Source organism: Phalacrocorax carbo, chromosome 1 (genome assembly GCF_963921805.1).
Source record: "Phalacrocorax carbo chromosome 1, bPhaCar2.1, whole genome shotgun sequence".
Taxonomy (NCBI): Eukaryota; Metazoa; Chordata; class Aves; order Suliformes; family Phalacrocoracidae; genus Phalacrocorax; species Phalacrocorax carbo.
In genome coordinates, this window is record NC_087513.1 from 80,085,440 (window position 1) to 80,156,651 (window position 71,212).

Below are 71,212 nucleotides of genomic sequence, written 5' to 3' on the forward strand. Positions count from 1 at the left end.
CTTCTTCCACCACGTTTCTCTATTTTTAGAGGTGGCTATGGATTTGCTTTTATAAAAGATGCTCAGACTCTGCTCTCATTTACACGTTGTATGGCTGCCTGTTTCAATGGAGTTCAGCTCTACTTGCTCTTATGTAGGCAAGAGGAAAAAAATATCACAACTAGGCTTCTTGTAGATGAGCATCAGGTGAACAAAGAGACATGCCTGCTTCAACAGAAACCTTGAATGCCGTGGACAGAAAGACACCGGGCTGACTTCTGTCCTCATAAGCAAATCCTGCTAACATCACTGGATCATGGGAATGCACATCTGAGGGCAGAACTTGTCATCTCTTACGTCTTCCCCTCCCCCAACTTTGTAGTGGGGAAGGGGAGCCAAGAGTCACGAGGAATCACTACAGAGGGCAAGACTGTTATTGCAGGAGCAGGTTTTCTATTTTTTGACTTGATTTTAATGCTTATCAGATGTGAAGTTCATAGGAAGAATAATGAAGCCCAAGTGAGGTATTATTTATGCTGAGAAATGGCTGGGCATGTAAGTATGTTGGTGCTGAGGGACCATACTTGTAGCAGATTAAAATGTTTTATATACAGTTAGGATTATAGTTAAGGCTGGTTTAGGGTTGCCACCTTTGAAATAAAAATGGCATGTTAGCCACATGGCCACTGTGCATGCTCTGTGTGTGTGCACTGGCTTTAAAAGCAGTGAACAAATCTGTAACGCCCCAGCTCACTGCTGGCAACCTTGTGCTGGGGCCATGAAATTAATTACTTGCCTCACCTCAGCAAGCCAGGTCTCACACTGCCCCGTCCTCCAGGGTCTGCATATTCTAGTGAAATTCAGCATGTGTTTCATGATGATGGTGCTATTTGTCTTCTTCCAAACCAGCATCATTCAGAAAAATATCTGCTGATATCACTGTCCCCAGCCTTGGTTTGCAAATTAACCAAAGTTTCACTGAAATTGATGGTGCTGCGCTGGTCTGTGCTAGCTGGTGCTCTGTAGCAATGAAGGTATGGGAATTTAAAAATTCTCAGGAAAGGAAAATTGAGTCAGATGTCTCCCCTGTTGTTAATACTGTCTGACCTTTTTTGCTGTGCATCCTCCTGAGTGTGATTTTGCATGTAAGCACTTCAGGGAAGAGGAGAGGAAGGAAGTATCCTTAATGGGCTCTTTTGTGAAATGAATTAGATTAGGTGACTGGGTGTTTTGCTGTAGAAGACTGTCAATTTAACACTGCAGACATTACTCTTTTAAAGTGTTTAGCCCTCCCTTAAACTATGAATTTATCTTAGAAAGGATTAAAAGGTAAGTATCCATTTATACCTTTTTTTCCTTTGCCCCTGCATGGCCTAAATGCCTGGGTCAGGCTTTTACTGCAACCCTGAGAGTGCTAAAACCTCTCTTCCTATCTTTTAAAACAAACGCAGCCACAAGGGTATCAGTAGCGGGGCAATAGGAAACTGCCATGTATTGTGAGACATGAGTTAATGTAGTAAGAGCTGGCAAAGCTGCCCTCTCACAGGCGGGGCGCTGGCTTGCTAGCAAAAGCACGCCTGGCTATGGCACATACTGGTGCACAGCTGTCTCTTGAGATGACGGGTTACCTTTCATGAGAGTTGCCTCTGGGTCGTAGTGCTTATACCTGAGTGAGAGTTCTGCTTATTTAAGGTTGAATCTTACCTTTCCACTTACACTGGATGGTATATTTTTCTGTAAGGTAACATGCTTGAAATCAGTATAGATGCATGTGGTCTGTTAGGTGCGAGTCTCCATAGATAGGAACGAGGAATAATTTTTTATTGGAAAGGTTTGACTGAAAATGTCTGTAGTGCTTCTGACATGACATAGGTTGGTCCCAAGACACCAAACAGTTGGGCTACCAAAATGTTGGGAATCAAAGAGAGATGGGCTCCTGGATGCTAATGTAAAGACACAGTCTTTGTAACACCAGATGCTACTTAAATGGTCTGTGTGTCAGTCATTATGCATAAAGTATAACAGCGCTTTTCCTATCTTACAGGGATGCTGAATCACTCCAACGTATGCACCCACTACCAGTGACTTGTGAACAACATCTTTGGCTGCGGTGCCTGGGAGCAGGGCATGGCTCTCATGAGGTAAGTAACTGGTGGTGGGACAGTGGTGTGAAGGGGAAAGGACTGTAAGAGAGGTGTCTATGGGGGCCTTCAGGGAGAGGAGGACAGGCATGGAGGTCCTGCTGTTACAGAAGGGCAAGGATCTGTGTGTATACCAGCATGTCAGTCTTTCATGACTGTTTTAATTTGGACCCTGTGAGGCTGAACATGTGAGGTGCTCAGAGGTGGGAAGTGCCTCATTGCCAGCGTTTGGCTCTGCTTGGCCCCTTGGCAGCCAGAAGCCATGTCCATCCTCTCCTTCCTCTCCTTCCCTCCCTCCTTTCTTCACACAGTCATAGAATGGTTGAGGTTGGAAGGGACCTGTGGAGGTCAGCTGGTTTAACCCCCCTGCTCAAGCAAAGCCGCCTCGAGCAGGCTTCCCAGGGCTGTGTCCAGTCAGGTTTTCCTTATGTCCAAGGATGGAGACTCCAGAGCCTCCCCGGGCAACCTGGTATTGCCTCCTGCCCTCCTTCCCCAGCCCCTGTGCACTCCTTGCTTCAGTCAGTAGGTGTCAGCGAGCTCCAGCCAATGCTCCCAGGGCCACCAGCCTCTCCGCCTCCCGGGCATCCTGCGCGGAGAAAACCCTGGTGAAATCCAGAGGAAATATATGGCAAAAAGATGAGTGGAGGGGGGAGTGCAAGGACAGTAATGCGACACAGAGATGGAGCTTTGAGGAATTTCTCCTCGGTGAGTCACAGTAGCCTCATCGACACTGGCTGTGCTGTGGAAGGGAGTTCTGTGACTGGTTAAAACATACAGAGCTCCTATATTTTTTAGTACTATGGACAAGACCACCCCCCCCACCGCCAACCCCCAGCCCCCGTGTTTTAGACAAATTAATCCTGACTTTGCAAATAGAGTCTCGGGCAGATGGCTTCATCTCATGGGCCTTGGTTTGCCTGGCTGTAAAATGGCCCACTGGTGTCCCAGGGCTACGGCACAAGTTACTTGTTTCACACCTGACTCAAAAAATTAAAATGCGGTAGGAATGGAGATATTATGCTCTGGGATGGGGCTGTTTGTCCACAATTAAGCATTGTTCTTACCTTCTTTGGATTGCCTTGCAAAAATGACAACTTTGCCAGCTTGTAAGGACAGCTGATATGTATAGTTAGGGAACAATGCTGCTTTTTATAAATGAGCTGTGAAGCCCATGGTGACTATCTTTTGAGATCTAGACTAAGTAATTGAATGGGTGCAAGTGTAATCAATTTGCCTTGCATAGCTGCTCTGCTCTGCTCTGGAGGTGGGTGCATGCAGCAGGGTGATTGATGCGTTTCGGTTGTGCAAAACCCAGTTTCTGAGGTCATGAGTTAATGAAATGTCAGTGGCAGTGACAGATCAAGTAAGAGGTAGATGGGATTTTGTATCTGGCCCTGCCAGTCCTCTCCATGTTACCGGTGGGGAATCACGCACAGCTGTGGCCGCCAGGAGATGAGCTCTGCGGTCTGGGCTAAAAGGAGCATTGAGAGCTTCTCAGCTCCTGCTCTCCAAGCAGGAGACAACTTTTGTATATGGTGAGTGAGGTGTTGTGACATGACATTCAAGCTAGTTACCCAAAGAGAACTGAACACAACTCAGCTTCTTTTTAATAACTTGCAGGAAGCCAAGGTCTGGCAGCCCTGGGAACAGGAGGTCTAAACACTCATTCAGTCTTTTGAATTAGGCATCACAGAAATATGTCTCTTACAGATGCCATGGTAGGTGGTCTAACTACAGACTTTAATCCTCCTGTGCCTCAGCTCCCTCTTTTTTAAGACACAGATAGGGATACTTTGCAGCCATGCTGGCAGTATAAATATCTCAGGGACTGTGATATTTTCTGATATCTTGTTACTGTGGTGGCAAAACATATAGGCAGAACGTTACTATTTACTATTGAATTTCCAGTGCTGGCCTCTTGAACAAGAGAGTATATGTTTTGGAAACAGAGTGAAGGAGGGCTAAAGACAGAGGGGACTTGCTCAGCCTGGCTGCGGAGCATGAAATGGACAAAGAGGCTGCTCCCAATCTGCCTCTCTGGTTATGGAGCCATGTTGATGGATTTTTGGGGGAAACTTGTCCAGCTTACAGACAGGTGCTGCTACAGCACGAAGCTTTGAAGGTCTGGAGCTGAGGAACAGAGGTATCAGGAAGCCTGTCAAAAAATACCAGGAATTGTCATGTGCTGAAATAGCCTTTATAAAATAATAAAACATAGCAGCATCTTCTGGAGATGTATCTTGACATTGCTGAGCATGACAGACGAGTATGGGTCACAAAAACTTTGGGGTACTACAGCAGTGTTCTTACTGGCAACAGTGCTTTGGAGCTTTACTGTACTGTACCATACCCTGTAGAAGGCATGTGATTAATCCACTTAACTTGTGGGCACCAAAAGCTTGACTTCAGTAAAGAAAGGATCTAATATGGGTTGGTCTTAATGCCTCAAGTGGATTTCCTGGCAACCCTAGGCATGAGATTTTTCTTACAGGGATTAGTTAGATTACTTGGCAAAAATGGAAATCAGAAGACCTGGTTACGGTTAAAGGAAGAAACAATGGAAGGGGTGATGTAACCGCAAGATTTTTCTTGGGGGATGGGAAGATAAGAATGTATTCTGGGAGGTGGAAGACAGGTATATATATTTTTTTATATATATATATTTTAAATATATATATATATTAGTGAGGAGAAAGGTCTGTGCTTTGAAAAGCCATGATATGAGAGGGAGGTAAATGGAGGATATGTAGAAATAGAAGGCTCTGAGACCGGGAGAGTACAGTTTTGAAGAAGCTGTGTAGCAAAGTGAGGAGTAATGTAGCAGTGAGAAAAAACATGTCTACATATATAACAGGTGATTCTTAGTTTTTATTTAACATTTTCCTGGGATAACATGGGAAAAATCATAAAGGTGGTCCAAAATGAAACTGCCAGTTTATACAATGTTTCAGCTTCCAGCTGGGACAACACTTGTTTTGTCCTGCATCTGATAGAGAAGCCTCCAAAATCTGCCTTGAAACTGAGGTATCGTTTTATCCCTGTCCTGGTAATAGCATCTCTGTGGTTAACTGGAGGAGTGTTTGAGCAGTTGCTGGCAGTTCCTCAGCCCAGATGCTGAGGCTGACTGAGCTAGCATCCTTCAGCGAAACTGCACCAATGATTTTTAATAAGAGTTTGGAGACATGTAAGTGTTCATGGTATAGTATATACACATGCACATACACATTTATCTGAAGAAAATTTTCCCCTGGAGTTGGTGCTGTCCTTTTCTGCACCTCCATCTCCTTCTCCAGTGGTGGAGCCGGGCAAGAGGTAGTTCTCTGGCTCCTTCGTGGCCTGCCACCTGCCTAGAGGGTGAGATGAAGGTACAGGAGGTGTGAAGATTTTGGAAACCACCTCTCTATGCTGGATCCAGCAGACATCAGTTGTGTGGCAGGCTCAGCAGAGGGAGCCTTGGGTTCAGTTCTGGAGCTAAGGAAAAGACCAGACTTAATGCAGTTCAGAAAGCAAAGGTTACTTTCCTTCTCCTTCATCTAGGACTCTGGGCTTGCTGCTCGGCCTGGGAATGGCTAGGCAACATCACACGGTTCCCCTATGTGTGTGTATGTCTGAATATTTTGTGTTGCACATGCAGTTTACCAAGCGCTTAGAGCCTGCCCCTGCGACACTGTGCTCCAAAACTCAGCTCTCCCACCACATCCCTGAGGTAGCTGTCATTCATCTGGCAAAAGGAAGCGACGGAGGAGGAGAGTTCCTTATAGAAGCAGTCTGCATTGTCCAGACTTGTTTGCTATTCAGTGTAGTTATAGTACTTTGAAACTGTCCAAATATCCTGCTGCCTGGCATTGGCTTCTCCACTGAAGAGCTGTGGTGTGCTGGCTGGGGAGGGGGGTGTGTCCCTTACATGGCAGCTCCCAAAAGGCCTACTTGTGTTAAATATTAACTTATGGTTGCTGATCTTGCAGGTCATTTTACTGTATCTCCAGCTCTCTTGACACAAAAGGAGAATATTTGGAGTGTAACGTGAATTTTCTATGCATGGCTGTTTCACTGTTAACTTTTTTGATTGAAAACTCAAGCCTTTGGCTTAATGAGTATTTTTAGAAAACGCCTGCTTTCCTAATAAAATATTTTTGGTCAAAACCTAACATTTTTTAACTTCCGTCTGAAAGGCTTTCATTTTTGTGACAGTCATTGTGTGAAAACATTTGCTCCAAAAGTTAACAGGTTTGTTGTTTTTTTTTTCAACAACAGTTAGGATTTTATTTTGGAAACTTCCTGTTTTCCAAAGGGTTTTGTGTTTGAGCAGCCCATGTGCCCAGCCCTGATTCAACAAAAGCCATTCGTTTGCCTGGCCAAGAGGCAGAGGAGAAGATGGACAGCAGTGGTGCCTTTGCGGCTGCTCATTGTTCAGGACAGTAACTGTTAAACAAAGATGGCTTTAAAACAAAACCAGCAAAGATCGATTTTTTAATGACATATGTTGTCACCTGCTGCTTCATCCCAGAACTGCAAGGTCTTAAATATTTTCAGGTAGAGTTTGAGGGTTTTTTGTCACTTATGTGTCCATGACTTAACTGAGATGAAGCAGTTATTAAAAAGCTGTGTCAGCAGTGGGCAGGAGGTGAAGCTCTAGCCCAAGGCATCAGACATGACATTCCTGTGAGCCTCCTTTCTGCTTTCCTCAATTCTTACCTCTTCTTCTCTTTGCAGTGAATGAGAAGTCTGTCCCCTACAGGGTCCCAAATTGAGTTTTGATGCAGTAACCTTGCAACTTGAGCTAAAACTGGTTTGCCTGTTCCAGAAGGTAAGTGTGAAGAAAACAAGCCCTATTAGAAAATGTATTGGCCTGACTATGATTTTAAACACAGTTTGGCAGGTAATTTGATTCTCTTTAAAACACACCAGCTAGTAAAGACAAGCTTTAAAAGGGACTTGAGATTAATCTCAGCAAATTAACATGGTTTTAACATGTCCCTTTCCATCATTTATAAAGACCTGTTGGAGAACAAGCAATTGTGCTCTCTTATGGTGCTGGAGCACATGGGGCACTTCCCAGTCTCTGTCACCATCCCCTCTTGCAGAAACACAGAGTAATAAACCCATGGGACAGCTTGTGAGCCTCTATCTCATGTACAGATATGACCTAATTGAATAGGGGAGAGTTTCCACCCTTAAGTGAAAGCATCCATGCAAGTATGGCTGTTTTGATGGATTGATCTCCTTGCAGAGGTTTCACCCTTGATCAGCGCAAGTTACAGGCATGACCATCTTGGGCAACAGCTGTCCTGGGAGTAACCCACTCCAAAATGCGGGTGGAAGGAAAGAGGGACCTTGAAGCCCCTGCCTGGTTTCCTCTAGAGTAATCCAATTTTGTTTTCCTCACAGGCATACCAGATGTCCTCACCTGACCATGGCAGTTTTCTGAATTTGAACTGGCCGAGCCTGCGGGCTAAAACCTGCATGGGCACTTCTACCTGGGCTGGCAGGTGGCTCATCCCCCAGACAGAGATGACTTTGTGGTGTTGCTTCCTGAATATGAAGAACTACCATGGACTTTTCCTACATAACATTTAAAGCCAGCACACTGAGTAAGGGTGTATGAGAAACAAGAAACACAGAGGGGTTGTTTAGATAAACAGCAGTGAACAGCATTTGACAAAGTGCCTCCCAGGTGACATGCTCCTTTGGCAGAGGAGCCGGCTGAGGCAAGGTACATCTCCGTCAGCCCTTCACACACCTGTGCTTCTCTTCTACCAATCCAGCTGACACGCAGCACAGGGATGCCTTTGAATTTCACCCATGCGAGTCCAAAAAATAAATTAAAGTTCTGTATGACTGACTTGGACAAATGTGCACCCTTGACTTGACCGCTGATGACTTACATATCCCCTCATATGCCTGCGCTGATGGGCAGACCCCCCGGGGCACTGTTGGCGTGCTGGTTGGCAGCACAGAGGCATCTGTTTAAGAGCGTGGTGCAGATGCATCATAGTTTATTTCTTGTAACAAACAACCGCAGACCTGTGTAGCATTTAATTAAGGCACACTAGCAAATTCTTCAAACAAAGAAGCCCCTACAGGCAATGCCTGCAACAGATGGTGCTCAGTGTACCCAGTTAGGCCAGGGTTCAACCAGAGCTGGCGCAGAACCTGTATAGCCCTACTGCTTTGATGTGAAAAGCACACTAAGTGATGTGAGCTTGGGTCCAGGGCTATGGTAGTATGGTTATCCAGCTCCCAAACTGACCCATAAATGATAGTCATGTAGATGAGTTGCTGTTGGAAATCCTTGAGCTGCAGGAGATCAAATCACCCTCTGGTTCATGGAAAGTGTGAAGATGTGACCAACATTTCTAGGAGAAAGACAGGAGCATTTCAAGGTGAACAGCAGTGCATAACACCAGCTCAAATGCATTTCTTTAGCCACTCTGACTACCAAGGGTGAAGAGGATGGGCTTGAACCAGGGAAATCAATATCCTCAGCTGCCTGCAGCAAGAGCAGCCCCACTGGGCACCCCGGAGGTCTGGCAGGGCTCTTTTTCAGCTCCCTACCTTGGTAGGGAGGGCCTAATGCTTTTGCTTAACTGATGTTCATAGTGTGCATCCCAGCTGGCCGAGGCCTGAGTGTACTGTGGGAGTATTTCACGGCATCAGCAAGGGAAAGGGGAACAGCTGGGAGGTGGATGCCACCTCTAAGGAGTGGTGGAGGGAAGCTGTGAGTTCTTGAGGGTGTTTGGCCAAGAGCCTGGTGGCTGCATTAAGTGTAGCCCTTGGTAGGCCATTTATCATAAACTGTGCAACCAGCCACTGATCAACAGCAATTACTGTTTTACAGCTTCCAAACAATGTTAGTTGCAGGCTGTGTTTGCTGTCATAATGTAAAAACCAGGCAGTTATAGGATGAAAAAGATACAGTCTTTGCAGGGATTTTGTGCTTTTCTTTTAAAGTTAACAGGTGTTCCTGGTCACCCTGCAAAACCACAGTGAAAATATCTGCATACCACTGAAATGAAGCAACTCCAAACCAACCCCTGTGAAGAAAATCCCATCCTCTGCTTTTGTTTTGTAGAAATGAATGGGCAAAAAAAGCTTCAACTATGGTTTTTCATAATGATAGAGTGGGAGCTTTCACCACCGTCCCAGTTTTGGACTGCGTCTGACGCAGGCTCATGGAGACAGGGGACTGTTATTCGAGCTGTGTGAGTAATCTACAGCAAGTAACTGAATGGAAGTGTTTGGCCTTTTTTCTGTTTGCAAACTGTCTATGAGCCTGCCTGGATGTTCCTGAATGTGTTTGTTGTTTGAAATAATACTGTCCATAATTTATGTGAATAATCATTTATTTGTAGCTTGCCTACGAGCGTTTAGATAGTCAAAATGTCATTTCTGTTCCATGGTTACATGAGTGCAACTCTGAGATTTCCACCAAGAGTACCCACAGCCAGTGGTGGTAAATTCAGTTTCTGTAAAAACCTACTGAAGTATTTTCAGGAAATGTATGATCATCTGCAATATTGGGGCGGGGGGGGGGGGGGGGGGGAAGAAGGGAGGGGAATGCAGTTAAATAACAGTTCTTTGTAAAGCATTAAAAAGTATTTCCTATGATTCTTTTTATGGCTAAATGGATAATTTAAGTTTTTATGGTTTGTAGTTGGGAACCACTCAATGAGAAATAAGTTTGCTTAGAAGATTTCTACTGACCCAGACACAGTTTCCTGGCCCTACAGCTCCAAAGGGGTGTCTGCGTGCCTTAGGACAGATCTGAACCACCTCCAGACTCCAGAAGCTGTATACTGAAATACTCAGGTCTCTGATTGTCAGAGGACTGCTCAAAGGTGAGAAGATGAGCTCCCATTTGGTTTCTGAGCAGGGCTATCCCTGACATAAAGAATCACCCCAGCTGTCAGGGTGATGGCGTCCTCATCAGAGCCTGCTGCCTCATTTCTTCCCCCAGCCACAGGTTTGGGCACTAGCACTGCTGGCACGCCACTCAGCTCAGCTCAGCACAAATGACCGCAGCTCACTGCTGCTTCTTGCCAAGCTTTCAAGAGAAGAAAGTGTACCCTTTCTAGGAGGAACCCAGTGTACCAGGGACATTCCCTGTGTACTCATAGGGTCAAGGCAAAGACAAAGCAAAGGTCTCGCCTATGTGCCCCGTAAGCTACCAGATCTTGTGGGATGCACCCAGATCAGCTGGGCAGCCAAGTGGCTGTGGGGTTTTGTAACGTCATTGCCCTCCAAAAAGTTGGTATATACTCAGTGCCTAGAGCACGCCAACCTCTGCCCTGTTGCAGCCACTTGGCCAGTAGCATCTAAGCCAGGTCTCTGACAGCCAAGCTCTGCTGGCAGCTCCACGAGGAGTTCCTGTGGCAGCAGTGCTGGACCACGGCCCATCTGCCCAGGCAGGACTAAGGGAGCTTACAGAGACTGGGATGGGCTAGGAATAGCTCTTGTGTTTGTTTTCATCCATAGCCTTTCAGTTACCTGGCATGGTTGGATAATTTTGTGATAAGGACATCTTGAAGGATAAATTGCATAGGCGTATTAAGGAAGAAATAGTCAATACTATACCTGGACTAAGTGCCTCCACTCCCATTTGACATTTATTTTCAAGCAAAGAAGTAATAGTTTGCAAACAAAACAGTGTATGAATCCATTTTGGATGTCTGAAAAATTTTCTGCTTCAATTTCTTTAATACAGGCTTGTTGTTTACCCAGTGCATTCGGAAAGTAACATACTACAGAAAATGGTTTTTTCTGCAAATATTTCCCAGCTCCTGAACCCTCTGTTTACAAACAACTCTTCTCTGAACTACTGCGTGTGGGTAGGCATTTTCAAAATACTAGATCTCTTTTGGCACATCAAAGAGCAGTGTGGACTGCCAGCTTTCTGTATCTGTCATGAAAACGCTACGCAGATCAGTTCTCAGAACTGAGGCTGCCCTCTGTCTTGCACGCCAGATATCCCCAGAGCAATACTTTCTGATAATTTATAACTTTCTCAAATGCTGTAATGTTCAATCAGTTTCACTTAAAATTTTCATTGCCATCTCATTATCTGTGGGCTGCTTAAGAAGCTAACGGACAGCAGGAGATCAGTAAATAATGGTTAAATCTGAAGTAGTGTGGACAAAGGTGTGGACTTGGTTTCAGGAGGTGAAACAGGCTGTGACCTTGTACAACTCACTTTTTACTCTTTCTGTTCCCAGCCTTTGTCTTTACCACTTAAAGCATAAAACTGTTGGGTTTCCTACAACAGATGAAGAAAAGAAAATTAAGCTTATTGGAATGGGAGGGGGAAGAAAAAAAATCCTGTTCTTTCTTTCACCCTTCCTGCTCTTTCCCCAGCATTTTGCTGGGCCCTTTCCTCCTCTTTCTTTGTCCAGCATCCCCTTCTGTTCTACATCTCATTGGGACTCCTTTACTGCCCCTCTCTTCCTCCTATACCTTTGTCTTGTTTTTCCTTTCCCAGGAAGGTTTTAGTGGAGGGGAGTAATCTGAGGTAGAAAGTATCTGCCCATGGACCTGTGACCAGTACAGGCTGAAAGGAGAGTTGCACTGCAGATGAGGCTTTTTTTTTTTGTGGAAAATGAAAACAAAAATAACTTTTTCTCATATTATTGACATTTTTCAGAGGGTGTTGCCATTGGTAGAGTGAACTAAAGCCAGGATTTAGACTTTGGCTATTGAAATGTTTTGACAAAAATTTGCCAACCTCTAATTTATTTTTTTAATTCTCCAATTAAGGAAAAAAAAAAAGATTATTTAAAAGAATCTTTCCCACACAGCTCCCCCTCCCCCTGAGTTTTTTTGGTCAAAGAACCAATTTTCCACTTGCACTAACTCAAGACAATCCTTTTGTTTCAGAACCTGCATTGCAATAACATTTAAAAAAGAGTCCAGAAATGGCTGATTTAATGCTTCACTCGTGACCGTTTGTACTCTTTTCATTTCACTTTACCTTTTTTGAGCTGCATTTGATGGGAAGTGTTTTATATGCTAACGTATCCCAGGCAGTCCACAATTGTCCTTTAATGCTGTGCCCTACCACTGAGCTGTAGCTAGCCAAGATACATCGTGTGGTCACCCCATTTCACAGCCAGCTAATAGCTGATGTGTACATCATGTCTACAGCTACTGTGTGATCTGGACTGGCAAAGGAAAAAATCTTCTAAAATTATTCCCAGCCAGGTAGTCTGAATGACCGCCTCTCGTTTAGGGCTCTATATGTTGTGTGTGTGGAGGGTAACAGAGGGTTGGGATTGATTTAGGCCTGAAGAAAAAATAGCATGAAAGGATGGTAGTGACATCCTTGACCACAAAACCAGTGTTTAAGTGGTGGGCAGATTCCCCAGACTTCACTCCTTCCCCTCCTGCAAAGGAAATTAATTAATGTAATTTACTTACCTTCTGGTCTTCAAGTTATAAAAGGGCTTGGGGCCATGTTTAAAAGTGAATGCTGTAAAGGGACTTGGTGGTCAGATGTCTCTCATGAAGTTGTTGAAAAGGCCTGGAGGGGACCCTTGGACACAGCGTTTCTGTGAGGGGGGGAAGATTTATTTAAAACCAGCATTGACTTGCACCGTAGACATGCTGCTGGTGTACAGCCCATCTGCCTCTGTTTGCCTTGCTTTATCACATCGTAAGTTGTGCTGGGCAGGCTCCCTTAGGCCATGTGCTCACACCTGGCCTGATTCGCATCTTTGGGCTCTACCTCAGCCTTAAAATACAGAGGTGATGCACATTCCTCAAGCAAGATAAAGGACATTGGTTCTGGGGAGGGTGGGATGCAGCTTTCTTGGTTGTAACCCTAAGGGATTTGGGGAGACCTGAAATGGTGCACAGCCCGAGACTGGGAAGCACAAGGATGCAGCAAGGATTGAGCAGGGTCTCCCTAGCAGCATGTTTTTAATAGCTGGTGATATTTAACAGCTGTTTTATCAAACTGGACTGAAACACCTCCAGCACAGTCCTCTCTGCCCCAGTGGGTTAGAAAGAGTGCTTGAATGGAGCTGGAGAGAGGTTACAGAGCTTTACCCAGTTCTTAAGGCATTAAGTCACCTCCATTTTGAGCAAGGACAATTACACCTGTGTTGTTTTTATTAAGAAATGAATGGCAAAGACTGAACTGTCTGGTTGTCTTTAATGCTCTATGGCACTAAGTTGTAAGACCTTGTTTGTGATGATGCCACAATTAGGTCACCAGTAAGGTTAAATTCCGCTTCTTGGGCGTGACAGAGACTTGGCCTGAGATGAGTACAGGGTCTGTCAGCATTCATAAAAAGGAGTTAATGATGCGGCAGGCAAAGTGGATATCTGCCTGCTTCCTTTTCCTTAATTAAGGGCAGTTGGTCACAGTGGGGCAACTCAGGCCAGGCTAGGAGAGTTAGCTACAGAATAAGGTTTGACTCTAATCCCTGCTGAGACTGACTGTGTTCCTTTCACAGTGGGTATAAAAGACCTAAGGAGATTTTGCATGTATTCTAAAAATGTTGTCCATCCTTGCAATCTTAGGGTTTTGCGGTGTGATCTGGAAATATAATAAAAAGAGGCGCTGGGTGGCTTTGTGCTCCTGTGACTCTGAAGAAGCATTTAAACCCTACCTGATTCCAGTGTACTGTCACTGACTCTTGCAACATCATAAACTTTCTTAATATAAATCTAAAGATCAGAAACTTGTGTCTTAAGTTGTCACTGATTAGTTAGAGACACAGTCCTGGAGCAGAGTTTGAACAGGTGGACAGGATGGTCAAGACCAGGATTTTCAATAGTCCTTATGACTCTGTCTCCAGACTTTCTCTTCAGAGCCTGTCCCAGCATGGTTGTTCATCAAGCGGTCACTTAGGAAGTGACCAGCATGGGAAGAATCAGGCTTAACTGCTCATGTTGCAATCTTCCCAGAGGATGTGTTTACACCTGGACAACAAGCTTTGTTATCCTTCTGGTCAAGATGAGTATTCACATTAGTGTCTGACAAGCAGGAGGGAGGGAATTCAGGAGAAAAAACATCTTCATCCAAGTCCAAAAGGCAAGGCTTTGTCTATGTAAGTGTGATCAGTTGCTCAGTGTTTGTTATTACTGAACAGCTAAATAAAAGGAAGAGTGCATTTTAACTTGTCCCCTCCCTCCTGAGAGCAGATGTAGGGATAAATCAGTACAGTTGGATGTGATGACAAACCAGAGGGCCAAGAAGGCATCAATGATATGAGACATGTTTACACAGCAAAGGAAGAGGTATGATTTCCACATGTGCCAGCCTGAGCTATGAGAGCAGGGAAGGGATGGGCATTGGGCTTTGGTGTGTGGTTGGGATGGGAGTCAGCAGTCTTTCAAAGTATTGTGCTCTGTGCGGTTGCCTGAACTAAAGGCTGCATGGCTCACCTTCACTCTCAGGGTTAACCATAAACTAGATAGGTTAGGCTATACAGACAAGATTTTATGAGTCTGCAGTCATATCTCCTATACCATCAGTTTTCAACTGCAGAGACAAGAAATCAAGTGCTGGAATGCTCTTCTTGAAGACCATCTCGATATTCTATGTTGGCATTTCATGACTGCAGAAACACTGCTGGGCTTGGCAGGACTGGCTTAAAACCAGCACTGCTTTAGGGCAGGATGAAGGTTCACTGACCAAATAGTGTGGAGGAAATCTTGGCTGTGCTTTAATTTATTGTCTTGCATTGCTAGTAAAGCTAGATGCATAAATCATAATGATTAATAAATCTGTTAATCCTCCTTTTTTCCTATTTGCAAACTGTCTGAGCAATTTTCTCATCTGCATTTGTTATTCAGAATTTTTCACTGAGTAATTTCTGGAGAGAATTCTTGTGTTTTTATCTTGTCTGGGAAGTTATGCTGTATCTGACATTGGAGCTGTTTTCATTAGAGACATAAATCTTTCTTTTGTTGTTTCAGAATCACATTTCCCATGCTACCATTTGCAATTACAGATATGAAACTTGCTTTCTTTGACGGCTCTTCAACATCCATTTATCACTGGCTCTTTCAGCTGCTGTTGAAATGCTAGTAAACTGTATCACCCTTACATTTGGGACTAAACACCATACACAGAAGCATGAATGTACTTGCACAGAAATTAAAAGAGTGAATGAGCTCACTTTCACTTCAACTTCACTTCTGTGAAGTTTCCTTTTATTGATAGAGTTGCTAAAATTTGTGCATATAGTCTGTATTTTGTCTGAGTACCAAATATGTACAACAGAAAGGTGAGGCCATCCATGGGCTGTGTATGTCGAAGGCATGTGTCAAAGCATGTAGCATTACCATCACCCTTGCTATTTGCTCACCAGACACTAATGCGTCAATCCCTAATCAAAGTGGCCTGTACAGGCACAGAGTAGACCTGACAGACTTCTCCACTGATTAGAAAAGGCAGAAAGAAATAATTCATTATGGCAGTGATCCTTCAAATGGGGCATATGTAATACAGTCATTTGAGCAATACTGGCCCAGGTTCAGCAGGAGTAGTGGGGAACGAGTCTAACTGGACATCTGGTCCCCAGCTGGATGGCAGATGCTCCTTAGGGGCATCCCAGGAGACTGAGTCCCTAGAGATGGAGAGATGGGAAAGCAGGTACCCATCTTTCTAGGCCAGTGCTCTAACCAACAGGGGTGTAAAAAGGAAGAGGGCAGGAAGGTGAATGTGGACCACTACTCTGTTCTGTACTTTAAAAGAAAGTGTTGGCCACCATGGCCTTTTGGAGGGAGGAGAATCCTGAAAAATATGCTCTGAGAATGGTTACTAGGTCAAGAGCCTCAGGGAAAAGAGGAGGAGAAATATTTTGTTCCTTGATCGTAACTCAGACACTAAGCTGCTCAGACATCTCTGGGCTTGCAGAAATGGAGATTACTTGTCTCCGGGATCAGGCTCCAGCTGAGAAAACGTTTCTCCAGGACACAGTTTTTGGAATTGGGTGCCCAAATTCCACTGAGGTCTCACTGGCTACAGCCTCTTTGACCTTGTCTGATGTAAGTGTAAGGCTTTGGAGCATGCTGCTCCAATGTGAGCAGAGCATTTTCTGTCATGAAAGGAGAGGCTGGGACAGAAAAACTGTTCACAGGAAAATGTCTTAGTGCAGGAATTTTACCACTGTTGCTGGGATAGTATATTTTAGTGTTGTAATAGAGGGGAAATTTTCTGACAAGCTTGAAGTCTAGAGCATTCACCTTGAATTAAGCAAAGGGTGGCAGTTGGTGGAACAAGAATATCTGAACTCAAAAGCAAGCCAATGCATGCATGCAAAAACATTTGGCAATTGTTTAGTGGAACAACGACAGCCTTAATAGCGCAGCATTAGGCAGAGGGCCAAGAGGCAAAAATATTTGTAAATAGGGTTTGCTAATTTTTTCCACTGGCAAACATAGCAAAAGAGGGAGGGGGGAATTAGTGCTCTGAAGAGTCAGGCCTGGGAGCACAGGTCTCTCTAGGTTTATGAACAGAATCCTGCTGTAATCCACATCCCAAATGCAAATAAGTTTCTCTGTGTGTGTGTCTGTGTATGCGTGTCTGTGTGTGTGCGCAGCAGAGGGATATAAAGAAGATGTGGTAAGGAGGCATTCCTCCAGTTCAGGAACAGGAGCTGCAGGATAATCAAAAATACAGAAGGAACCTTGCTCCTCCTCAGAAGGATGCCAAGGCCTAATCATGAAACCAATGCTGGCAGGTGAGACTGAATATTTCTGCTTATGGACCTGGCCTTTTGGAGGCTCTATCATATTGTTGACGTTTGGGAGCTGTCAGAGTGGTTGCATCTGTATCCCAGATCTCCTCCCTCCCCTTCACAGCTTCCTCCTGCTGTGACTGTACAAAGGAGTTGTCATCTTAGACATGTACTCTGAAGCACACTGAGATAAGATGATTTGGGAGATCTGTAGCAGAACCAGTCAGCAGCTGGGCCTAGATTTACTCTCTTTCATGTTACTTGGAGTTGTCTCTTCCTCAACCCCTTTTCATTTAGAAAGAAAATATCCTGAGCAGATCCTATCTCTTCTGCTGCTGTTGCTGCTGCTCATACCTACATGGTGAACACGAGCTATGTGCTGCTGACAGAGGAATAGATGGAAGTCATGGGGGATGTCACTTCTGTAGAAATCAGTTTTTGATTACAAAATAGCAGATATCTTCTTCCAGTTTGTTTCTGGTCACAAACAGAAGTACGTTTCACAGGAGTGAAAATTTTGGAAGAGCAGTCGTTCTTCTCCTTTCTGACATTTGTGCATCAGATGATAAGACCTACCTTTGAGCCCACATTTTGCTCCTTGCCACAGTAAGAATAAACTTGACTGTGATACAAATTTACTGCAGCAAAGAGCAGGCCATAAGGATTTTTTTGAACTTACGCAATGGATGAATGGAATGACCTCCTCATACTGTTAATGTTTCTTCTTGACCTTGAAGCGCAGTAACTCATCTCTCTCATCTGCACACATTTCATTATCCAAACAGGTGATACTTGTATCACAGTTGGATTTAAGCTGAAGGCTTTTGAGGTTCCCTTTTGAGGCAAAGCTTATCTATTTCAGATTGGCTTCAGCTTAGCCAAAACTGAAGCTTTGAATAATTTGTATCTAAATAGTGAAAAAAGGAGTCTTGCAACACACACTGTTCATGTGAATAATAGAAACCCTTACAAAAACCCAAAGGTGATTAATGATAAACCTCCTGTTAACATTTACCTGACAAAAAGAAATAAAAAGGCATATTAGAGGTGACAAGAAGGAACTAATGGGTGTTTTACACAAGTAATGTCAGTATTTCAGCAGTACTCTCTAAATCACTGACTGCCGTTCTTCCTCCCTCTGAAATAATCTGAGCATGTATAAACTAAAAAAAGAAATGTTCAAGGGAGAGCTTGCACACCTAACAGCTTTTTCAGAGGGGACTGGGAGCAGAGTAAACACAAAATGTCTTAAGCTAAAGTTATCTCACGATAGGTAATAATATCCTGCTGGCATATTTAGTTTTTCTACAGAATGTTTTGCACGTCGAAGTTCTTACTTCCATGAGAGATAAGAAAATATGTGACTGTGTAGAAAAGCTTTGGGTGTCCATCCTATTTAAAACCAAACAATGTGCTGCTTCCTCACTGATGTACAGAAGCGAGGAGTGGGTTCTTAGGACAATCAATCCTCTGAAATATTTTTTCACAGTCAGTTTGGTGAAGAGTCAAGCACAGATTTTTATGTCTCCTTTTTAACTTCTCTGCTGCATGCCTGGAGACTTCATGTTTTGCCCATCTGGTTGTGGGAGGTTGAACCAAATTCTCCCTCCAGGTCACTGATGCTGCGCTGCAGCTAACTACGTAGGTGAGCATGCAGCACCTTTGCGCTTTCCTGATTTTGGAGGGGATCTGGGAGCCATGCAGGAACTGTGCACAATAGCTGAAACACCTATGGTCTCCACCAGACGTCTCCTGATCCTCCTTTGACACGTTAGCCCTGGGCCAGTGAGGTGGTGACGTAGAATCAGTAGCAAGCCATCAAGTTTGGTCTGGGGGCTCTGCAGCCCATGTTTGCCTGAAGACTTGGGCTGCAGAAGCCTAGAACTTGGTCCTGGCAGTTCAAGAAGCCGTACTTATTTATTAATGCATTTAATAAATATTGAAAGAGCAAAAGGTCATGGGCTGACTCTCATGCGAAAGTTTTGCTCTTTGCAGAGTACAGAAGGTTGCTTACAGTGAGATTGGGAAGCAAGCCCCCCAGCTCACTGCTTTTGTGGCTTGTGACTGAATCCCACTAAAAACAACTTGTGATTTATTTCAGCTGCATAATAATATTACAAAGTAATAAAAATAAAGGCATATTTAATGATGTCCTTCCATTAAATGGTATGCCCTGGCTGTCTACCAATGGCTCTGCAGACCTACTGGCGCCTGTGTCAAGACTCTTTCTTTCACTGTGGGGAGAGACATTAAATACCACGATAGAGTCCTATGTACCACCAGGTTATGCTGCACAATTCATTTCCATTAGGCAAGTAATTTTTTCCTTTTCTTGGCCATTGCAACTTTGTTATGCTAATAAATACACTTGTGTAGTGGGACCCAATTTAAACAAAGACTTGACATAGTAACTTTGCTGGACACATCCAGAATGGGACATCTGGGTCTCATCACAGCCAAAGGTCTCTTCTCTCACCCTCTCATCTTCACAACATATCAGTGCTCTCAAGCACAGCTCTCTCGAAGTCTCCAGTATGCATTTGTTATTTTCATTATTAGCTGAAAAAAATCAGGCAATCCCTGTTCAGAAGGGGAAAGGAAGAAGGGTTTTCAGTTGCACAGGGAACTGGAGAAAAAATGAGGAGGAGAGGAATTACAATGGTAGGACAAAAATCATTTATTGACATCTTCCTTCTCAAAGGATTCAGAAGCATTTTACAAACTGGATACAGATCAGTGCTCCAAAAAACAAAATGCTGCTATCTCTTGGGCAAAAGTACAGTGGCCATGCTTGTCCTCCTAGTGTACAATGCAATGCGTGTGGTGGATACTACCCCATACAGCAGTTCAGCAGAGGAGGGCTGAGCAGGCAGCGTTACAGTCCACTGATGGTTCAGAGTCTCAAAAGCCTGTTTCTGTGAAAAGTGCAATGGTACTTGTTTGTTAGGATCTTCATTTTCTGCCCTTGCTGTGCTATTTGGGATAGGCTGGAAGTTGCTCTCAAGCAGCCAAAGTGAAGTGAGCAGCTTTTCCCCATATGTACTACCACGTGCTGATTTGCTGCAGAAAAAACCTGGAATTGCACGTGCTTTCACCCCACATCAGACCACACCACATCACACCACACCACACCACACCACACACCACACCACATCACATCACACCACACCACACCACACCACACCACATCAATCACAGCTGCTGTGTCCACCTTGGATAATACCCAGTAAACCGCAGTAAAGCTGCTCATGCTGCAGGGTCCGTCTATTTAACCCGCCTGCCACGTTCCTACCTAGGGACAGTGCAAGCAGCTAGGGAGATGCTGGAGTGCCTGGAGGTCAGAAACAGAGTGTTTGAGGGTAGTGGTGCTGCACTTCTCCTGCTTGAATAAATGCCAAATATTCTGAGGAGAGAGGCAGGGAAGAGGGCAGGCGAGGCGGCTGGATTCAGACACAAAACCTCAGCAGAGCTTCCAGGGTCTGGAGCTGCCATCAGGGGCTTGCAGTGTAGATGTTGTGCAGCGTGAGATTAAAGCTAACAACCAGGAGCAATACTGCCATGAAGGTCCTTAGTGCTATGTAAAGGGCTCGGTTCATCTCTGGCTCAGGGATCGTTTCCCACATAATGAATTACCAGCACCACTTTCTGTAGCGCTTGTGTTTTCCTTGACAGTTTCCCATCCAAGGATCCAGCAATGTTGACCTTGGTTAATTATTCCCAGAGGGAACATATACGCACAGCATCCTCCCACATGAAGCTGTGCTGCCAGACGAATCCCAACCTGTTCCAGAGGTGGAGGAAAAGGAACCTGGGGGCAGAGAGAACAGCTCTGCCCACTTGCCGCTCTCTCTGAATGACCCTCTCCTGTATCATCTTGATTTCCCCATCAGACCTTGAACTATGATGCTCTATTTACTTGGCTGAAGAGCCAAATGAGTTTGGCATCTGTCACTCTTCCATTTACAAATTAGTGGCCAATGCTGGAAGTATTTTATTTATTTTTTTATTCTCTTCTTGTAAGATATTGTTTGTTTAGTCACAGAAACAAAGCATGAATGATTACAGCAAGGTTTCTGCCAAGCATTTTTTATGCACTCCAGAGTGCCCCTTCTCATGCCATGATTGGATCCACTCATCAGTTGTGGAGACGTTTTGAGAGGGGGAAAAAATGTTCTTCAACGTGCTACTGTCTTCTGGCCCTTCTGCTCAGCGATGTTCCTGAGCGACAAGAATGTAACTTGGCTAGGCCAGGAAGCAAAGCCTCATGGCAGGCAGCCTAGGCTGCCTCTCCTAACAAACCCAAAGTGTTTACTGAATCTGTGCGCTTAACTGAGACTTCATGCTCTGTTGCTTGATTTCTCGTGACAGCTCACTATTAAATTAATCTGACATATTAGCCCAATGAGAATTTAATAACATATTACATAATTATTACATATTCTATAAAATAAATTATAAATGGACATACTATGTCATACAGAATTAACATGTTTTACACCAGCTTCCTTTGCAGCCATCCCCCAGTCACAGTGGTCTTGGTAAAGGGCTAAAATGGTAATAACGAAAACATGCTGAAGTAAAATGTTTAACAGTTGATTTTTCCTTATACCTCATAAATAAGGAAGGAGAAGGAGAAGGAGAAGGAGGAGGAGAAGGAGAAGGAGAAGGAGAAGGAGGAGAGCCCAGCATTTTTCCCTTCCCACTTTGCATTTTACTGAAATTGCAGGTCTAGCCAGTTCTGTGACAAAAATACAAACAAACTCTGGAGAGCTGGGGGTGTCTGACTTAAGGAGATTGGCTGGCTAGGTGCAGGGCCTAACCTTTAATCTGCCTTGATCGCTCCTCCAGGATCTCTTTCAAAAGCTCTTTTTCTTCACTCTAATGTTCTGCCAATCATAATTTGTATTTCTGAACGCATGAAAGAACTGTTTCCTGTCTCCGGTGGAAAGAGGGAGGGAAAAAAAAGTATTTAAAGTCAAAACGAAATTTTTCTTTTAAAGCCTACTACAGGAAAACAAAAGCCGTTTCCATTACGGGCACAGTTCAGGCGTCTCTTTAAAAGCAGTCACACACAGGAGGTGTTAACAAGCCATGTGCATGGGGTTACATTCTGTTTTCCATTCAAGTGTCAGCTTCGCTAGCTTGCAATCGGAGGCAAATCAGTGATCCATGGCTGAGCACATCAGAAAGGTATGATGTAATGGGCTCTGCGCTCAATCCATCCTTCACACGGGCAGCGGAGCCCCGTCCCATCGAGTTAATCATTGACATGAGACATGAAAGAATCGCCTGGGCACTGACGCGGGAGGGGTCTCGGGAGGGGAGCACGTAACCCCCCCCCAAGCTGAAGAGGTGGAAATTTTTCTCTCTTACCCGGCCACCGAAGTCTTGAGGAGGTGCTTGGCACTGCTGGGAAAAAGGCTCTTTGATGAGAATTGGATGCCAGCTCCCTGTTTGGAGGTGCTGGTTTATGTGTAGCAGCTCCCCACCACCACTCGGCTAATCTCTATTACATATCTACAGACAAAACAGCTACTTGGCATTGTGTTGCGGATGTCTGCAACTTTTGCCAGGACGTTGAACAGAGGCCAGGAACTTGGGTGGAGACAGGAGCCAGAAGGTCATCTGGGGTTGCTGCTCTTTGTTAGAGCTAAATAACGTTGCGAATGTATTAAGCCCCTTTCCATGCACTGATTTTATTTTTTTTTCAATGCCTTCAATAGTCTTTTTTTTTTTTTTAACTGCACTGGATTCATGTACAAATATGCAAGGCAGAGCAGTTTGCTCATTTGCACTTAGCATGAAACCCTAAGTTTGAGGTTTTTTTAAAGAAAAAAGCACCAACATACTCACTGCAAGGGTTTGCTCTGTGAGAACAAGAACTTGGGTGCTTTGTCATTTCCTCTCTTTCAGACACTGATCAGACACTCACCTTCACGAAACTATCAGACAATCTCATTACTGTTCCCTAAGAGGAGAAGTTTAAAAGAACAACAACAACAAAAAAAGCTGGAAGTGGGCTGAAGCAAATTGTGGCATCTGGAATTGCAAAGTTGCTGCTGGATCCTACACCCCTGCTGAGCGCTGGTCATGCTGATGGAACACCCTGGTGGGGACTGAAAAATGCACGAGTAAGATTTGCACTTTATACAGCTGATGTTGTTGAATGAGTGCTGTGGCTGCATGGATGAATCTGCTTATTCTGACTTGAAAGATGTCAAAGTTTACATATATATTATTGAGTTGTTAGTGTGGATTTCCTCCATAAAACAGGCTGCAGATGAAAGCAGGTTAATACCTCAGTGACGTAAATTATGGTTTCTTCCCATGTCAAATTACAGCAAAATAGTTACAGACTGTCATGGAGACAGTAAACAATTTGTTTTCAGGAAAGTCATGTTATATTCTTCTTTTTGACACCATGGGAAGTGTATGGCTGGGTGAACACATGGAGTTCAGGGATTTGTGGCAGGTATTCTCTTCACTGGTGAGACTGATGCTTCTGTGGCTGTAGACAAGTGACTGCTTCTTTTTTTTATTCAGGTATTCTTTTGTCCATGAACACATACTGTCTATTGAAATCTATCCATCCCCTGCTCCACTGCCTAGGGTACAAAAGCCATTGGGAGATGTGTTGTTGAGATTGACATCACCAGGCTTTTGGTGCTGGGGGACAACCCTATTCTGCTCCAGGTAGGACAAGTTAGAGGTGAGCATCCTTATTTTGTTTTTCCTTCTGCCCATGTTTTTTGGCCAGTCTTTTCCCTGACAGATAGTGTGTAGTAAGACAGAAAATCACAGCATGGCCCTACAACTTCACAGGTATTCTCCACAGTCACCTCTGCTGAGCATGGCCTGATGCGTTTGGGATGGGATGCAAACAAATGCCACTGGCCACCAGTAAATCTCACATTACCTCAGGTGTTTCCCAAGTTGCGTTCTGTGATGGATGCCCTCCTGGTCCTTGGCAGTGCTGGGCTAGCTTGTGACACATCCGTTGTAAGGCCCCTCTCTCAGGAAGAGCTTTGTGTTGCTTCCTTGGTATGTAACAGGCAACGTGAGTGTATGTGTTACCCATCTGCTGCTCCAGTTCATCCCTGGAACAGGACTGCTTTCTATCAGGCAAAAAAGTCCTTGTGTATAAGATGCAAATACATATGTATCTCTAGATATTTATATATAGATATATGGATACACATATATAATAAATAATAACATGTATAAACATTTTATTAATTAAATAATAAATATGTAGGTTTATATATTTTTTCCCCAGACTCTTGCTGATGGAAGGTGTTGTAACATAAAATATTTTACTCATGGCTATGTTTATCCAGACCATGGCACTGTTTTCCAGAGACATTATCTAATTCTGACATCTGAGAGACTCTTAGAATAAGATTTTGTGGTAACCACAAATAACAAAGGCAGAAAGATTGTGGAAAGGTAAAAAGGCTGATCTTGATTTGCAGCAGGGAAGTTAAAAATTCCCTGCAGTCTCAATCCTATGTCCCAACCCCTTTATGCTGCTTCGCTGTTTAGTAGGGCTTCTTTTTTTTTTTTTTAAAGGACAAGACAAATTGTCTAGCCGCAAGAATTTAAACAATGCTTTTAATCTGAGTGAAGAAATATGCTTGTACTGCTTGGCTGCCTTTAAGGTCTACTATTGCAATATCTCAGCAAAAGGTGCATTCATAGAAGGGGGAGCTGTAGCTTAATGAAGCTGCACTGTAAAGCTTATTTATCTCCACTGCACTAGATTTACAGTTCTCAATAATCCCCTTGCCATTTTTTTCGGCTGAGAAACCCTCAGAGGTGGTGCCTGCCATGGAGGCAGGGGGAGGTACACTGCTCCCCTGGCCCAAGCAGCACTGTTCCCACCATCCTGCAGCCAGACAAGCTAGCTGATAATTGATGTCGGTTTTAAAGTAACCTGTGTTTTAAGAAAAATGAAATTTCACTGCAGCTTTTGATTCTAAAACCACGAGGAAATGCACTGAACTGCACATTTTTCTTGAACAGAAATAAAATTTTACTCCCCAAGGGCTGGTGAGATCTTGATGCTCTTTTTACATGGTTCAAGCACCTAACATGAGCCTCCCCACCCTTTGTCTCCACCTCTATCTTTCCTCTCTTAGACCAACATACTGTTTCACAGGGTCTTGATATTGCTAGTGAGATTTTGTGTGCACGTGTCTGTATGGCCACGATGAGGTGTACAAGTGAGTTGTATAAAAGGTTGTATAAAACCCTATGTAAGGACAAAGACTCAGACAGTGTGTCTTATTTCCCTTTAGGGGACACAGCACCAGATGCTGCTGCTGACAACAGCAGCCCTGTGCTGCTTCAGGACCCAGCCTAGTGCCCAAACAGACTGGTGGGAGCAAAAGGGAGTCACCGGCGTTTCCCATTAACTTCTGGAGTTCGCTGCTTTCCTCAACATACCAAAATGTGCGTCTCAGGGTTCTCAGCTGTATGAAGAATTGGATATGTGGCTTGTAAGGTCAGAAAGGTTGGCTGTTCCTGGGTACACACGTTTTCTTAATGCACGTTTGGGAGGGTCAATGCACTGTGTCAGCAAAAACAGCTCCGCACACAGATATACATCCACATATTGGAAAGAAGGGAGACAGATGGTCTCTATTACCCCATGTAACCAAACGCAGGATGCAGATGATCCAAAACAATTAGAACGGGAGTTTTTCTATCAGAGTTTTGAAGAGATTTCATTCATCACATACTTAGTGGCATGGCTCCAGCTCCAAGGATATATCTGGGATGGGAATTTAAAAATATTCATAATAAAGTTTTTCTGCTCAGTATCATGTTATGAATTCGAAGTGTAAAATGCCTTGACTCTTTAAAACCAGAAGCAAGAGTTATGCACCACCCTGATCCTGTGAGTTTCCCTTTTCCAATGGGATCACAAGAGTGTTTCTCCACTTTCTTCATGCCAAGGACCACCTAAATTTTTAGGAAAATGAGTCATCAGACCAATTATATTACTGCTGCCACAACGTTTTCATTTACAGCAGCAAAACACCAGGCTGATATTTGCACATCTGTGTATTTTCTCCATTTTGCCTCCTTGCTGCTATACTGTGAGAATGTGCCTGGTTTTCATTTTTGAAAATAGTTTTAATCGGTATGTGGATCCTCTCCTAAAGTTTCAGGGACCACTAGAGGTCCCCAGCCAGTGCTGCAAAACACTTGCCCAGGGCACCCCTTTCCAATCGCCAGTTTACCTTGGCCCACTGGCATCGCAGCAGGATGAATTACCGTCTTTGGCCTCTTGCTGATGTAACTAAGCAGGAAGAAATGTCACGTTCGTACCAAGCTGGGGAAAATATTCATTTAGCAGGTGCGTACGTGTTGGTTTTATCCCCTGACTGCTGAAGCTGCTCAGTGCTTTGGAATTCTCCTTGCCTTTAAGGAGGGGTTAATGGGCAGAGTGAAGGTTATTATCCTATAAACACAGATGATCACATGAACCTGCCACTTCTCAGCACCTCCTTATAAGAGAAAGGGATGAGTTTGGAAAAGATCATCTAAAAGAGGGACCTAGAGAATCAGACCTTTAAATCCATATTTAGTTCCTGAGCTGATTTTTCTTCAGAAGTGCTGCTCCTAAGTAACTCCTCCAGTTCAGTAGAAGTCATTGTAATGAAAAAGTCTGTGTGTATGGATGCCATATATTTTAAATCACTTCATCTCCTGTTAAAGCACAGCCACTTCTGGGTAACAACACGGCAGATGTTTAATATGTCATGTCACAGCAGCTCTCCATAGCAGATTTCAGCAGGACAGGAAGAATGCCATGAAACTGCAAGAAGGATTTAGTTAGGCGAGACACAATTACCAAAGTTGGACTATGTCCAGGACACTGGGGCAAACCCTCCTGCCTTTGCAAATTTGATTTTAACAACTTTAATTTTAAACACCTGATAGTCGTATTTCTTGCCAAAGGAACAGATTGCCAAAGGAAAGTAAGAGAGGCAGCATTTCCTAAGCAAAAAAAAAAAACTCTCAGAAAATGAAGAAAGGGGGAAAAAAAAGTTTCCTCCTATATGGTTTGTGACACCTCAGTGGGAAACCATGAAATATCCGCTGCAGAAACACATTTTCTGGGCTGTAGGTCATCTCAGCTTATATTACCCCACAGCCTTGAGCCAGTATTTTGTGCGTGGAAGTGATGAATTGTAGAACATGGAACAGCACAAGGGGATCAGCCTACAAAGGCCAGGTCAGAGCAGTGCAGAAAGAAAACAAGAACATGCCTAAAAAGAAGAAAATTCGATTTCTTTTGCTATTAAAACATTTATGCACCAGAATTTATTGATGACATTGCAAATATCCACATCCAACAACCTAATGGTTCAACACACCGGCTTGCTTATGTGGAATTCAGCTGCATCTATGGCATTGCAACAAAACAAGCAAAGCAAAATGAATACCTGAAAGAAAGTACCTTGTATAACATAGACCCTCTGATAGATAGCTTCTCCAGGAAACCAATACTACCCTACAGAAGGGTACTTCAGAGTAGTTTGCAGAAGAGTTGCTTTAAGTAGAAAAAAAGCTGTACTTGCATCAACCTGAAAATAACTGGAAGTACATGGAGAATCTCTTTTCCTCGCTTTTTCACCCAAGTGAAACAACCTTCTCCAGTTGCTGCTGCAAGGAATTTAATGAAATAATTCATAACCGAGAGATTATTTCCATGTTTGTATGAAACATAAAACAAGCATTCTGGGACTTGCTCTGTACCATTTTCAGCTCAGGTTATGTTGCACGTGGGACACATTTATCTCGTATGGAAAAAATCTGAGCTACTGATTTCCCTAATGTATAGGCGGGTCACACCGTGGTTATCAGCGGAAGCTAGGTTGTGGCTGTTGAGTAGTATATGGCCCTGAGTCACGCATGCAGCTTCTATTCAAAAAAAGGGGAAGGAAGGAGGGCTCAGGTAGATGTAATTGTACCTACTTACCAGCATACTGAGGTTACAGGACGCTGCGGGTTCCTGATGCAGTCTCCCTTCTGCTGTGTACTCCTTACACAGCCACACAAGACCTTAAACCAGTTCTGCTACCCTGTCTTTAATGCCTGAACACATCCCCTTGCTTCTCATTATGATAAAGTGCTGTTTTGGGGTTTGATGGGCATCCACAGACCCCTGCAGCCCATCAAACTCACAGGTCAGCAACTAAGCCCTGAATGGCTTTGTTAGAGGATTAAATTTGGTATGTTCAACACACTGTTTATGCCCAGGGAATGAAGCAGACCAAAGCTTCAGTGTACTGCTTTTTCAATCAGGTCTGCTGCCTCATTTAAAGAATGGGAATATTTTAGACCCACCTACTATTAAAAAATATTATTATTACGGCTTTGCTACATACTGACATATCCCTTTGTGCATACTGTTTTAAACAAGAAAGTGCAATTCACACGTTGAACATAAAGAACATAATGAAATAGTCCGTGTTTCACTGTTTCCTCATCAGCACGATAATGAAACACAGATATGCTTTATCTACCCTGGTGATGATGAAGCTCAGACACTAATCAGAGGTTTGTTGTTATTTTTGGCTGTCACACACACAAAAATACAGCGGAAACAATTTTTCTTTATCTTTTAAAACCCATGCATGTAGAAAGGAGGCAATGGCTTTACACAGTTATCTGCTTATCCATTTATTCTGTAAAATAAAAGGAGTAGTGCAAAACATCTCAGCCTCACTTCTCCTCTGGTGTAAATTAAGGTGGTTCCAGCACCCTGTACACCAGGGCAGGATTAGGCCCTCTGGTACAAGTATATGAATTTCCCATTTCAAACACTGGTATGAAAACAGTATTTCTCTTTCCTCTGCCGCCTTCTGCGTTACCGTGTTACCTTCATCTCCAGTGTTCTGTCATTTCAGAAAACATTAACAAATCTGTAATCAGCAAGCAGAAAGAACCCACCTTGTCTAATCAGCAGAAAACTCTTTTCTATCCTAGCATTGAGCTCCCAGTCACAATCACAGCTAATTAAGATGCTATAAACACGGACAGGCCGAATGCTCATCCATGATCTCCACCCTTCAGTGTGAATATACTGAAATTCCACTCTAAGGCCCGTATCTGCATTGGTATCCAAAACCTGTTATTGATAATTTAAACAATTGTTTTACGAATTCCTATGACATTATAGCATCCTGATTACAAAACATTTAAGGCAGATACTTCCTTTTAAATGTACGCTTGAGCTCTGAGCTGCTTTAGAATTAATATGAAAAAAAACCCAAAATCCTTTCTTGTTCATTTGTGACAGCAGTACATTGACAGTCGTTATTTCTCCCAATAAAGAGAAGCATCCGTTCTCCCCTTAAAAGAAAAAGACCCTGCTACTTCACGATAGCCTCATGCATGGCAGACTTTAGGGCTTTTATGGACAGCTCGTGCAATCCTGGTCAGAAAGTAATTCTGCAAGTAACCATGCTACAAACCAAAAAGGTACACAGTGCCAGTGGTCTGCTTTAAAATCACAAACACATGGAGAGACAGTTGTGCAATTTTTCTTAATTAGAGAAAATCAAGACACTTTAAGAAAGAAAAATAGATTAGAATGTTTGAATCACAACCAAAGTAAAAATAAAACTAAACATACAAAAAGCCCAGTCCCACACCTTTATGCTACATCTCAACAGGCTGAAAAGTGTGTAACAGACTGGCCAGGCCCATAAACACACTGAAGACACTGCAAGCAGCAGTTGACAGGTTGGCCATCATCTTGCTTCCTTTGGGTAAAACTCCCTTTGACATCAGCTGGAGCAAGGCTGGTTCCTAACCCCTGTATGTAGCTGGAAACAGGGTCTGACCCTGCAATTCGCTGAGCATCTTTATCTCAGCATGCAGAAACACAGTAGAATCACTGCCTTGTGCCATGTGGGGGAAAATCAACTATTATTTATGTCTAAACACTTATAGCTCTTAACAGGAAAAAAAGAAACACACTAAACCCTCCTGATGTTGTATGTAAAGCAGGGTATACCACTTGCTCGCACCACCTCTCATGCATACACCTGACACGCACATGAGCATGCTCATTTTTACCCAAGAAGCACCTTGGTTTGTTTAGATTTGAGACAAAAAGCAGCAGTCCATCATCTCACGTCATTCTGAAAACCTGACATTTACAGAGCTCTTTCCAAATGAGCTCATTAAATACTGCATGCATCTTAAGGCCATATGCAGCAGTATAATTTAGAGCGTATATTTTACAGGTTTCTTTTTCTGGTTTATCTGCTGATTATTATGTGCTTAAAACCTCAATTATCCCAACTAGTTAGGGGAATAAGAAAGGGAAATAAAAAGTAGGTGACGGAAAAGTATATGTTAATAAATGCCATAGAAAAGCAATCCATACACCACCAAGGTTGTTGTATGTGTAATACTTCAGTGTTACTAATGCCCTTTCTCTTCTTATAGAAAGATGAGTAGTATGAATAAAAAGCACAAAACTGCAACTAAGCCATCTCCCTCATTGTTACTATGTTCTTACAAGCAGCAGGCATTTTAAAACACTGCAGACAAAAGCACAGCAGATTTTATCTTCCTTTTCACTGTACAAATTCACAGACCTAGATGGAACAGCGCAACCCAAAATGACTTGAAAGATACAAAAATATAACTGAAAATTTCTTTCCATAACATATAAGTTTAACTACCTCATGTTTAACTACCTACTCCTCGGGGGGGGGGCGGGCAGAACTACAGAGTAAAATGGCTGCTTATATAAATGCAAATAATTGCAAATAATTTCAGCTTTCTCCATTTACATCCCAACAATATGTATGTTTGGTGCCCAAGTGCTGTTACTTATGCCCTGAATAGTTTCAAGCACAAAATTCTGTATCATAAAAAAAGTCACAGAAAGGGCTGGGAATTTTTTTTAGTGTGCCAGGCCTGTAAAACTGAGACGGTGAAACTCAGTGAGCCGACCCTGCTAAAACCAAAAAAGAGGGTACGTAAAGATGTGACAGTATCAAAGACCTCATCCATACAGTCACTTGTCCAAGCACACTATTGCACATATACAGTTGTTTTAACTGTTTACTGCTTTCTCATGTACAGTGATTTTTTTAATGCACGTTAAACCGCTAGCGTTAGCCAACTTCTGTAGTGTCCAGAATTGCTTACCAGTGATTTTTAAGGCCAGCAATTTCTCATCAAAGTGATTCCAGTCGATTTGGCCTGACCCCATCCCAATGAAAGTATTTTCTGTTTTCACTGCTGCTGTCAGGAATACATCTCTGTGGGATGCCCCTAAGTGTCCGCTGCCTGCACACCTGGTTTTTGAAGGTGGAGGAAGCTTGGCAGATGTTTCCAGCCTCTCTGGTGCAGAGCAATCCTCTCCTTGCTTTCAAGAAGTTGACTTCTTTGCAGCAGCTTGCATATTCGCTTTGACTTGCTTCTTTGCCAAGTAGTAATCTGGAGAACAACACATATAAAGAATTAGCGCTACAACACTGAGAACGGCTGCTTTTCAAGAAATCTCTCAAATCTCTTTTTTGTGTTGAAGAAGTCATTTAGACTTCTCTGTGTCTCGTGAATGAACAAAATTAATACCTTTAGCATGTTCCACATAAAGCTATGTAATACCAAGTAAAACAAAGGAAATGCAGTGGCTTTTATCCAGTTGAAATCAAAAGACTTTGTACCCTCTTATGCAAGCTGAGCAATGTGACATTTCACTCCAAACTTTAGATCCATGGCTGCAGTGCTTTCTAGGTGGAAATAGGGTTTTTTTTTTCCTCCTTAAAAATAATGAAAAAATACTCTGCAAAATCAGATCTGAAGAACTATATATGTGGGGCGCTTTTTTTCTGCTTACTAGATCAAACTGTGGGTTCATGGAGGACTGCATAAAACCTTGCACTACCACTGAATTTTAACTTTATTTGCTCAGAGAGTCAGCACCGTGGTCATGGGGAGAACACCCATTACAATTTCTAACATACAGGTGGCTGAATCTTTGTTTCAGGTGCAAATGTAGATCAACCTTAACTACAGAACCATGATTCAGAAACCATAGGAGCTTCCCTATAAATTCCTTCTCTGCCTCCCAGCCTTGCACAAAAAACACATACTTTTTTTTCAGGTAAATAAGGCAGAATTCTTAGTTGAAATGGAAGCTAGATGCTTATTTAGAGTTCGTGGGATTTACCTGGCGTAAATTGTCTGTATTCATAGTAACGAATTCACTCCAATTTCAGTTGAGGATGTGGGCTCCACGCTATTTAAACCTCAGCTTTCTATATAGTCAAATTGGCAACACCTATTGAGTCCTAGCAGCATCAAGTCTTGCATTCATTTCAACGCAGAACATAATCAGTGGGATGACCAGAATTCTGTAGGCTTTCACAGCCAAGTTCATGCAAGGGGATTCCTGCAGCCCACTTCCTGAAGGATATGCCTGCATGGCACCATGGCACAGTGCGATGGAAAGCAGTGGTACCTGAGCTAGCCCTAAGTTAAACTTCTGGAGTAGAACGTGATCCCAAGGAGAGTATATTTTCCCAGGCAGGAGCATACACTGCTAACTCAGTAGAAAAGCAAATCCCACTATTACTATAACCTACTGTAATCTCTCAGTGGAACAGCAGAGGAAAGGAATAGCAGTAAGAAAAACAAGCTTATATTGCCAAATGTAATCCTTACTACTTATTTCTTCCATTTAAAAGACTTCTATATGGCTATCCTCCATTTTATTTTGGGGAAAGAAATGTATTAGGAATTATACTTAGTAGATTAAATTCAGAAAAGACAAAAAGTCAGTATTCCCATTTATGCCTGTGAAGTTTAGCAAGACACCAACTGCTCAGATGCCCACATAATGGAGCCTAGTTTCAAAACTGATAGAGGTACTTAAAAGCCAGGGAGATGCAGATTCCCCAGAGCCACATTCAGATGGCCTCCATCTAAGCTACTAAACAGAGTCCAAGGAAATTGGCTGGTTTGCCTAAGGGACCCTAAAGACCACCTGCACTGGCATAATTAAGGTACTGAGGAGGATGCTGCCTGCAGCCTGTCAGTCAGAAAGCCTGGCCACAGGGACCTAGGACAGAAAGATTTCTGTTGCTTAAATATACCTACCTAAATACCTGCTTTCCTTTCCACCCCATTTTCTCCCCAGCCATCTTGCATGAACTATCTCCTTCAGTAGTAGGACTGGCTAGTGAAAACATACGGTTGTTACCAGTTCTCTCTCTTGGCATTTCGCTAGGAGGCAAGGATGTATGAATGCCTCCCAGGAGAGCCAAGGTCTAAGTGTATCAGACTGAGGCAAGCCAAAACGTTTGGAAGAAAAAAAGAAAAAGGAGAAAGTGAAAAAGGCTTTTAGCCTGTATCTGAGCTGCTTTTAAACTTAAGGCTCACCCAGAAACAGAGCAGAACCACACTCGGTCCACAGTGAAAAAAAGAGAATGGAGACAGAGTAAGTCTACATAAAAGGGTTGGGAGATAGAATGGAAAATCTACTTTCATACTAGTTATCTCTCTGTGTATCTAAGGAGTCTAAGCAGGCAAACCTCTGCTCCTTCCACTCTGGAGGTGCCAATGCCCACAAAACCCCATGGTTGGTTTTTAATATATTGATACTTATTTAATGGGCCACAGCTGTCTTTGAAAGGCTAAATTATATGCACATTGCTGGATCTTAACGTAAAGCATCACAGGGGTGTTGTTGGCTACAGCAGAAAACAGATAACTGGGTTCAAATCCAACCTCGGGTTCAAATCCAACCTCAGGTGCAAATCCAACCTCCTAAACTAGCCTTTCATTACAGGATAGCAGAAGATGAGAGAAGGGGTGGAACCATGGGGTCAGACCATATCAGCGGGCATCTCTTTTTCCCTGGCTCAGTTTTGCCTCAATTACTTCAGTAGTGCCCAGAGGGACAAGGCTGCTACAGGAGGAAAACTTCCAGTGCATCCTTTAGCTGGCAGCAAGATGTGTGTGTGTGCATGCGCCTGTGAGAGAAGGGTTGAGAGATGGACTGATCTCCAAGCCTCACCGAGAGAGGAGAGTGCAAATGATTCTCCTGGCCCATCTCACACACCTAGATTCCTTGGGGAGAAGGGTACTGTTGTTAGACTAAAGTGTTTTCTCTTATAAAAACACATGTGGGAAAGTGCAGCGTGCATCGTGGTATTTTGGTTTCCACATCCCCTGATGAAATGTTTCTTGCCTGGGGAAAACAAAACAGAAGAAAAATATCCCCTGGAAATATCTGCATAATTTACTCCCACACACCTTGTGAGAGATTTACAATTGAACAGCAGTTCTCTCAAAACATCACAACATTGTGCTCTGAATTACACTTCTGTACTCCTACCTGTAAATTATACTGTTAATTAGTTAATGGCTGTAAAGTGCTTTGGAGAAGAAAAGAGCACTCATTAAATATCATTGTTCTGTACTCCAGTGTGCAATGTTCCACTGTTCGTTAATCTCCAACCTCTTCCTGAACCTCTCACTAGCAATTAAGTTATATACACTCAAATAGCAAATTGGTCTATTGTTTGACTTAACTGAGATCAACATCACCATTCAGAAAGTGTTTCCTGAAACTTTAGCTTCAATTATCTTCTAGGAAATTTCAAGCTGGTGTCTCACATCAAATTCCCAAAAGAAAATCCTTGTTCTACATCTTGAAAACCTCAGTCTTGGATAAACCAAAACCCCAATACAGACAAGGGAAATCTAATATATGGGATTAGATTTTTCAAACAAACTCAAATCCCATTGAGAAGAGAAAATGAGGGGCCAGATGTTCAGAAGAGCTTAGCATGCAGGATGCTGAGAACTTTGAAAAACTTAAAGCTCTTTTATGGGTGCTGAAACCCACTCCTTTGTACATCTGGCAGCAAGTCCTGATGAGAGGCATTTGAAAACCCAGCCCCTCCTGCCACCTGGCCAAGTTTAAGATCAATTTGCCCTTAAAATTCCTGGATGCCTTCACTGAGTATGATATCCAAGCTGAAGTTAGCAGGAGACCTGGCTGCTCTCTCTGGTTTCTGGTCTTCCTCCTAGGGCTCAGCTGGCTGAATGGCTTTCCATATTGCACTTGGGAAAGGGTGCACATGGCCAAACTTAAAAGCAAGCAAAAAGCCAGAAACTCCCATCCGATGGGCAACCCTGTTTTCCTGTTGGGTTCCTGCTTGAGAAATCACCTCAGTACTTTTCTTAGACTGCCTTTTTAAACTTCTAACTCTCCTAACCATCCCAACCACCCTTCTGCAAGAAGTGGTTGTTATCTTACTGCTCTGTGACAAGCCCTAAACAGAGCCCCTGAGGGCCAGGAGAGGGGTTGTGGCACAGCACCTTTGAAAAACACAAGCCCCAATACCCATCAATTTAGGGTGTGCCTTCCTCCTCCTGTAGATGCTTCTTTGAAAAGTTGCACTTTCTTAAAGCAAGACTGGTTTACGGGCCCACCAGAGAATTTCTAAGCAGTTGCTGGGACCAGGCTTGATCATCTGAGCCACACCAGGGTCTCACACACCTGTCAAAGACATCTGTCGTCTTTTCTTTTCTTCCAAGATCCTCTTGCCCCCTGTTTTCTTGGAAGTCTTGGGTTTCTCAGTAAGCGCCACCTGGGCAAAGTGGCGATCCTTGTCCCCCATGCCCAGGGGGCAGTTCAAGTGCTGCAGTGGCCTCCGAGCATCTCCTACCATGCAGCTGTGGTAGAAGGTGGGCGCCTCATGGCCCTTGAGCTCCTCCCACTGCAGGAGCCCCTCCACTGGCATGTCCTGGAGGAAATCGAAGTTCCACTTCTGCTGGGCACCCTCGATGCTGTTGCGCAGCATGTGCTGGAAGTCCTGCCGCAGCTGCTCATGGTCTACAGGGCCAAAGAGGTTCCTCCGGGCATGGGTCATCTTCCCCAGGCTCTGCTCCATCCTTTCTCCCTGGTGCTGCTCTCTGGCGAGTGTATACAGCAGTGACTCCCTGCCAAGGACAGAGAGACCATCAGCTACCCTCTGCATGCTCAGTTTAGTGGGCACTGCACACTCTTTCAGGGGTGTGTGGCAGTAAACCTAGATACTTTTAATCCCACTACAGGAAATCTTGGCCTATTTTGAAAGAAATTTATCCCAATTTCTAGCCCAGAGTGAGAATTCCCATCTAGAGGATGTGTCTATAGAAGGATGGGGAAGTGTGAAAAGCCCTCACCTCTTCTGTGCACCCCTATTTCGGAGTACACTGAGTGAGGGCTTGCTCTAGGGGACAGAGATGCACGAGGAAGTGGACAACATCCCCTGAGGCAGTGCACCAAAATACAGCAAGCACAGAAGTGGTACTTGGAAAAAACGGCTGCGTGTATCACCTTAAACAAGGCGAAGGGCCTGAGAAAGAGAATTTCCATGACAACGAAGGGTGATGGCAATCAGTGAAGTACAGAAGACGTTTGATTTTACAGTGAAGGTAGTATCTCTTTCCTGACTACTCTTACCATTTGTTTTTGCAGTGTCAGCCAAGTTGGAAGCTAAAGATGATTAGAGCAATCACCGGTTTCTTGCCTGACATTTTTATTCCCTTTTCTTGAAGCAACTGCCTGAGAAATGGTCCCGGTCCCACAAAAAAACACTAAAAAACACTGCCTTTCCTACAATGGCAAATCCCAGTCAAGCACCAGTACGTTGACTCCCCATTTGGCAGGCTGGCATGGGGACAGAAGAGGTGGGGTTTGCACCCTCCTCTGGAAGGTAAGGTGGAGACACGCCAAGACAGAAAATAGGGCATTTTGCAGATTTCATAGGCCAGAAGGGCATAAATATACCAAACACATTCACCCACTAATTCCTGCACCAGGTCTTTAATTTATCTAAGAGCTTGAAAATAGACCTTAAAGGTCATTCAATTCTTCTTCCGGATCCACAAAATTCAGCCCCTCTCACAAGCTCTGATGTGTGGCAGTGGACAGGCTGAAAAAAAAACCTCACAGAAACACCAGCAAACAGCCAAATTTTGGATTTGTTGCACTACTGAATTCTGAAGGGCATAAAGAGTTTGGGGACAGAGCTGAGAGAGGTCAACTGTTCATTTGGCTACAGACCATGCAGATAGTCAGAGCAGCAGAGCTCCTGCAGAACCTCAAGCTTCAGGCTTGGCCTCCAACATCTCAAAGGGTGCTTCAGCCGCAACAGACACAAACCCAGATGTGACTGGTATAATTACCCCCCACACACATTATCTTTGCAGCGTTGTATCTAACCCACGTGAACTCTGAGCATCCCTCACAATCACACCCCAAGTGCCTACTCTGAAAATGTCACTTGGTGGCTCCAGCATCAAGAGCTTGTCAGCAACGGAGCAGTGTTGGCACTTAGATGGCCCTGCACATAGTCTGCCACAGAAAACCCAGATACTGAGGGATGCGGCTACCTCCTCCTAGGTGAAAGCTGAGTGTCAGTTCTGCAGCTGATAACACACCTGAGCAGCAGAGGTCCAAAGAGGTGGACTGGCTCCTGCATCTGTTCATCAATCTTATTCCTTGCCCTCAGCAGCTCTGAACCAGTGTTCCCCAAATGCATGGCCCACAGCCACAGTTCACTGAACCAGAGAGCGCCGGGCCTGGACTGCCCTTCTGGTGCATGATTGATTTCCAAATGTTGGGTGCGGTTCTCTGGAGGCTGATGTCTCCCATGGAGCTCCAGGAAGGGAAACAGAGTAGCCCTGTTTGGTCTTGGACATCATCTGGGGCTGATCATTAGGACTGATGGGACTACAGTGCCTCCTGGGCCCCAGCCAGGTTGCTCCGGCGGTACCACACCATGCCGTGTGGTTACACCAGTGCGTTTGGCACCACGTGGTTACACCAGCGCGTTTGTCGTGAGCCTTCAGCACTCAGCTGCCAACGAGAGCAAAGCTGGCAGTTGCCCACCAGATGCTCCTCGCTCCCCGCACGACCTAGGAATGGTAGGAAAGCACTTTTCCTGAGGAAAAGCAGCTGAGAGCACAACAACAAGGATAATCCTCTAGGTGGCATCCAGAATCCCCAAACACAAAATTTTTCCCAGGGTTGCACAGAGCCTCACCCTTAGCTGTCACCATAGTTAACAGCAATCACACTTCCACTGCGTCTTTATCTGGTGCCAAGCCCTCAGCAGCTTAAACTGAGTTCACTCAAAGGCAATCAGGTCTTAGGAAAAGGCAAAAGGTCTTAGGAAAGGACACACAGCGCTTTGCAGGAATATTCCTCTTTCTTAGAAACCTTCCTCATACGTATAAGGAACCGACTGTTTGGTATCAGTGAACCAGCGTTAGGAAGAAAGAGGGTATTTAACAAACAACTATGGCCTTTCCTAATAGCATATTTTAATATCACACAGGAAAGAATTAGGAAAGACTCTGCCTTGCTCTGCTAATGATTATGGCTATTCCAGTGCAGCCTGCGAATCCAGTGCCTTGTCTTTAAGACTGTCTAATTCCAGGTGTTTCAAAGGAAGATAAAAAGTCAGCAGAGAGGATAATTATAGAATAACCTTTCCCTATGGAAAGTTTCCTCCTAATGCTTTTAATTATGTCATGAATCACAAATGTTTCTAACTCTTCTAAACTTACATCATGTGTATATACTGCCTGTTGCCGTTTCCATTATTTATGGTCGCATCCAGGGTGAAATCCTGGCCCTACCGAAGTCAGTGCAAGTTAACCGCATCAGAACCAGGATGCGGCCCCTCGCTTTTTCCAGGACTCCTTCCAGGTCTTGGCTCCAAAGCTGCACCGTCACTATTCCCACAGCTTAGTCTGAGTTGCATGGGTGTATTAAAACACCTGTAAAACAAGACCAAAATGTTTCTGAAATGCAAAAACATTATTGGTAGGGTCCTTTCTTTCTTAAGCCATGATTTCTGTGCCACCTGAGCGCAAGCTGTGAGCCCCATTCTGGCAAGCTCATACCTATCCATACACGTGTCCCTACTGAGCCAAGACGATACAGGACAAACGCTGAAGGCTGGAGTTCTGCACCAGCAGCGGCCACTTCTGTTATCTCTCCAGTTCTGTGCTAGCTCTAACGAGTTGAGAAAAGAAACACAAACTTCCTAGGCAGATAAGCGCTTGCTTCTTGCATCAAACTTTCAGAGCATCAGAGGAACGTTATCTCACATTTCTGTATTTGCAATGTATGCATGAGTTAAAAAGAAAAAAGACAACAAGCAAGGGAATTAATGCTGTGGATATTTCATTTTCATTCTTTCAGTGAAGGTCTGTTTCCTAAACAATTCTGATACTGAAAGTTGCTAGCTGCTATACATCTCGTTTTCAGATGCACAGCTTGCTTGTGGCAGGTGCTCAGGTACCTTTAACTCATCCTTTTCTAAAACCATAGCTGGAAAAAAGGTCTCTCCGTCCCTTCGGGGTGCAAAGGGACCCACAGCCCCTGTCCCTGCCTTTAAATCCTTGCACCTCTTCTCTGCCTCCCCAGGCGCCGGCTGCCCCGGCAGCGCAGCCACCGTCTGTCCCCGGCACACATCCCCGTTGTGCGGAGGCGAAAGGGGTGGGGGGGGGGTGCGTATGTTGTGGGGGGGGGGGTGTGTGTGTGTAGGTGTGCCTGCAAGATCGGGATTTATTAGTCGTAACCGTCAACAACAGATACCGAGTGCCCCGGCGGCGCCCATCGCGGTGCTGCCCCCGGCGGGGATCGGTCCCGGGCGAGCCCGCCCCGCGCACGGCGGAGGGGAACCGGGGGTGGGGGGGGGGACACACGAAGGAGCCGTTCCCAGCAGCGGGGCTCTCCCCGCGGCCGGGGCTGGCAAGTCCCCGCCGTGCGCCGCCGGCAGGCTGCGGGGAGGGTGCTCCGCCCCTCGAGGCCGTCCTCCGTGCAACCGCGCCCCGCGTCTTGCTTACACCCCCGGAACCGGGGGCGGTGCGCACCCAACACCGAGCGGGACCGGCAATGTCGCCCTACGGGGCTGTCCCGCTCCCCCCCGGCCCCGGGGCTCCCGGCCGGAGATCACTTACATGCGGGGCGTCCCGAGTGCCGCCTCCCTGGCGGCGGCGGGGAGCGACGGGAGGCGGCCGGGCCGGGCGCCGCTGCCGCGGGGGGCCGCCGGGCTCATGGCGCGGCCCCGCCCCCGCCTCACGTGCCGCCGGGGCGGGGCGGGCGCCCCTCTTGGCGGCGGCGGCGGCGGCGGCGGAGCACGTGGCGCCGCAACGTGACGCGGCCGACGCGCGGCGGTCCCCGGGGGCGCGGGCGGCTGCGGGCGTCCCGCCGGCGGGGCGCGGAGCGGTGCTGCCAGGCCCGCGCCTCCGGGGGTGGGTGCAGAGAGCGGGGCTCCGGCCCCGGAGCCCGTCCCGTGGGCCCGGAGCGTTCCGAGGGACAGTGGGTCGTGGTCGTGGTCGGGCACGACAGGTGCCCGAAGGACTGCCCCGCGTGCGGTGGCGGCGGTAGGGCAGCAGCGCGGGCCGCTTGGCAGGGGTTTGGTGTTGAGCAGCTTGACAGCATCCCTTCCGTGGCAGATGGGGAGGTGCTGGGAGGATTTTGGCGGCGGCTGGGCCGGGGGCTGTTGAGGGTGTGGGCAGGCCGAGGCGCTACGGAGGCACCCTGAGCCCCACCAAGTGCGGGCGCCTAAGCCTAAGCTTTGGCGGCTGTAGGTGATGATAACTTTCGCTGCGTGCGTGGGTGGAGTTCATCTTCTGCATCAGTGGAGGTATGAAGAAAGTACTAGGGTGGTGAATAGATCCTTGACAGTCACGGCCCGATTTGGTCACATACATTTAGGTAACATCTTAATCAACACTATATTTTCCTGACTTTTAGTAATCTTTCACATTTCTACGGAAATAAAGGGTTTCCATGTTTCAATTTCTCAGTTGCTCTCAGAAGACTTGTGAGGCAGGCTAAATAATCCTAGTGTGGGAAGGTAGGTCTCTATTACTTATTCAAATTTTCAGGTTATGATACCCAGGCAGAAGCGGGCAGGGGTTTTGTTAGCGTTGGGGGAACTCCATCTTTGGAGTTTCCATTTCTGAATTTGAAAGGCCTGCTTGTTTTTATTCTTCTGGGTTTCAAGGGCAGGAAGACAGGGAAGAACTGGAGAAAAGCTACAGTTTTCTTTAGTTTCTTTACAAACCAGGCAGAAAATAACATTTACAATCAGAAAGATAAAGATTTGGGCTAAGAAAGGGATAAAAACATTAATTCTATGAGAACATGACTGTTGTTAAATTCAGGCAGCGGGGCCCCTTTCCTCATCTTCCTCCACCGTAATGTATAAGATTTACACCGTGCTTTCGTATTTCACCCCTGAGCATTATCCTTGCCAAGGCAATGCCAAAACTTTGTTCTATATCTCTCCTTTCAAAACTATCTTTAAACCCTTGTGGGGGAAACTGGACACGGCATTTTGCATTTCCATGTGCATCGTGACTGTCCCCAGGGCGGGACAGCTCTTGCAGCCACAGCCAGCAGCGAGGAGGGGGGCAGAGCAGAGCCTGGTGATGTTCCTTCACATCTCCTTGCCACCCGCTGGTAGCACTGGCCACATCATCACCTTGTCTGCCTTTGGCTGAGGAGCTGGTGTGCTTAACCACGTGGTGTGGGGACCATGTTGAGCCTTTCCTACCAGAGGAAGCCACAGCTTTCTCCAGGCTCCATATAACTCTCCCTCAAGTCCCTCACAGCATCCTTACATGCCCCAACTTGCTGTCCCGCGTGCCCTTGGTGCACACCCAAACCCACCGACGGTGAACCATTGTACCCCAACGTGGGGAACGACTGCACTGGGACAGTGTGATGGGAGATGGAGCATCAGGGGCCGGTGGAGGGCTGAAATCCCCCCCTCGGCCATCTCACCTGTGGAATGGGGAGATACTTTCTGCTCCATTTTCACTGCAGGTGCTCCTGCACTAGTCCAGAATTTCTGTGTTGAGGCTGCAAAAGGAGAGCTTTCTTTTTTAAGGTTTAACGGCAATTTCGGATGTTAAGAAAACCCGCCTCTGTCTATGTTGTTACATCTTACAAAGTGTTTTTGGTTGTCCTTCATCTCTCAAGAAAGCCTTGCGTTTTAGGCAATTTTTTCTTCAGATTGTTCCTTTGTCAAATCACAAACGATGAAACCGTGTGTTTTGCTGGCAACATTTGTTTTTATTGTAGTGGAGGTAATTTCCTACGGAAGTAGCAATACCATTTGTGTTAGGGCTCAGTTTGTTTCCCAGAAAACTGAACTGTTTGGAAACAGAATTCTGGTTTTTCATACTGGATTTTGGGGGAGGAGGCGGGGAGGGGGGGAGCTCAATAATACAGTTTCTGGCATAGCTGTGTGTAATCATGTGCCTTATCTTAGGCACGTGGATATATTTGTGCCAAATGCTGTGAATCATCTTTTTAGCCGTTTCCAATCACGATCTGAGGTTTCATAAGATTATAAAGGCAATTTTTGTTTAAGCATCACCTCATCCTCAGGGTTCTGCTTTTGGTTTGCAACGTGCTTTTTACAGCAGATTACTCCCCGAAGGATTATTCTCCGAGTTAGGTTTGCCATCCATTCTGTATTCTGAGATCACTCGTGCTTTGATGTCTCTTGCTCTCAACATGATACGCAGTTACCGCCTTACAATTCATTGATTGCGGAAGACAACAGGATGACGCAAGGGCTTGCAGCAGAAAGAAGGCCATATCTATGTGTCTCCCAGTCATCTACTGGCTGCATCCTCCATATCCTTCGATCCATCGGGATCGGCGCTTTGAGATGCGACCCTGCCTTTGTAGTTCTAGATGGGAATAGTAGGTTAAGAAAGTCAGGAGCGCCAACACAGTAGATCTTTACAAAGCTTATTTTTCTCTCAGTTGTGGTTTTGTAGAGTTCTGCAACTTCCTACTTTGGTGCATACCAATAAGATTTAAATAATTAAAAAATACAGTGTTTGCGTTCCTGGACATTGTGTGACAGCTTAAATGAAAAACGGAATTAAAATGAAGTGGGTTTGGTGGGAAAGGACTGTTAACTGAAGACAAGTGTGATAAATGTGAAGAGTGAGAGCTACGTTATTATTGTATCGGTTCTGGTCTCTGTGCAAAGCTAAGGGCTTGTATTTTCCATAACTTGCAGTCTTCATGAAGTGCCAGTGACCCAAAAGACAAATTGCTGCACCACAACGCCAATGCTCTCTAATAGTGTGTGCCTTGAAAAATGTAATGAGTTCCTATTTTCAATTAACTCTATAAGTGAAAAGATAAATGGAGGCAGAAGAATCACTGCTCCATTATCTATTCACCTGTTCACTGGAGATTAATTTTCAAATAGGCTTAGGAGTATTGACTATAACAAAAATCCCAGACATAAACACAGGAAAAATTAAGGGCTAGACAATCTTTCACACTCCATTTATCCTCTTACACTGCATTTAAAATTCAGTCACAGAAACTAGACCCTGTAAGATTTTGAGGACATAGGAAAACTCTAGACTTTTTCCTCCCTCTCCACCCCAGAAAACAGGTTTTTCCATTAGTTTTCATATCTGTAATGTTCCTCACCTGCTGAAACAAAGCTAGTTTTACTTTCTGAAGAGAGAAAGATATTCTGTGTCATTTGGTTAGCATATAGAAAATACAGCTAAGTATATTTCTTAGCAAGTATACCCTATATTAGAGGTGGAGCAGTTACATGGCCTTTTGCCTGTTGACATATCCCTGAGCGGGGAGAGCAAGAACAAATATTGAAAAAGAAAGCATATGTATAAAACAAAGAAGGAGGTTACTGCTATAAATACCAAAAATACTCACGCAGATGTAACCTAGACGCTAGTGCAGGGAAAGCCGATACTGTGTGGAGGAAGGGAAAAATGGTTGTATTGAAAGGTGGTAAATGCAAAAGCATAGCTAGGAGCCTCTGTTTTGGGAGGGAGGTGGGGAGAGTCTTCTCTGCAGGGAGGAAAAAGAGGGTGGTTACTGTGGGTGCTCTTTGTGAAGAGAAGTGGTGGTGTAGGTGGCTTCAGCTCAGGGGGGAGTGACTGCCCATGAGATGGTCAGGACCCCTGAATTGCGTTTTGAGGTCCCCAGAGCTGCATGGGTGAGACAACCCTGTGCTCTACCTGGATTCAGTATTGCATGATGGAGGATGAGGAGGGCTGGCAGAGCAGGAGAAAAAGAGAAAGGATGGGTTTCCTATAGAGAAGTGTGGTATGAGCTGGCTGGTTGCTCTGTCGGCTCAGCACCCCAATCCTGCCAGTGTAGCACAGGCAGCTCAGGGGAGCGGTGATGTCCATCCTCACCCCTCCACGTTGGTGTAGAGGAGCTGGAGAAGGACTGGGATGGTCTATCTGCAAGAAGTTAAGGACAATGTGCTACCTTCCAGAGATGCTGACCCTCCAGGGCGGGTTTTCTGGGCACTGGCAGGATGCAGCAAAGCAGAATCTAGGTGAAAGACGTCAACCCAAATTGACATCTCTTACCCTCCTGTGCTTCTTTGCTGGTGCTGCGCTTGTTGCTTCCTGGTGCTCTCCCACGCAGTCTTGCAGGTTGGGAGAGCCGGGGGGGGAGTTCATACACCAATGGGAAAGGCAAGCAGAGAGTGCTGCCCATCACGAACCTGCTCAGCGCTCTCTGGTAGGACAGCTGAGAATCAGGCAAATGAAGGCAAAGGTGTGGGAGAATATGCTGTTCACTTCTGGCCGTGGGCACAGGGCTTACCTGTGACTGTGAGTGAAGTGGGTGCTTGGAGCTGTCCTGTGGCATCCCTCAATCAAATTTTGGCACTCAGTCTTTGGGCAGCAAAATTCAGTCATGCCTGCCGTTTGGCCAGTTTTTTCTCAAGTGACAAGCAGCAAGACTACAAAATGAAGCTGTGTAAATCAGCAGGGTACTTCTGGAGAGGAGTTCTTGAGCTATATGTTGTAATGTCATCTGCCTTTATTCACTCCCATGCAGAGGTGTCAAAGGAGTAAGCAGGAGATGGAAACACAGCACTCCTGGGTCTTTGCTTTTCTTCTCTTTCTCTTTTTGGGCAGCAGGTGCTATAGCTGATCTAAATCTAGGAATTACCTGTTACGTATACCATGCAATGTCGTAGCCATTGTCAGACCAAAGGGCATGTGCATCAGGAGCATATACGGTACCCAAAGAGGCGTGGGTGCCAATATCACCTGTTGCTCCTCAAAGCTGGTGGATACTGAGCCGCATGCTTAAAAGTGATTAGGGGTGGACTGCCAGACAAGCGGCCTGATCACTTAGGCCTTGTTTCTTCAGGAGACCAGGATAAAATGGGAATAGGGGAATGATGTCAGCTATAGTTTGCACGTTTTGTTCCTTTCTTAAAAATGTTTTTATTTTTAACCTGTATTTTCAATATTGTAATCCAGAATTTAACCCATTATTTAGGGTAGAAGCTACTGTGTGATGTTCCCAGTGAGTTCTGGAGGGTCTCACAGACCCAGGAGATATAGAGAAAATGAATTTATGTAAACTGGTTTCATAAAGAAAGCTTTTGGGATGTCTGCAAGTCTAATCATTACGGACATCCAAAGAGTCAGCATGTTTCTCACTAAACTGCAAAGGTCACTTTGGGACCAACAACATCAAGTGGTAGAATGAAAGAAACTTTGCCGGACAGGTTTGGTCCCATGCTTGTGCTGTAGTGAAAGGTGGCCCACAGCTTCTGTCTGTTTCCAATCCCACAGCCAAATTTGCCTGGAGAAGTTGTGGATACCCCATCCCTTGAACTGTTCAAGGTCAGGTTGGCTGGGGCAGGCTGATCTAGTAAAAGATGGCCCTGCCCGTGGCAGGGCGGTTGGACTAGATGATCTTCAAAGGTCCTTTCCAACCCAAACACTTCTGTGATTCTAAATATGACAGTATGTTTTTGCCTTTTTTTTTCTACTTTCCCAAAACTGGTAGGAGCCGTAAGGATGTGGGAAGATCAAAGGGTTTCTGTAATTTTCTGTCAGAGGGACACCAGTGCAACCAATGCTCTGCAAGTGTCAGAAGTGATGTACCTGCTTCTTAAGGATTTGAGTCCTTTGCCCACTCTCTTGCCCAGCGAGACGAGACACATGTGCTCTGTGGTGAGACTGAAACTATACATGCCTTGCCTGACCAGCTGGGTGCTGCCAGATCAGAGTACATGACTGAGCTCTGTTTGCCTTCTGCACTGGCAGTTTAATTTGGTGTATTTCCTTTATTCAGCTGCCAGTTTTCACAAACTTGTGAAAACATCGTTTGCTTTGATATTTCTTCCCTTCTACCAAACATGCCAACAGATTCTGAAGCTGTGACGGGAGGTTTGACAACAGGGTGGATGAGGATAAATCTTATTCGCTTTGGAGAGCAGGCAAAAATGGAAGCTGATTAAGAATGTGACAAATGGAGCATGTTATGGCTGTTATCTGCTCCCTATGCCTCCATTTTCTGATTCATCTTGTATATATGTATACATGGGCATGAAGCCGTGAAAAATAGGATGGAAGTTAGAGTGTCTCAGTGTCTCTAATGTTTATCTGGGAGGCCTATGAGATCTGAGGAGCACAAGGTGGCTGAGGTCTCCCTACTGGGGACACGAGTGGTCATGATTATCCTAGATTTACTGCTTACTCTCACAAACTGGGGTATGAACTTCTAGTGTATGACTCATTCCCGGTCACCTCTAGTCCATAAGTGCTAGTTTGCTTCCTGGCTTGGCTTTAGCATGGGCCAGATTGCACACTCTGAAGTGGTGCCCTGCTGTGGTTTGGGGGACCACGTGCCAAGGGTCGTTTACGATTGGCACTGTGGATAGGAGTGTGTGAAGTTTGGTGCCTTCCATGCAACAGTTCTTCGTCCCTACCTCAATAGGCTTTTCACCCTCAAACACTTGTATGTGCTCTCATGCTACGCTGCAGGACGTGCAGCAGTTGCCACTTCGAACTGAAAAATTAATAAATCAGATCTTAAGAGTACCATATAGAGCTCAATGGGTACCTGGGGCCAAACGCCTCACTGTGGGGATGCAAGAAGCATGTGCTGCTTGGCTTCACAATCAGAGAATGGTCCCTGACCCTGTTTCACTTAGCATTGTAGATTTTGCCTGTTGTCTCTTTTGTTAGCAATAAATGTGGGCTGCACATACTCCAAACTTCATTCAAAGCAAAATGAGGCCGTTCAACTATGATCATGGATTTGTAAGTCCAAAGCATGCTTCAGCAGAGAGTTACCTGTAGTAGCATAAAAAAAGCCTATCTAAACGTTAATCAGAATATTTTTTTGGCAACTTCAACAGCTAAATAATTTTTCGGTTAAATAATAATTAAGGTGCTGCACAGGGCAATTTAGGCCAGCACTAATTATTTGAGTGCAGTTTTAAACCCTTGGCGATAAGAGTGCTTGGTGCCAGTGCCCTTTGGGGAGAAGTTGACTCATCATGAGGAAGGTGTGCTGGGCTGCAAGTTGCCTCTGGAAAGGCATTTACATGGGTAGGACTTCATGGTAGGCCTACATGAGAGAGCCTTGTGTGGGCTCTAAGTCAGGCGTGAGCTGTGCATCTGTGTTAGCATGGTGCGGTGCAAACCAGAGGTGGTGGACGATGTCTTGCAGCAGAGTTTGTGCAGGGTGACCTGGCACTGGAGGTTTTTCACAGCTGTCTGAAAACTACAGAGAACAACTTGAGATTTTAAGTATGGTGCAGATTCCCGAGGAAGAAATGAGCTTGACATGGAGTGGTGAACCTAGTCCCCTCCATCCTCTCCTGTGACCTAAAACTCTGGGAAATTTTCTCATTGTAGTTATTATCTAGTAATTACATGTTTTCCTACTTACTACACTTGGTGCCAAAAAGGCAAGGATCAGTGTTTGTTACACTGTAGAAAATATTCGTTAAAAATATGATGTCTTCCCCAGCATGGGGCCTGGGTTCAAAGTTGTTGGTCAGCGTTTGTGGCTCTGCTCACACGTCTGTCATTATGTCTGCAGTTAATAGCTGGTTGTATTTTAGCAGAGTAGATGTGGTATCTCTCATGTATTGAGTTTCTGCTAAAAGGGCTCTTTACTATGTGGGATGGAGCAGAATGTGCCATATCAACATAGGAGACAGCCTAAACCCAGGAAAGGCTGTAGCTCAGAGACTGTACTGCGCTCCGTCATTCACCATGACTTGCATTAAACCTCTGAGTGGCTTCGGAATGAAACTGAATTCCCCAAAGCTGGCGTGGATGGGATGGGTTGGCACAAAGGGGACTGGATGGGGAGAAGTACATGGTGAATAGGTGACCTGCTATTTCATACAAGCTAGGGACTGCGAGAGACAGAAGAGAGAGATCCAACATGACAGACCAACCTTTCCAATGTGGTGGTCTGCCTGGTGCCTTCAGCTGGGGACCACAGGGGCCGGCTTGGATGGTCACCTGGCATCATGTGAGGCCTGAGAGTGAGGGAGGGAGCTCACAGTGCAGAACTTTGTTCTGGTTTGTGATTTTCTTTTTTTTACCTGGTGATGGCACTCATTTTTGCTCAGTCGGAAGAGCAAACGTTTCTGTAACCTCCCTACCATCAAAGTTGCCCCAGGTCTCTCAAGCCTTTGAAAAAAGACCTGATACTCAGGGATGCATTGGGGCTTGAATTGGGGCCAGTACCGACATCACTGGGAGAGGCTTTGGGCTAGCTCTGCTCAGTTTTGAAAAATCCCACCTTCAGTTTTGACCCAGCAGTTTTTCCAGCAGTTTTGCTCATGCTCAGGACCAGGCGGGGGGGTGGGGGGGGGCCGCTTTTGGTCACCAAGCTGCTTCCGTGGCTATGGCGGCTAGAGGGAGATCACAAGGGCTTGACGTCTGTGTGCCTCAGCACAGTGCCTGATGGCCAGCAGGTGAAAGAGCGGAGCTTTCCTCCCTGTGTAATGCTACGCAATTAGGTGCGCAGTGGGTGTTTTATGCCTTCCCCTGGAGCATCTGGCACTGATCACTGTCGGAGACAGGATGCTGGGCTGGATGAAGCATCGGTCTGCCCCGGTGTTGCAATGCCGACATTGCTGTCTCCCTGGTGGGCTAGCGTCCTGTGATATCCTTCCAGCTGGTAATGTGCCCAGGACAGAGTTTTAGCACCATCCACCACTCTAGCTGCTTGCAGCCTTGGTGTAGCATTACCAAAAATAAAGCTGTTTGAATGAAACAAGTGTTTGGAAACGAGCTGTCTCTCTCCCGCTCTCTTTCTTTCTCCCCCTGAGGGTGGCAGAGCACGCAGGAGCGGAGGGAGGAGAGGAACTTGGCAAACACTGACCAGGGCACAAGCCCTCCCTCTTTTCCCTTCTCCTCCTCCTTGGGGAAGCACAAATGAACGCTTATGCTGCACAGAACATGCTTACCAAAAAAACACCCTAATGGCTTCATCTGCAAAAAGAGCTCTCAGGATCAGTTTCCCATCCCTTTACCCATCGCCTGACACATTGAAAGAGAAGAGTGTCAGGAGCCAAACACAACATTAATCAGATTAGGACCTTTCATGGGACTTCTTTATTTTTACTTCGGTTCCCCTGTTTCAGTTACTTACCTCATTTCTCCTGAACACCAGGGGCAATAGCCAAGACAATGGTCTGTAACATCCTTCACAGGGTAGATATTCTAGTCTCCAGCCCAAATGTTTAATCCTATTTCTGGTTAGCCCCGAGCTGAAGTGGTTAGCCAGCTGGCTGGACATCTCTTTGTACAGCTTATGCTTTCATCAGGGGCTGAAGTGAGCCTGTACCGTCAAGCGAGGTGGCAGATTTTTTTATCCTGTTTTCACATTATGTGCTCTGAAACAGCTCAGCTGGGACAAGTTTAGTTTGGGGGCATGTGCATTGCTGCAGAAGTGTCAAGGAAGATTAAAAACAGGCACAGAAGTTTGACCCTTAGACTAACCCCCTGAAAATGCTAGGAGGGGAGCTCGTCTTGATGCTAGGTAGAAGGAGGTTAGAAACTGAGTGAAGACACCGTCTGCTGCCTTTTCATTCCTACCGTGTGTCTGGAGGTTACAGGCTGGGTATACATGCTCTGTAGTAGAAGAGAGAAGCATAAGCCAATTTTTCCCCAAACAGAAAAAAAAAAAAAGGCACAACATTCAGCTAACTGTTCAGGCTGGAAAAGGTGATGGCAATGGTGGTGGAATCAGTTAATTAGCACAGGTATGCAATGGAAATGCCATACTGATGCTTCTTTCAGTGTTGTCCCTGAGCTCCCTGACCAACTGAGCAGAAGAGATGGATGGAAAATTATATCAGCATCATTTGGTTAAAAGGTGATGGGTGGGAGAAGGGAGTAAGGGGAGGTTAGACTAGCCTGCTAGCTTTTCAAGTGTATTAAGGCAGAGGTAAAGCAGGGAGTGTTTCACATGGCACATCATGAGTAACGAGGAGCCAAAGACTGGGATATAGGACATGTAAAAGGAAAGTTTAGTCTCAGTTTCAGGAAAGATGTTCTGTCAGCTGTTATATTGTTGACTAGTTTCCCTGGGGAAATCACAAGGACAGGATTTTTTAAAACCACACGGTAAAAAAAATTCACAAGCAAAACCAGTGCCAAACTGGGCCCTGCATGAACAACCAAGGTCGCTTCCCTTCTTTTCTGCCCTCTGTGGTTCTTGCTCCCCAGCTAATTCCTCCCTGTTAACCCTTGTTTATATGAACAGCCACAGTATCTCAGATGCCTGTTAACATGGCCTGTCTGCTCCCACTTGTCCCGCTTTCCTCCTGCTCTCTACTCTCCATTCTCCTTCCTACACTTGCTATCTTGTCCTCGCCCAGCCTGCTGCCTGCACCCATGGACTGAGCTGGGTCTCCTCCTGCTTCTGGTTCCATCTCCCCCCCAAATTTTTGTGAGCAGGGAGGACTGTGGTGTGCCATGTTCCCACAGTAGTGGGTCACTATCCAGGAGACACATTTTTTCATCCCTACAGCTCCATGCACCTGGCTAAGACTGGGGAAGACTGTTATCCACATTTTGCTTATATGAGGAAGCTGAGAGGCAGCCAAGAGAAGAGGTTTACTTGAAGTGGCACGCTCAGGCCAGGAATAGGCTGACTCAGTTCTCTGGTATCCCATCCCAAATCCTTTCCACTGGCCCATGGTTCCCGCACTCCTGTCTGACCTATCCGTCAGGAAAGTCCGTAATGTGAGAGCACTCCCAGCATGTGAGACAGTACAGAGGAAAAAACATCATACAGAGGGAGATTAGACTTAGGTGCGATGCTGGAAACTTCCCATTTGCCTCTGGATTAAGCATTTAAACCATTGTTGCCCTTTCTTTCAACAAATAAACAAGACAGATGTAGCATTATTTACCAAGTAAGGAAGTCTCTGTAAAACATTCCCCAGATTTGAAGTAATCAAGTTTTTCAATGGAATATAAAAAGAAAAAAAATTGGCACACAGCATCTTCTCTTAAGTCTAGGCAAGAGGCACACATTTATTTCCAGTAGCAGCACACTGCGTACTGACTGTAACTAGGTGAGAATGCTAAACAGACCCAGTTTCCCTGCTGGCGTCTGAAAACAGGGATAAATTCCTCCGCAGACAAAAGACAGATGGTGTGGGCATTGCTAAAATCCTGGCTTCCCAGAGTCAGAAAGCTATGCAAATTCAAAGGTTCAGAGTGTGAAAGATTGTTAATTAATTATTATCTTTATTGGGATGTTGTCATGCTTTGCCAGTGGCACTGAGGTCTGGCAGAAAGCTTAGCCCTACAGGCAGGCAGAGTATTTCTGTGATGGTCTTAATTTATCCTTCACTGGATGAATAATACACTGTTTCTCATGTGGGGTGAGGGAAGTCAGCCTGTTGTTATAGAGGTAAGGGATGCAGAAAACAGACTGAAGAAAGGAGTGGGCTTTTTGACAGCTATTGTCCTGATGCACTTGACTAATTTGTGGGGAGAGCAGGGGGATGTCTGAATGCAAAATTGTTGTGGGTCTGGTATTTTAATGTTGCATGATACGCTGCCTCTGCTGTGTGAGTGCTGCATCTCTGCCCCTGTACCTCACACTGAAGGTGCTCTGGTACTGATAATTTGGGTCAGGATGGCCACACATGCCGCAGCATTTCACTGTGGGCTTAGAGCTCTCCATATTCATCCCATGGCTGCTGCTCTGCCGCTGTACAGAGTGCGCTCTGGGGTCTCTCCCTCGGTGCATGGTGGGAATCCCTACCTAGAAACAAAGGGATTCTGGATTCTGAGGGACAGGCGAGGGGACACTCAAAACTTCTCGTGTGGGATCCGGCTTCTGCATGAGTGTGGCACTGTCAGAGCACAGATCAAGCACCATTGAAGGGGCCATGATGGTGAATATGAACAGGTTGTTAAAAATGAAGCTGAGTCAGTGGGCAGAGTGGAAGTCTGACTGGTGGCCAGGCTAGGGAAAAAGGCAGACCAGAGGAGGATCAGTGAAAGCAGGAGCACAGCGGGGGAGTGGGTATAGAGATAGGAGATCTGGTTTTCTTCCTGGGAAACAGAGAGTGGAAGTGTGCTTTAGCTAACTGGGGGAAAAAAAGACCTGGAACAGGGAACCAGAAATACAGAAGACACAAAACAGGACAGTGCAGGAAGGGGCTTATCTGTATCGGTCTGCAAGAAATATCTGTCCAAGGAGCACAGCCCGCTCAAACCTCAAAGGCAACCAGAGTTTCCAATTCTCCCCTGCTGACAAGTCTCGGTGAAATCCAAGGGCAGCGTGTCCCATCTGGCTGTAGTACAGGGACATCTTTTCAAGTACCTGATGCATAACTTAGGTGACAGAGGTGTCCTGGGCATCAGTCTTGCTGATAAGCCAGTATGGTTTTGCCCAACCCTGCCCTACTTGCCACTTTAGACTGTCACTCACCTCTGAACTTTGTCAGCCATGGTGTTTACATATCTAGTGCTTAATGTTGCTTTTAACAATGTGTATTGTCCGTGTGCAATGACACTGTGCATTCGCTTGTGTAGCTGGTTCTCGTCTCACGCTTCTCCACAGCTCAGAGTGCATCTCAGAGAGTTCAGCACTGCAGGTTCTCTCCTGTAACCAACCCCATATAGAATCTGCCTTGACCCCATTCATGCAGCATGCGTTTGTGAACCCATAAACATGGATTGCTGGGACCAGTAATCAGCAGTGCATCCTGTGAAGGGATGTGCCAGACAGTGGCTGCAGCACTGCACCACAACTGAGATGTTTGTTGCTACCTGCAGGTGTGTTCCTGTCTTTGTGACGGATATTGTCTACCTCGACTTCAGGAAGGCTTTTGACAATGCCTTCCATAAGAACCTCACAGAGAAGCCATTGAAATATGGGCTGGATGTGCAGACAGTGAGGTGGATTGAAAACTGGCTGAATGGCCAGGCCCACAGGGTGGTGACCACACACAAGAAGTTTAGTTGGAGGCCAGTAATTAGTGGAGTACCCCAGGGGTCAGTACTGTGCCCAATACTGTACAACATAGTTGCTGATCAGGATGATGGGGCACAGTGTACCATTAGCAAGTTTGCAGGTGACACCAAACTAGGAAGAATGGCTGATATGCCAGAGGGTCGTGATGCCATCCAGAGGGACTTGGACAGGCTGGAGAAATGGGTTGGCAGGAAACTTGTTCAGTTCAGCAAGGGGAAGTGCAAAGTCCTGCACCTGGGGAGGAACATCCTCATGCACCAGTATATGCTGGGGGCTGCACAGCTGGAAAGCAGCTATGCTGAAAAGGACCTGGTGGTCCTGGTGGACAACAAGTTGAACATGAGCCAACAATGTGCTTTGGCAGCTAAGAAGGCCAAGGGTATCCTGGGCTGCATTAGGAGGGGTGTTGCCAGCCGGTTGAGGGAGGTGATCCTTTCTGTTTGTTCTGTGTGAGGTCACAACTGGAGTGCTATGTCTAGTTCTGGGCTCCCCGGTACGAGACATGGACATACTAGAAACAGTCCAGCTAAGGGGCACTAAAATGATGAAGGGACTGGAGCATCTTTTGAATAGTGCCCAACGACAGGAAAAGGGGCAATGGGCACAGGTTGGAACACAGGAAGTTCCACCTCAACATGAGAAAAAACTTCTTTCCTGTGGGGGTGACAGAACAGTGGAACAGGCCGCCCAGAGAGGTTGTGGGATCTCCTTTCCTGGAGACATTCAAAACCTGCCTGGACGCGTTCCTGCTCTAGGTGTCCCTGCTCAAGCAGGGGGGGTTGGACGAGATGATCTCCAGAGGTCCCTTCCAACCCCTACCATTCTGTGATTCTGTGATCTCTCCAACGAGGAAAGGGTTGAGAGCTGGGACTGTTTAGCCTGGGGAGGGCTGAGGGGGAACCTTATAAATGTAGCCGAATGGAGGGTGCAAAGAGGAGCCTGGCTCCATCCAGGACCAGAGGCAATGGGCACAACCTGTGACAGAGGAGGGTCCATCTGAACATAAGGAAACACTGTTTTACTGTGACAGTGACTGAGCACTGGCCCAGGTTGTCCAGAGGGGTTGTGGAGTCTCCCTTCTTGGAAATATTCAAAAGCTGTCTGGACATGGTCCTGGGCAACTGGCCCTAGGTGGCCCTGCTTGAGCAGGGGGGGTTGGACCAGACGACCTCCAGAGGTCCCTGCCAACCTCAACCAGTCTTTGATTCTGTGGTTCCTGGGGCTCCCTCTTCTTTGCACACTTCCCTCCTGCACTTTAGTTTCGTGGCCTCTTTGTAGCATGACCAGCTGGCCCTCTCCTCCCTCCTTTCCCATAACTGGACACGGCAGGCTGAAGGACTTGAGAGGCTCTGAGTATTGAGGAAGACACTTGAGAGGTCTGTAGTGCAGATAGTCAAGCACCAGCAAGTGCAACTGAATGTTTCCAGTTGCTTCTTTGTGTGGTCAGCAGTGTTTCTAGAAAGGTGCGTTTTACTTCTGTGTTGACTGATAAAGCAGCATCCAATCCTGTTAAGGGGCATATCTGAAAAACATTAATCAAACAGCCCAAGGTTGACTAACAAGGGCTTCCCAAAAGGCTTTGAAGTGCACATTTTTTATTATCATAAGTGTGACATAAATATTCCTTTGATCCTCCCAGAATTGTATTGTGATTTCTCCTTTACTTGATTTGAAACGAGCCTTTCTCTCATTTCTCATTAGTTCAGTTTTTTGCTAGTCCTGATATGTTATTTTACAGCGTACCAAAGTACTGAAAATTTATATGTGGCTCCAAAATTTGTACAGATTACAGGATGGGGAAGGAGGAGGGAGAAGAAAATACATTTTTTCACCACTTCTGCTTCTAATGCTGGAGGCTTCTTTCCAGTCAAAACAAGGCAATGTCAGGTTTACTTATCTTGGGGATCTTAAACATGTTGTGCTTCAATAGCCTGCAGGCAAGAGACCTCACCCTCTTGGTGCTGTGCTGAATAGAGGCTTGAGCCTGCTGACATTCTTGGAGCCTGATGATTGTTGCTCCACTCGAGAGCCTTTACAGCATCAAAACGAGAGCCTTTACAGCATCAAAACATTGGCTCATTTGCCACCTGCTCCCTCCCAACCTATAAAGGAGGGTTGTGGGTTACTGCTATGCATCAGTTTTGTGCAATGTGACTGCTGTGTCACATGTCATAGCTGTTTTCCTAGTTCTTTCCTTCGGTGTCCTAAAGGCTTTTCATTAGTCATCTAGCAGGGGGGAAAAAACCTTCAACCCTCTCTATTCACATTCTCATGGTGAATTTTCCAGCCTGGATTTTTTTAAGATGTAGGCTCTGGATCTCCGCTTGAATTCTTTTGCAGTCATGAACAACCAGGTCAGGAAAACATGATTTGTCAAAAACGGGGCACTTGAGCTTCCAGGTTTGTGGCTCACTTCATTTCCTGGCAGACTGCGTAGCACTCCGTCTTGGCTCCACAGTGTGAGCTGTGGCTGCTCAGCATTTCTTGAAATTTGGGTCACTTACTCTTATGCGATCGAGAAACAGATTTAGATTCCTGGTTTGTAACCCTCTAACTTTAAAGAAACTCTCTTTGTTTCTTTTGTGGAGCACCTGACAGTGAACAGGCCCTGCTATTTGTAGCGAAATCATAAGAACAGGGTGAGAACCTGGAGGTCCCCTTGAAGCTCTTTGGAAATCCAGGGTATTTAAACTGAATTCTTCTTATCTCTCTCAAAGGGATCCTCAGCTGGTCTTCTGCATGAAACCATGGAATATTAATCTCCATGCTGTTCTGCATTTATTAGACACTCAGAAGTCTATGGGGCCGGATGGGATCCACCTGAGAGTACTGAGGGAGCTGGCAGAGGAGCTCGCCAAGCCACTTTCCATCATTTACCAGCAGTCCTGGTTAACAGGGGAGGCCCCAGATGACTGGATGTGATGCCCATCTACAAGAATGGCTGGAAGGAGGATCTGGGGAACTACAGGCCTGTCAGCTTGACCTTGGTACCGGGGAAGGTTATGGAGCGGTTCATCTTGAGTGAGCTCACCAAGCATGTGCAGGACGAGGGGATCAGGCCCAGTCAGCATGGCTTCATGAAAGGCAGGTCCTGCCTGGCCAACCTGATCTCCTTCTATGACAGGGTGACCTGCCTAGTGGATGAGGGAAAGGCTGTGGATGTTGTCTACCTGGACTTTAGCAAAGCCTTTGACACTGTCTCCCACAGCATCCTCCTAGAGAAGCTATAGGCTCATGGCTTGGATGGGTGTACTCTTTGATGGGTAAAAAACTGGATGGATGGCTGAGCCCAGAGAATTGTGAATGAAGTTAAATCCACTTGGTGGCGAGTCATGAGTGGGGTTCCCCAGGGCTCAGTGTTGGGGCCAGTCTTGTTTAATATCTTTATCAATGATCTGGATGAAGAGATTGAGTGCACCCACAGTAAGTTTGCAGACGACACCAAGTTGGGTGGGGGTGTCGGTCTGCTCAAGGGTAGGAAGGCTCTGCAGAGGGACCTGGACAGGCTGGATCATTGGGCTGGAGCCAACTGTATGAGGTTTAACAAGGCCAAGTGCCAGATCCTGCACTTTTGTCACAAAACCCCCATGAAACACTACAGACTTGGGGAGGAGTGGTTGGAAAGCTCCCTGGCAGAGAAGGACCTGGGGTTGCTGGTCGACAGCTGGCTGAACATGAGCCAGCAGTGTGCCCAGGTGGCCAAGCAAGCCAACAGCATCCTGGCTTGTGTCAGGACTAGTGTGGCCAGCAGGAGTAGGAAAGTGATTGTGCCCCTGTACTCAGCACTGGTGAGGCTGCACCTTGAATATTGTGTTCAGGTTTTGGCCCCTCAGTACAAGAAGGACATAGAGGTGCTGGAGCGTGTCCAAAGAAGGACAACGAAGCTGGTGAAGGGTCTGGAGAACAAGTCTTATGAGGAGTGGTTGGGGGAACTGGGGTTGTTTAGTCTGGAGGATGCTGAGGGAAGACCTTATGGCTCTCTAAAACTGCCTGAAAGGAGGTTGTAGTGAGGTGGGTGTTGGTCTCTTCTCCCAGGCCATAAGCGATGGAACGAGAGGAAACGGCTTCTAGCTGCATCAGGGGAGGTTTAGATTGGATACTAGGAAAAATTTATTCACTGAAAGAGTGGTCAGGCATTGGAACAGGATGCCCAGAGAGGTGGTAGAGTTACCATCCCTGGAGGTATTTAAAAGACATGTAGACGTGGCACTTCATGGCATGGTTTAGGAGACATGGTAGTGTTTAGCTGATGGTTGGACTTGATGATCCGAGAGGTCTTTTCCAACCTTAATGATTCTATGATTCTATGATTCTATACTCTTATGATTCCCTAATGCTATCTTAAGAGCTGGGGCTTGACAAGGAATTGTTAGCCAAAGACTTTGCTCTTCTCTCTCTCTTTCCAGTTTTCCTCCCAGCCCATCAGTGGCCATTTTGCTGGACAAGCAGATATGCAAAGATACAGACACCCAGGCCTGAGGCAGGTCCTAAACTCTGCCCAGATCCTTGTTTGCCTCTCTGGTGGGCTGATTCCAGACTTTTACAGATGGCTGGTCATTAGAAATATTAAGTGTAGTACAAAAGGGGAGGCTGGGCTGGGCAAATCAGGGCCCTGGTAGCCTGTGGCTCAGTAGAGTATGGGTGTCCAACTCACTTAGGCTCCTTTTGGTAGTCCCAGCTGTGGAGTTTGAATCAGCTGGAGCTCCTTAACCATATAAGGTCCTGTTTGCACTTGCTGTGATATTAGGCTATTCTGGTTATTGCTATTATTAGTGCTGTGGCCGTCCCACAAGGTGATCAGCTCATGTCTGAGTCCTAGCAGTTGGCTGACATGGCCCTCAGAGGTGGCTTGGTTTCCCACAGGGACTCCCAGAGAGGTGCTGGGGAACTGACACCACAGTTTGTGGGGGCACAGGTCTGCAAAGAAAGCAGATTCACAGCATCCTTCTTTCCTTAGTTGACTCATTTGGGTGTCACAACACAGAAGTTGAACTACGTAGCCAGAACTAAGGGGGAGTTTGTTCTTCCTGTTGGCTGTTGTGATCCTACCTTTTGACCAAAGGTACTCTGTGTCTCTGTTTCCCTATTATTTCTTACATGTAATGCTTTGGCCCCTCTTACAACCCTTTTGTGTGGTTGGGATCTCCCCTGACTTGGTCTTGGCTTCACAAACACCATACTCAAAGCTGCTGAGGTTTCAAAATAAACAGCAAAAGGAGGGAATTAATCTCTGAGTGGCAAAATTTGCCATTGGGTTTTGATTATCTTGGAACAAGTCATCCAGGCTGCTGGTTAGCACCATCACAAATTTCCAGGTTTCCGACCACACAACCAGTGCCTTTCTCCCCTCTCTGCATCCTCCCCCATTTTCTCCTGCTTTGTGCCCTTCCCAGTCCCTCTCCAGTATCCAAGGCCTGACCAGGTGGTGCCACCCTGTTGTGGCAGCAGGACAGAGGCTGGGCAGGAGTGGATTGGGGGAGAGGAAGGTGCTGAGACCTGGTGCTGCTTGCTCAGCCAGACCAAGGGGTAGCAGTAGATTAGGGAAGCCAAGTCTTGTATGTGGCATCTGTCTTCATGCCTGTGCTGCCCTTGCACTAGCCTGGCTGTGTTTGGGGTGTGGAAGCCATATAGCTGTGCTCATGCTGCACTGTGCCCCTGGGACGGCTTGCTTGGCCTGGTGTTAGCTCATGAAATCCCTGCAGAGGACTGCTGGGGTGTCTGTGCCCTTTTGTATTTTTCATTGCCCCCTCCCTGCATGTTGGCAACTCATGTAGGCTTATATAACCATGGCTTCAGGTTTTTATTTATTTCTAAATTTTTTTTTTACACTTTATTTATAAAACCTGTTTCAGGTTTTTATTTAGAGAAAGATTTTGTAAAGTGTCTAAACCCTTGCCTTTATAACCTCTTTGGGTGACACATGCTCTTTGCGGCAGGAGTATGGTGGCCTCGCAGTGAAGGTGTTTCCCTTCAGCCTCACCACTGCACCACATTAGCCCCACTGTGCCCTCTCATTGCCCATGTGATTGAGTGGGGACTGTGTCTCAGGGATGAGAGTGCTCACTGTCTCTTAAAACAGGGCGTATTGTAGGGGGAAAGGGAAAGAAAACCAGTAGTACTTACTTCCTCACCCTGCTAAGCCATGGCACCACAAAATACTCACCAGGAAATTTCCCATTAAACACTTGTGATCATGCAGGGATTTGTGTAGTTGGTGTAGGAAATGAACGGCAGGTGAGCATGTCTCAGCAGGAAACCTGCCCGGCTGGTGTAATGTAAGGACAGAATGCAAAGAGGAGTCCCAGCCCGCACTGATTTTCCCTTAGAAATACATCCAGGATGGAAAACCAGCCATCTCCACAGCACAGCTTTTTTGCTGTAGAATTCCGTTCTCCGCCTTTGAGGTGAGTGCTTAGCAATCACAGTATGTTTGAGCACAATCAGTATTTCCAAACCAAGTCTCTCGTGTTAGGCTCTGAAATCCATCTGTGAACACCCATGCAAAAGATTATCTCCTTTTTGCCTACAGTCTGAGACCAGATAAGGCAGGGGTGGAAGGAGAGGTAATTCAATAACCCAATTCAATAAGATTTTGGGGGTTTGTGTGTTGGTTTTTTTTTTAAATTTAAAGTAATTTTAAAGCTTTTTTTGGAAATTCAGATTTCTTCATCCCTGCATGTACGTCTTTGCCCAGTCCTGGCTCCCCTGTGATCTGCTGGTTGGCTGTGCCTGTTGTGCCTGGAGTCCTGTGCCCTGCATTGCACTGAGGGTATCTCCGCATGTCCTGGAGCAGAGCCCTTTCGACTTGTGGTAACTGCCTAAGGACAGGCTTGTCTGCTTGGCCGTGCAAAACCTCCCTCTTCGCGGGCCTGGGAGAGGTTGTTTCAGGCTGCTGCAGGTGCTGGAGTGATTTGGAGGCACGGCCGCCACCCAGGCAGACAGGGAGCTGTGCCTGGACCCTGTCCACATTATGCGGAGCAGAGCTAGCCAGTGTGCCAGCCTGCATGCCCACTGCTGTGTGCCAGCTCTGCATTCTTCCTGCGGTTAACCAATTCCTCGCCAGCGAGGCTGAACCGCAGCTGGGTCCCCTCATCTCCTGTCCTCCTTCCCAGGACAAGACTTGGTACCAGGTTGCTCTGTGTGTGCATTAGAAACTGGGATGCAAATACGCATATGAACAGAATTTACCTGCAGCTCCAGAGGATCGTATGAACCTTCATTGTAAACACAAAATTAGTATAGATAAAAAGCAGTTAGCCTCTGAGAAATAAATGGGGGCTTCAAAACATCACATTGCTTTGGCTGTAAGCCTGCAATAAATTTGCTGGTAGTTTAGGACTTGTTCCTGAAGCAATCTGTAATTTCTCTGTAGCCCATGTGGCTTCCCTAGAAAGACAGCCAACTTCTACAGCATACCAGCAATGCAAGAACAGCTGGCTTTTCTCTCCCTTCTGTGTAGCAAAAAACAATAAAGCAGCCCTCTTCCTCCCCCAGCTCCCAATGGGTGGGCACTAGGAATTAGTTCAAAAGCCTCTGAGCTTGTTATTTGGCAAGGCCTTCCCTCTGCCCCTTTAGGTTTTGAGGGAATGGGAAGGAGGAGAGAGACTGCTGGTTTTGCTGAGATGGGCCCTGTGGACGGGCGCCTGCCATGCCCCCTGTGGCATTCAGTTCCAAGGGGTGTTGTCCCAACCACCCAACTACCCCACCACATCTAGTAAAGCCCCAACCTCACAAAGCGTTCCTACAAATAAGCCAACTGGAGTATGCGAGTAGTCACCCTGATTTTGAGACTTGCGTGTTTAAACACAGGCAAGCTGCTAACGTGCTGGGCGGCTTTGGGGCCCAAACAGTAAGCTGTGTCCTGCAGGATGCTACGTGATGGTGACTCCCACTGGAGCCAGCGGCATTACTGGGAGCTTAGTGCTCTGAAGGATGGGGTCTCTAGAGGTTGCTTCCCACTGCTGGGTTCACTCGAGAGACCCTGTTCAGACCCACTTGGACTTCCCTGAAGCCTCTAGCTCACACTGCAGTAACCATCCAGCCTAGCTGGAGCAGTGCAATGGGGACTCATGGCCAGGGACAACAAAGCAATAGGAAGCCCCTACATATTCTGACTTTAAGCACCAATTACTATACTATCCATTAGGGATACTTTTTGATAAGCTAAAGCCTTTACATGACTCAGTGGTAAAACATTTATGATCTGATGCCTTGGGAAAAGAAGGAAGACAATTTCAAAGTCTGAAGAGAAAGCTAACTTTTTATTAACACCCATCTTCGGGCTAGAATTGTATTTATTATCATATTAAATGATACTACTGTGTAATACTGTAGCACATAGCTACTTAGAAATAGCTTTAAAGAAAAAAGAGCAAGTTACAGAGCCCAAAGTACAGATGTTCACCCAGCAGAAATCATCTTTCCTACGTGGAAGTCCATTGAGTTGAACACTTTTACATCTACTGACCTTCTGACTGTCTAAATTCACTAGCACAGAATTAAATAATAGCAATACGTTAGAATGCTTAAGCAGGTATTGAACTATATTTTAATTATTGTTGTTAGAAATCTGCGGTGGAAAGTGGCATAGAACCAGACCCCATTGCCTGAAATTGGTATGGCAGTTGTGGTTGCCAACAAGGTTTTTGAGAGTTAGGCACTCAGCTGTAATTCAGTGGGTTCTGTGCCCCCGGCTCCCTGGCTTTGAGGCTTTAAATAGTTCATGTGTAACATAGTGAAGCTGTAACAGCATTTGAATTCTAGGGCCTGCACTTTAATGACCAGCAGCAAGTAAAATGATAGCTATGGTGAGTAATTTAATAGATCTGCAAAGATAAGTGCATATTGTTCACTAGAGACACATTATACATGGGTGTAATATTTTATTGCTATGGGTATTTTATAAAAATAAAGGTATATTGGCATAACTCATTTCTACTGAAGTCCAGAGACTGTTTTCCTGGACATGGAAGACAGCAGCTTTTGGCCAGTGCTGACTGCTGCTGAAAATCCTACCAGAGGGAAAACACTTGTGCACACCCGCATCCAGCCACCCATCATTGTACGGGGTACTGAAGGCTTCGCTCCACACGAGGCCATTGCAGCTGAAGCAAGAGCATACCACATGCCGCTCTGGAGTTACTTGATGGATGACAAAAGTTAATTGGGGTTTTGGCATCACATCCATGGCTGCGATTGTGTCCATGACTTCAGAATGCACTGAGGAGCTTTGAAGTTGCAGGAATTGCCTTTTTATCTGACATGACAGAATTTCCTCATGCTCAGTGGAAAAAAAAGAGGAGAGCGCAGTGGACAGATGCACAGGCTGCTTTCCTCTTAATTCCTGATTTTGAGAAAATCTAATTTCTTCTGGAAATTAGACTGTCTCATTCAGAATATCAGGTTGTTTCATATTATCTGGTAACTTTTTCTGTGCTAAGAGCTGACCTATGCTGGTCAGTTAATGATTTGGTTCTATCTGAGCCCTATTCTTTAGTACTCTGAGTTTGTCTTTTAAGCTCTGCTGCATAAACAGCAAGCTTTTCAGGGAGGGACAGAAGGTCTAGAGTTGCTGCAGTGGTCAGTGGGGAGCTCATGGAGGAAGCCACTGTGGATTATATCCTCTCAGATCTGAAGAAAAGGGACCAAATTCAGCAGCCATGTTAGTGATGCTGGAGGGAGCAATGTGTAGGTGCCAGATCAACACGCTCCCCATACTGGCACAGAAGATGATGGTTTGGGCATAGCTCTTCTGCTGTTGCAACAGGGACAGGGCTGCGTTTTGTATGTGCTATGGAAAAAGCATTTGATAAATGGAGGAAAAACAGGGAGGAGGAATCTATTAGCTCCTGGATGATGAGTGTGCATGACAGAAGGGGTTGGGGTAGTCAGCAACTGAGAGAGGAGGGAGAGAGGTGAGTAGGCAGGAGGGTTTTGGAGGATGGAAAACACATTTTGTCTTAGCTATATCAAACCTGATTTGTCAAGAAGTGTACAACGGGCAGGTAGAGGCATGGGGCTGGCACTGAGAGATGGAGATGCGAACGGGAGACCCATGCATCTGTGGCCTGTCAGCCCCAGGAGAGCAGTTAAAGCTGGGAGAGCGAGGGGGCTGACCCCAAGGGATGGTGCAGGGCTGAGGGCAGGGCTGTGCTCCTCCAGTTGTCCTCTTCCAGCCCCTCTCTTTCTACCCCTGTGTCCATTCCCTCCAGCCTGGGGGGATCACTCCTGTGCCCCCTTCTCAGCATTTGGCTGGGTCTCCACTACCTCTGCCTGTCCCCTGCCCACCACCGATGGGGCTGGTGGCGTTTGCCCAGCAGGCAGTGCTGCTTTTCAGGGAACTCTGCCACAGCATGAGGGTTCAGATTCTGGAAGCGATGTCTAATTCCCAGGGGTGGTGACAGGAGCTCAGGTTTCTTTGGGGGTGCTGGGTCTCCCCTTTTGGATGGGCTACGGGTAAAGGGGAACAGTCTAGAGCAGCCTGAGTGATTTGTTCAAAATCTCTCCCAATCTGAAATTGAATTAGCAGGAGATCTGCATTTTGTTTTGGTTGTTAAGTAGAAACAGCTGGGGTGAAAGGATGGAGGGGAATAAAAAGAAGCTGCTTAATCAGCTTTACTTTTGGGCAACTGCTTGGATATCTCCCCACAGGGCTGGGTTCCTGCTTCCCATACGCACCTACTGGCATGTCTTCCTGGAGTTTTTATTTTTCAGTTTCAAAATGTAGGTCAGCGATAGAGTGTAAGTCACAGCACACTGAAATATGTAGGTCAGGCAAATTGTACCAAGAAAAGAAAAAAAAAAAGAACGAAATTTTACAACTGCTTCCAGCAGGAAAAGGCCACGCTGGGAATTGGGCTTTTCAATGGGATATCCTCTCCCGATCCAAGTGCCCCGGCTGGGACACCCGGCAGTTTGCGGCCAAGAATAACAGGAGGATCAGAGAAGGGGAAGAGGGGAGAAGGGGAGGGCAGGGGGTCTGATCAGCTCATATGACCCTCTGTTAGATACTTATGAAAAGGGCTGGTACGAGCTCATTTTTCATGAGTTTTAATCCCTCCTGCTTATGATGCTGAGCCAAGGGTTTTTCTGGAGAATCTGAGTCACAAGGCTTGCAGCTGGAAAGAGAGGATTGATAGCGGCAGCTCAGCAGGCACAACCATGTCTGGAGAGCTGGGAGGGGAGCAGCAAAGCCACTGGTTTTCAACAACAGCACAGTTGTCTTTGAAGGGACAGGGCAGGAGTGGGAGGAACACACCAAAAATATTAGAAAGGGGAAGAGAGTGGTTGTCCTTATGTCACTGCTCCTGCTGCTGCTCTCAGGAGCTCCTGGAGTAGAGGATTTTTATACACAGGGTTGTGCATGTGTGCGTGCATGTAGGGGAAGTCTGCTTTGTGATTTCACGGTAGGCTTAGCTGGAGGCATGTTTGGGAGCAAGGAGATCTCTTATGAAGTTTTGTGTCCCAGCTGTTTGCCTGTCTTTGGTTTTATTTGGAAATCGAGGGAAATAAGAGGACTTTTTTTTTTAATGTGTTTCCCCCCTTATTCCCTTAAAAAAAAAGTATTTATGAAGGGTGGAGTAAAGAAAGAGATTTGGGGGAGAAGAGGACTTGCCAACCACTGAGGCAGACGAGCTTTTCTCCTCATCTCCAGACCACGGAGTATTTTGTAGAGAGAGGGTTTTTCACTGGAGCTTGACTGGAGTCCTGTCCCTGTGCCAAGTCTGATATCTGAGCAGGAGAAGGGAGGAGCAGGAGGGATGCTTTTGCTCTGGCTCAGCCTCGGTGCATTCCCTCATGGTATGGGCTGGGCTTCCTTTAGGCAGGAGAGCATTAAAGCTGTTTGGTATAAAACACTAGGTTCTTTCCCAATTCCAGTCGGGTTTTTGTGTCTGTCAGTCAGTACTTCATTAGCATGTTTCGTAGCAGTTGCTGATGAGGGACAAGAGCTGCCTATGTCCTGTTGACACTCCTCTGCCTGCTCTTTCTGTCCGACAGTCCAGAGCCTTATTTTCTATTATCCTTTTCCCAGGATAGGTGGCAAGGAAAGGCTATTGGCATATTTAAATCTTGTGAACTCTAACAGGAGTCGCCTGCGTGTCTTCAGTATGTGAATGAGAAGAACGTCTCCTCGGATGTTAATCAGAACATGTGTCTCCTCAGTTCTTACTGCAGACTGATGTGTACAGCTGGCTCCTTTCTAATTAATTTTTAATTAAGGGATCTGATGAGGGATATCTCACACTGTGCCGGGAAAGGGCAGTTACACACTGGCACAGATCTTTCTAGACTAATCTCTGTGGTGAGCCCTGCTTACAGTAAATGAGTCCCTGACAGGTACAGCACTTGGCTTCTCTAGTCATGGTTGCATTACTGTCACCTGAGCAGTTTAGACAGAAACAGGAAAGCACTGGCTGCAGCCCTGTTAGGACATTTTCTGGTTGCTTAATTCATTTCTGCCACTTCAAGGAATTTGAATTCATATGGAGGAAGGAATTTAATTGCCTATGCCATTTTAGCTGGTTAAACAAGGTAAACTCCAGGCTGCAGCCTGCCTTCATTTCAGGGCAGGATGTGGGAATGCTGTCAGTGTTTTTTCCACCCTGCTATCCAGGCAAAGGACGCCTGGGCTGGGAGGGTGCTGCCACCTCCTCCAGCAGGTCCAGGCAATCTGGACACCTGAAGGACCAGGACTGCAAAACAGCAAGCATCTGCGCTACAGTGTAGGCAGTCATAACGGCTGGACTACACACAACAGCCTCTTGGCTCTTCCCATGAGCCTGGCTCCCGCTCCTCAGCTCCTTGCCATCCCATGCCTGCACAGCTTACCTCCCCGAAGTACCCTCAGTCCTGCAACTCAGCTGTGGTGCTGTTCTTATCCTAGATCTTCCTCTCCATCCACACCGTACTATCACCTCTGAGCTTCCCCTATAACACTCCCAGCTCTGCCCTGTAGCCCCCTGCCTCCCCTTTCCTGGGCTTTGCATGTTCTCCTCTCTCCTTCCTACTCTTTTTCCCAGTCCTGGGTGCTTCACACAGGTTAGTCCATATCCCCAAACAGAGACCTGTGCTGTTCTCCTTCCTGCACTCTCCCAGTCCCCCATGGAGGTCCCCCATGGGACCCCATGCACCTCTGTGTGACCCTGCAGGCCTCTTACACTCTCCATTTTGAGCCCATCCACACCTCTGCTAGCCCCCCTGCACCCTCACCTGCATGACATCTCCCTTGCTGTTGCCATCGGGGCCTCCCCCATGACTTGTTCAGCACAATCCATGTCCGGTCTGCTGTTCCTGCCTCTTAGTTATGTTGACACAGGGACATTATAGTTTGCCTCCCTGGCAGAGTTTCTTGGGGTAAGGAACCAGGTAGCGTTCACATGAAGAGCATTTCCCCAGGAGTGGAATAGCCAACATGCTCCAGCTAGAGCTGCTGGAGCTGTTACTTGGGGTTTCCCACTCTTTGGTTGACCTGAAGTTCCCAGCGCTAGGAAGGATAAAGTAGTATTTTTGCCAGTCTTGGAGCTTTTAAAAGCTTTTACAACTGAAGTTTTATCCCGCTCAGGATCCTGAACCAGCAGCCTGGTTCTTTCACTCCGTGTTCCTCCTGAACCTGGAGCAAAGATAACTGTGGCTGTGGAGCTTATTGACAGATATTTTGAATGAGCTGTCCCAAATATCAAGTCTCAAGAGCTGAAGCAGAGCTTTCACTCCCAGTCGCATCCTTACATAACTAAATACCTTTAAAATGTGGACTCAAATCACTTCTGAAAGTAGGACACCTAAATCCCTGAGAGATTGTTTGGAAATGTTTACTTGTGGTCTTTGCTAGGAGTCAGTGGCTAAATGAATCTGTCTTAAGATATGCAGATCTGATTCTCCTCTCAAGTCTGTTTTACAAGTCAGGGGAAAAGTGACCTGAAGGTGATGGACTCATACTGGTGTAAAGCTAAGGTAAAATGGAGTGAACATCCAAGCCTGCATCAATTTGCTTTGAGCGCCTGGCTTTGTATTAAAAAGTATAACAAGCAGAAGTATAATGGAGAAAAGAAATGCAGATTCTTAAACTCTGAAGAAGCTAACAGCAATATGGGGAAAAAACCCCAAACGGTATTATCTGAATATCCTAAAAATGCATTAGAATTGAAGCCACTGTCACCAAGTAGTTTGGTGGTGTGTATATGCATTTGTATATTCATCTGCAAATATCCGTACCTTCCAATGCTGAGTGTGAAATGATGGTGTTGCATCGAGACTGGCTGTCATGATGCTCCAACCGCTTTATTGACAGATCATCCTGAAAGGCCTGATTTTGAACTCTTAATTTTACCCAAGTGTCTTATGAATTTCAGTGGAACCAATCATGCACTTATAAATTAACCACAAATATATGTAAGTGTTGGCAAGCTTGAAGCCTAGTCATTTGCCATAAGGAATGAAATTGGTCAGGGGAATCGTATTCAAACCAGAATTTATAACAAGGAACAGCTATTTCACATCTGCTTCATACAAAGGTAGAAGAGTCCTACAATGCAAAGTTGTGGAGAATCAAGTTGATTTGACTTTCCTGTGTTTCACTAAATCAGGGCTTCTCAGGTATCTTCAAGAGCAGCGAGGAAATAGCGTAAGATCGTGTGGCAGGGGTTGTCAAGTGCCTCCGGCTGTGTGATACAAGCAGTGATGTGTCGGTAGCTGGGAATCCTACCTTCTGGTGCGGCTCTTCCCAGCATTATCTATATGTCCTATAGATAATATACTATATAACATATACACCTATATGTAGTACCATTGTCATCTGCAGTTCATACATGGCATAATGGTACAGAAAGCCCCTGTTGTGCTACACTGCCTAAATGCACGAGCCATGTCCCTGGCTGTTGGGGAATGTGTGCCAACGGGTAAATGTCATGTCTGGGATCCTGTGCGCTGAACCTAACCTCATATCCTTCAAGTGTAGTAAATACTGATTTATACTGCTGTAAAAATGTGAAGAATTGGTTTGCTCATCCAAGGGCTGAAAATTTTAAGAAAACATGGTAATTGCAGTCAGCCTGGAAACACCATGATACAAACTTTCCTACAGCATTCTAGCATTTATAAAGCAAGTTTCCAGTTTATCACTGCAAATGGCTCTAACCTCTCTGGGTTTAAAAACAGCTTAGTTTAGCAGAGTTTAGATCAGAGATCTGCTATTTTACACCAAGTGCTGAGGTAACTGTCAAAGTGGTAACTTTTTTCCAAATGCCAAAGAAATTAATGTTTGGTCAGAGTCCTGAACAAAGCTTTGGGTTGATTTGACATAAACCGGGTTAACTGAAACAGTTTAAGCAGTGAGTCTTTCCTGGTCCGTCTCCTTTAAGCTGGGATGTGTTTGGAACTGCTCGTGCTGACAGATAATCAGGCAGACCTGGGGGGCTGGCAGCTTTGGCAGGGGACTGAAGAGCAGCTGCGGACAGGCTGTCATAATCTCTTTAACAAGCATGGCTGCAGCTACAAGAGAACGTGTGTACTTAGCCTAAAGGCTGCAGTTATTTAAGTATCCAAATATGTAGATGGCAGCATTGCTATACAACTAGTTGGCCTCTTCAGCTGACTAAATAATGTCAGAAAAGTGGTCTGAAATTACTCCTGACATCCATACGTAAGGTGTAAGTCATGCTTATTTCTGCAGATACACAGACTCCTCGGGAGGTGTTTGTGAGAGGGCAGAAGATGTCAAGTGAGGAGAAACTTCTGTGATTTGCAACATGTTAGTGTGTAGCCTTCACCAAGGGGTCAGGGGAACCAAAAAGCTCAGCCAGAGAGTGATGCTACAGCTACGAGCTGCTCTCATCAGGCTGAGGGAGAGTCAAGATGGAGCCCACTTCTCTCTGTTTTTTGCCTCTTAGTAAAGAGGAAAACTCAATACTTCTTCCTCAGAGCAGCAGCCCACAGCCTCCCTCTCTGCCCAGCTGGGCATACCCTTTCTCTTAAACCTCTGCTGAAACTGTCTGTTAGACAGACCTTAAATCCAAACTCTTTTCTAACTGATGCAGAGATTAATTGTTCCATAGTAGAAATATCCTGATCCTTTTTACATTTTTCTGTGGCTGCCCATGCCCTTCTCTTCCTGGCTTCCCCAGGACCCCTCTCACCATGGGTTGACTCTGTCCTCCTGTCCTATTATATAACCTAACCTTGCACGCCTCCTTCTCCTGTCTTCACTCCCCTCCAGACTGCAGTTTGTCGCACAGCTAAAGTGAGCAGATATCGTAAGGTGTGTGACAGCAGCCGGCTCCTGGCATCTGTGATTGCTCGGATGTTAGAAACCAGCAGCCGCTGTCCTGTGGTGCCATCCTTCTTTACATTTCTCTGCATTGACCTCAGCTGGATTCTTCTGTTTTGGTCTGTCCTGAGTATTTCCCCACCAGGAGCCCCTGGGGGTCTAACTAGTAGTTGGAAAAGAGATTGAGAGTCTGTTAGCGCAGAATGCAAAGCAAAGAATTACACCCTTCACAGTGGAAACAGTGGTGTAAGAAAAAGTACTTCTTTTAGGCTTCTCATCCTGCAATAGTCACAAGATTGACCTTGTAAAGAGTATGTCTCTATAAACACTCCTTTTTTTTTTGACAACAGCAAGACACAGAAACTCAAATTCACTTCTTAGCTCTCAGACAAGCTAGCTCTTTCTTTCCTTCTGTTTTCCCAGCTCTGAAAGGACTGAGAAGATACAGCCCCAGCTGCCTGCCATGCAACAGGGCTACAATGTAGGTGAGAATGGCCTGAAGCAATCTGCATGACTTCAGCTTGCGTTTCTATCCAGGGAGGTTGGGTGAAGTCTCCTTTCATGTTGCTGAGATGAGATCACCGGGTATGCAAGGTGTTAATTAACAGCCGCCTTAAACAATTTTGACATTTTTCCTTTATAAGGCAACAATATTGAAACCTCCTGGGTCTAATATTTCTCATCAGTATGAAAATTAGCTAAAAATGGGCATCTATTTTTTCTCTGCTGGCAGGTGGAATAACAGGTTGAGAGTGTAGCTGACAGGATGATGCTTAGATGCCATGCAAACCAAGTTTTGCTTGGAAGGGAGTTCAGGCTGTTACACACGAGATTTTTCAGTACTGTCCTATGGGAAACATGCTAGCCCGCTTCAGGGAGCGTGGGATGGTAAAGGGATGAAAGGATCTCACCAGCAAAGATGCTAGTGCCCAGGGAAGCTGGGAGTGGGGTGGGGAACCAGCTGGGGAATGAGTCTTTAGACTAGACTTCAGCCATCCTGTTTGCCTAAAGGAGCTTGGAGGAAGATCTGGCTCTTCCATGTTATGTGTAAATTCAGTAACTGGCAGCTTGTTTGCGAGTTAAAGGGATTTCTTGGTACCGGTGAAGGGAGTGATTACATGGTATTTCATATTTTCAGAACAATTACCCATCCTTTTTGCACGCACTGTTTGTGCTGTTTGTGTTGTTTACAGCTCATCACTCAAAAGAGAGCAAGTTCCTGAGGGATGGAAGTAGAGGCGGAAGCAAAGGGGTGAATGATGTAAATAACTAAGTATTTCATATTCTTAGTAATCTAAAAGGCTAATCCTGGACTACTTGGGGCAGAAATCCCATGAAGTGAGGGGGAGTTTTGCTTCATCAGAGAAAACAGAGTTAGGATCTTCGATTCTATGTGAATAAATATATGGGGGAACTTCCACAATCAGCAGTGGGCATCGTAGAGCTGAGCAATTTTCTCTGTCAGGAAGATAATATCTAAATGGTCTAATTATAGCTACAGTTCAGCATCAAGGGAAATCCCCACCATTACTGTTTAGTAGCTGCTGCTGCAAAGTTGCAGGATCTGAACTATGACCTGCTTGTTAATTTATGTTTACTACAAGTCTGTCAAATTACAAACTTTACTGTTGGTGGAAAAAATCTTCCCTTGCTGACCCATCCTTTCTCTATCTTGTATTGAGAAAGTCTGCGTTAGTAGCAGACTGAAGCTAGCCATTTCCATGAGCGCACCGGTGGCCTTGGGAAGCTAAGGATCACAGAAATACTGATGATTTTATTCATCCACTTGACATACAGAAAGTCT

At 45.7% G+C, this 71,212-nt stretch overlaps 1 protein-coding gene and 2 long non-coding RNA genes across 4 annotated transcripts; 2 read left to right on the forward strand and 1 right to left on the reverse strand.

The window, feature by feature from the left end:
- The first annotated feature begins 6,831 nt into the window (after positions 1-6,831).
- Positions 6,832-9,982, forward strand: LOC135315198 (uncharacterized). The gene is made up of 3 exons (XR_010374640.1): positions 6,832-6,927; positions 7,509-9,322; positions 9,829-9,982. It is a non-coding gene; the product is annotated as an uncharacterized LOC135315198 (long non-coding RNA).
- A 2,948-nt stretch (positions 9,983-12,930) lies between these two features.
- On the forward strand, positions 12,931-28,637 carry LOC135315202 (uncharacterized). The gene is made up of 3 exons (XR_010374650.1): positions 12,931-22,935; positions 23,348-23,497; positions 25,102-28,637. It is a non-coding gene; the product is annotated as an uncharacterized LOC135315202 (long non-coding RNA).
- A 708-nt stretch (positions 28,638-29,345) lies between these two features.
- On the reverse strand, positions 29,346-39,947 carry LOC104041102 (cyclin-dependent kinase inhibitor 1). Of its 2 annotated transcripts, XM_064461867.1 has the most exons (4): positions 39,812-39,918; positions 38,411-38,623; positions 35,352-35,794; positions 29,346-31,276 (listed from the first exon to the last, which is right to left on the reverse strand). In XM_064461867.1, exons 2-4 carry the CDS (start codon positions 38,413-38,415, stop codon positions 31,209-31,211), a joined length of 516 nt encoding a protein of 171 aa, XP_064317937.1. In that variant the 5' UTR covers positions 38,416-38,623; positions 39,812-39,918; the 3' UTR covers positions 29,346-31,208. The 2 variants fall into 2 exon arrangements, with proteins under 2 accessions (XP_064317937.1, XP_064317930.1); XM_064461860.1 differs by lacking the exon at positions 38,411-38,623 and having other exon boundaries at positions 39,812-39,947.
- Between the last annotated feature and the right edge of the window lie 31,265 nt (positions 39,948-71,212).

Coding starts and splice junctions, on each gene's coding strand:
- LOC104041102 (XM_064461860.1), bottom strand. CDS start 39,909: ATGAGCCCGGCGGCCCCCCGCGGCAGCGGCGCCCGGCCCGGCCGCCTC. Junction 35,795..39,811: donor GCACTCGGGACGCCCCGCAT/GTAAGTGATCTC, acceptor TGTCCTTGGCAG/GGAGTCACTGCTGTATACAC. Junction 31,277..35,351: donor ACGACAGATGTCTTTGACAG/GTGTGTGAGACC, acceptor GTTGTTCTCCAG/ATTACTACTTGGCAAAGAAG.